The following is a 70,144-nucleotide window of genomic DNA, read 5'->3' as shown; positions in this document are numbered from 1 at the left end:
GCAGATGCCTTATCATTTATAGTTTTGGTAAGGATGGAGATGGAGTGGTACACTGTTAGTCCCTGGTGTAGACCTGTACAATTGGTGAGAAAGGTTGTAGTGAGTTGAATGGTCCCTATTCCCCTGTCTCCCACTTAATAGATGTCCTCCCAGAACCCATGAAAAAGGGTCTCTTGCACATGTAATTAGTTATAAACCTCAAGATAAGGTCATCCTGGATTATCCAGGTGGACTCTAAATCCAGTGACATGTGTACTCATAAGAACTAGATAGAGGGATTGGATATGGCAGTACACACCTGTAATCTCCAAAAGATAATCACAAAACAGGAAGTGAACTTTCACTAGACATTGACTTTGCCTTGGTCCTTGACTTCCTAGCCCCAAGAACTTGGAGAAATAAACAGCTATGGTCTATAAGTCATCCAGTCAGTGGTATTTTGTTACGGTAGCTCACATAGGCTGAGAAGGCCCTTTCAAGGTCCCACGTGGGCACTTGCTTGCTTGTATGGGGCAGGATGAGCCTGATTGGCCTTTGCTGCCAGCCCTCTTCCCTCCCTCAGTGCTGACCTTTGGCTAAGTCATTTTAGCCAGAGCTTAGGCCAGCAGAGTAGGCTTCTGGCCAAGCATACAACCAAAGCATGGAAACTTGGCTTCTCCAACCAATACCAAATGATGGTGCAACTTCCAACCCTCTGCTGTACATCTAAGCCACCACAGGGCCAGGCAGCCACAGAGGAGGTGCTGACAGCCAGGGAGATGAGCATTCAAGAAAAAAGACCTATGGTATAGAGGAGAGGTCATTATACCAAGTCAAGCAAAAATCACAAGTCCAGAAAGAGATCAGTCAAGACATGACAGAAAAATGAATGTCCAGAGAAACTGCAGTCTGGCTTAGGGATGTTCAGCTCTATCTTAGCACACAAGTGTGGTGACTGCTGATCTTCTAGTCTCTGGATGATCATTCCTCCAAGACTAGACCCTACATCAGAACCAGTGACCTAAGCTGTCCTCAAATGCTGGCCCATAGACACTGTGGGATAACAAACATTGCTGGTGTGTGTGTGTGTGTGTGTGTGTGTGTGTGTGTGTGTGTGTGTGTGTGTGTGTGTGTGTGTGTGTGTGTGTTTGGTAATGGGGCTTGGACTCAGGGACTGGCCTTTATGCCTGAGCCTTTTGCTCAATGCTAGCACTCTACCACTGAGACACAGCTCCACTTCTGGCTGTTTGGTGGTTAGAGATGAGTCTCACCGATATTCCTGCCTAAGCTGTCTTTAAATCATGAGCCTCATATCTCAGCCTCCTGAGTAGCTAGAATTACAGGTGTGAGCCACTAGCATTCCCCCACCCCCAACACCTCACCTTTAAATGTACACAGTAGAGTCTCTCTCTCCAAGATTCCCTGAGCAACAGAGGCAGGAAGGTAGATTTGGGCTAATGCCACCATGAGCCAAGAGCAAAATGAGAGCGGCAGCCAGCTCAAGAAGGGGCAGGAAGAAGTGGGGGCACAGGCCTGTGCGGAGTGGAGTGCAGAGATCTCTCTCATTGAAAATCCTCATGAGCCCCACAGGGCTGTTTGCCTTAGGTTCTGAGAAATCCTTTTTCATGGGCTGTGTTTGCTGGGAGCTCCTTGGAGTGGATTCTTGCCCTTTAATACCCAAAGGATCCTAATCAGAATGTGCCTATCTAGCCAGGCACAGTGGTACACACCTGTGGTCCTAGCTACTCAGAAGGCTGAGGTCAGGAGGAGCTCAGAATGCCCAGAAATTCAAGGCCAGTCTGGGTAATGCAGCAAGATCCCATTTAAAAAAAATTGTTGTGCCCCCTCCTCCCCCCCCCCCATGCTCTTCTTCTATGGTGAGATCTTAGCAGTCAGGGCTGTGTGTGGCTGATCTTCATCTCCAGGACCTTGGACAGTGTGCTGAGCCTGTGAAATGGACCTCAGTGAATTCTGGCATATAGGAATTGGGGGAAAGTTGATGGATATGTGTGAAGAGCCCCATGCACAGTGTGTGTGGGCTTGTAGGATGCAAGATTGGCCAAGAGGAACGCACCTTGACAGTAAATGAGGACCTGGGGCGGGTTTGGCAGGTAGGAGCAATGGGGGTTCCTGTAGCCAGAAGTACATGGAAGAGATTAGCTATGTGTTTTTCTTTAATAAAGACCCAAATGGCCAGGTGGATAACATGTTGAAATAGGCTTTTGGTTAATTTTTAATTTTAATTTAAAAATTTAATGTTACATTTTCTTTTTTTTATTTACTTTATTGTTATAAAGGTGATTTTTATTCATTTATTTATGTGATACCAAGGAATCGAATCAGGGCTTCATGCATGCTAGGCAAGCATTCTGCCACTAAGCCACATTCCCAGCTCTGATTTTTTTCAAAGGTAACACATGATAGTTGACTATACTCATAGGTTATAGTGTGGTTTGGATGCGTGCACACAGTAAGCAGTGATCAAAGTTGAGAGATTAGCATATTCATCACCTCAAATATGATCCTTTTGTTATAGTAAGACTATTCCAAAATCTTCTACTTTTTAAAAAATATATATATAAGAGATTTTTGTACTTTTATTTTTGTTGTTGGACTTTCGTAGTACTAAGGTTGGAACTCCGAATCTTATACTTGCTCAGGTGGCATTCTACCACTTAAGTCATGCCTTCAGGACTGCTTTTTGCATTTAAAAAAATATGGTCTCAAACTGGGTACTGGTGGCTCACACCTGTCATCCTACCTATTCAGGGAGCTCAGCTCTGAGGATCATTGTTCAAAGCCAACCCAGGCAGAAAATTCCATCAGATACTTATCTCTAATTAAGCACCAAAGAGCCAGAGTGGAACTGTGGCTCAAGCACCAGCCTTTAGTGAAAAAGCTAAAGAAATAGCACCCAGACCCTGAGTTTAAGCCCCAGTACCAGCATGCATGCATGCATACACACAGACACACACAGACACACACACACACACACACACAGACACACACACACACAGAGTCTTGAGAACCTTTCTGCTTCTGCTGGCCTCAAACTATGATCCTTCTACTTTCAGCCTCCTAAGAAGGTAGGAATATAGGCATGTGCCATTGAAAGTGAACAATATAATTATTTGCCCCTCCCCCATGTATATGAACAAGAAAGAGTATTCCCACTGTCCATAACGTTGTATCAGTTGTCCACTCTTCCCCTCCCCACTACCTTCCCCAGCCACAGGTAAGGCTTTTTTTTTATGGTCTGTCGTGGGGCTTGAACTCTGAGCCTGGGTGTTGTCCCTCAGCTCTTCAGCTCAAAGCGAGTGCTCTACAGCTTGAGCCACAGCGCCACTTCCAGTTTTCTAGTGGTTTATTGGAGATAATAGTCTCATGGACTTTCCTGCCTAGGCTGGCTTTGAGCCATGATCCTCAGATCTCAGCCTCCTGAGTAGCTAGGATTACAGGCGTGAGCCATTGGTGCCTGGTATAGGTAAGGCTTTAACAATGGATTTTCCTATGTCTGGGTCAACAGGAAGTAGTATGTGGCAGGATGCGTAGTTAAGCACCGGGATGGAGAGTATGGAGCCCAGGCTCATGACCTGTCAGTCATACAGCTGGGAGTCCATGCTGTTCTCATGGTGGAGAGTTAGCAAGACTGCCTTGAAGGCATGGGGGAAGTTGCTACTTTATTTCTCTTTTTGTGAGTCCTGCTGCCAGAACTCAGGGCCTGGGAACTGTCCCTCAGCTCTTCAGCTCAAGGCTAGCACTCTACCACTTGAGCTACAGCACCACTTCTGGCCTTTTTTGTTTATGTGGTACTGAGGAATTGAATTCAGGGCTTCATGCATGCTAGATAAGGACTCTACCACTAAGCCACAATCCCAGCTCTGCTACTTTCACATCTTACCATGTACCAAGGGTGAACAGATACTCAAAAAGTGGAAAGAAATATAGCAAAGGGCATTATGAGCTTTAAAGATGTTCATGTCTCTAGTTTCCCAGAGATCACATGATTGGGTCTACCTTACCAAAACCATCTGAAACATTCAGAGTAGAAAATACTAACGAGATTCCAAAATTGGTGAAAGATTTGAGTAAACATTTCTCCAAAGGAGATATGCCAGTGACTACCAAATACAGGGGAAGATACTATCATTACTGCTCCTTAGCGAGGTTCCAGCCAGCCAGCAGCCGCTCTCACCCCTGCCCGGGAGGATGGCTATGGAAAACCAGGAAATAACAAGGGTCGGCAAGGATGTGAGAAATTGGAGCCCCTGTGTACCATTGGTGGGAATGTAACATGATGAGGTCTCTGGAAAATAGTATGTAGTCACTCTAAAAACTAAACAGAATTACAGGGCCCTTGTGGATGGTGGTGGCTCACACCTGTAACCCTATGACTAAGAAGGCTGAGATCTGAGAATGCCAGTTAGAAGCCAGCCTGAGCAGGAAAGTCTGTGAGTTGCTTATCTCCAATTAGCCACCAAAAAGCTAGAAATGAGGGTGTGGTTTAAGTGGTAGAGTGCTAGCCTTGAGCAAAAAGGCTCAAGGACAGGGCCCAGGTCCTAAGTGAAGCCCCAAGACTGGCACTATCTATCTATCTATCTATCTATCTATCTATCTATCTATCTATCTATCTATCTATCTATCTATCTATCTATCTATCTATCTATCTATCTATCTGCCACTGGAAGGGACTATATATGAGCTTTAGTATGTATTATATTATATTATATTATATATGTGCTATATATAGTGGTGGAAATTGGTAGAAATATTTCTAGAGTGAGCAGGCAGGGAACTAGGGCAGTGAGTAGGTGGCTCCCACTAATCCATGTTCTGAGAAATGCCTCCAAGTAGCTTGCTCTGGCTCCTGGAGACATGAATGACAGATAGGACTCGAGGTGAGGAGGCTAGGGAGAGTATCCTGATTTATGGTGTTGGCAGACCTTCCAGAACTTTCCAGAACTGAGGGTAGAGAGGGAATTCAGCCTGTTCAGGGTCACAGAGACACCTGGCTACAAGGACACAGTGACCAGTAACTGGAAACTGACCCAAGAAACAATTTTTTTTTGGTGGGTTGGGTCATGGGGCTTGAACTCTGGGCTTGGGCACTATCCCTCAGCTCTTCAGCTCAACGCACACAGCGCCACTTCTGGTTTTCTAGTGGTTTATTGGAGATAAGAGTCTCACGGACTTTCCTGCCCGGGCTGGCTTTGAACCGGGATCCTCAGATCTCCCCTCCTGAGTGGCTAGGATTACAGCCACGAGTGCTCCAAGAAACCTTTACACACACACACACACACACACACCTATCAGAAATTTCACTTCTGCAAAAGAACTGAAAGCAGGATCTTAGTGCTTGTATACCTATTCCATATAAGGTACCATTCATATATAAAGACACTGTATACCAATATATGGACTTTGTACACCAATATCCATGTAAAGTAACATTCACACACATATATAATATATATATACACATCAGCAATTTCACTTCTGTAAAAGAACTGAAAGCAGGCTCTTAGATAGTGTTTGTACACCCATGTCCATTTGCAGGTTCCTGGATGTCTTCTGGGGAGCATTATCATAATAGGCTTTAAGGATTGGCTGCCCCCGGGGATGGAGGGGAAGAGCTCCTGGGCTGGATGGGGAGGCCTCTTAGGAGCCTCTCCTGCCAAGTTCACTTCTGTGACCATTGTAGATTAGAGCTGAGATTCCCCCACCCAAGTTCTTTTCTCTCTGAATCCAGGCAGCTGTGAATGACAAGCTCCTGCGTGCTAGGTAGTATCTTCGGTGTAAAAGGTTCTTGGGTCAATTTCCAGGTTCCTGGTCACTGTCCTAGCAACTGTCTGGCTGTGTGACACCGGGACAGGCTGCTTTCCCTCTCTACCCTCAGTACTGGAGAGTTCTGGAAGGTCTCTGTCAACATTGTGAATCAGGGCACTTTCCCTGCCTGCCTCCTTCCCATCCCAATCTTTTCTGCCATTCAAGCTTTTAGGAAGCAGAGGATGCTACTTGGAGTCATTTCTTAGAACATGGCCTTAGTGCAAGCCACCTACCTTCCTCTCCAGTCCCCTTTCTGGTCGCTCTAGAAATCCTTCTACCACCAGACCATCACACCTGTGAACTCCAGATGAAATCCTAGAGGCTGAGAGGTGAGTCCCTGGGAGGAGCTACCTCGAAGATTAAGCATTTGGAAAGCAAGCATGGAGGGCAGGAATTGCTCTCCAAGTTACCAACCATAGCAGAACCTGCCCTGAGAGCAGAGGTGAGCCTAAGGTACAAATCACGTGGGCAGGTGGCGGCTCTGGTGTTGGGATGGGAGGAATGAGCATGGTGTGGGTACCGGCATCTCAGAACACTAGCTCTAGGAGGCTTGGTTCTGTGAGCATTGCTGGGAGCAGTGACAGGTGTGCAGGATTGGCTCTAGGCATTTGCATCATTCATTCATAAAGTTGCACTGTACTACTTCATTATATTAAGAATCAAGATACGCTACCCGAGACAGTCCCAAATTCCTCACTCCCAAAGCCCATCCCTGGGCTTGTGCGGGGGCATTGGAACTCTACTAAAAGGCAGTTTAGTTTACATGGGTATACGTACATAACATTACCCTAATTAGGATGGCAAAATTCCCAGGTGGTGTGCATCTGCTTGCTGTTATTGTATTGACCAGCAGGTGGCAGCATAGCAACACACAAAAGGCAGGGTTGGAGGCGGGGGATGGGACAAGGGGAAGTCACCAAATGTCTATGATCCCATTGGCAAGTCAAACTGATGCTTGGCTTTGAGCCTAGGTGTCAAAAGAGACCTTGCTCCCTCCCACTCTAGCTGAGAGGTGCTTGTCACCTAACCACATATCTTCAGAAAGCCCCACAGAGACTTCTCAATGAGAGAAAAAGAGGGTCTAAACTAAAGATTAATGGCTAAGGGAGTGGTCGGGCCAGTATTTTCCTGGGGGTAGCGTACAGATGATGAAGCTGGTCCCAGCTGCTACACGGGGAATCAGGAGACCAGAGCTGCACTGTTTCTGTGGTCTGGCCACTGTATGGCTCTGGGTGGACCGTCCCTTTCTTTCTTTCTTCACCTGTCGCTTAGAGCATCCCATAGGTGATGGCTGCTTTTCAATAATTCAATCCAGAAGCTCTGACATCAAATGCTTGCATTAAAAAAAGAAAGAAAGAAACAAGACTGACTCCTATGGAGGTCTTGCTGGGTTTAAATGAGGCCCCTGAAAAATAAAAACAGAAGAATGCAGTCCTAGTGGTGGATGAGGCTACCTGGAGCCCTAGGTCTGGCCTTGAGTAGCTCGCAGAACTGATAGAATTCTGTGTACGTGCGTGCTGGTCCTGGGGCTTGAACTCAGGGCCTGGGCACTGTCCCTGAACTTTTTTTTTCTCAAGACTGCCATTCTACCAGTTGAGCCACAGCTCCACTTCTGGCTTTTTTTTTTTTTTTTTTTTTTTGGTGGTTAATTGGTGACAAAAATCTCAAGAATTTTCCGACAGGGCCTGACTTTAAACTGAGATCCTCAGGCTTCAGCTTTCTGAATAGGTAGGATTATAGGCCTGAGCCACCAATGCCTGGCCAGAAATCTCTCTTGAAAGAGGATCGAAACACATCTGTCTGCCTGACTAGGAAAGGAGCAGGCCTAGAGGTAGAGACACAGACCACCAGCCCTCAGGGACTGGTATCCCCCCCTCCCCCTCCCTCATTTCTGAGAGCCCAGGAAAGGCCTGTGGGGAAGGACTAGATCTAAAGGGAAACAGGTCAGAGTCCCTGTGTGTGCACATGTGTGCCTGAGAAGTGTACACAAGGACATGTGCCAATGTTAGGTATGGGTGCAGATGTGGCGCGTGCTCATGTGGGTTTGTATTTGGGACATGTGCGTCCACATGCGTGGTATGCTGTGTGTCTGTGTACAGGTGTACAGGTACACATACATCTGTCTGCACCAGCCATGGGGCTCAATTCTTTCCTTGGATAGTTTAATATTGAACACAACCCTGGGGTAGTCAGTGCTCCCATGATGCCCTTTGCATGAGCAAGGATATTTGTGTCCCAAGGGCACATAACTAGTAAGAGGGACTTTTCGTTTTGCCTGCAGATTTATCTGACAGATGTTTTATTTAGCACCTACAATAGGCCCAGTGCATGATGAAGAAAATAACCTCTGCCTCCAGGTCAGAACATTCCAGCGCAAAGGGGGAGGGTGGAGCTGGTTGGAGGGCTAGTGAAGTTGGCTCATTTCCTCCTGCCCCAGATTTTGGCCAGAGGAGTATGGTGGTGGACATATCTTTAGTTGTGTAAGCCTAGGGGTGGGGGAAGGGAACCTTAGGCCCAAGCAAGATGTGGCTGACAGGGTGGGAGGTGGGGTCTGCTCTGGGCTTTGCTCATTGAGTCCTGGTCTCTCTCTTCCTTGTCCTCTGGTCCAGAAGAAGGGTGATGGCTGTCCTCTGGTGGTGCTCAGCTTGGGGTGGGGGTGGGAGCTCCTCAAATGCACAACTGTCTAGTCCTTCCTAAGCCTAACCAATCAGAACCCGGAGCCCAAGGATCTGCATTTTTAGTAGGTGCCTATGAACCTGCATGTACTTGTGTCTGCACACCCCGCCGTCCATTCTCAGAGTGCTTGCCCAGCCTCATGGGTGTGACAGGCAGTATTGCTGCCAGCTGCCTGGCAGTAGAGAAAAGCCTGACCTTCTCCCCTTTCTGGATAGGCAGAGGACATGGTAGGGTGCAGGTTGTGGGTGTCTAGCTTTTTGAATTCACATTCAAAGGGCCCAGGAGAGTTATAAGGAGGTGCAGGCTGGGAAGGTGGCTTAGTGGTAGAGTGCTTACATAGCATGCATGAAGCCCTGGGTTTGATTCTTCAGTACCACAGAAACAGAAAAAAGCCAGAAGTGGCACAGCGGCTCAAGTGGTAGAGCACTAGCCTTGAACACAGAGAGGCTCAGGGACAGTGCCTGGGTCCTGAGATAAAGCCCAGGACAAAAAAAAAAAAAAAAAAAAAGAGGTTCGTGCCAGCCACCAATGGCTCACGCCTGTAATCTTAGCTACTCAGGAGGCTGAGATCTGAGGATTTCAGTTCAAAACCAGCCCAAGCAGAAAAGTCTATGAGACTCTTATCTCCAATCAACTACTCAGAAAACGCTGGAAGTGGTGCTATGGCACAAAGGCTCAGGGATAGCGCCCAGGCTCTGAATTCAAGCCCCAGCACCCGCACACACAAAAAAAGGAGACACAGGAGCGCAGGCTTGGAGGGGGGACCTATGTGAGGGAGGATACAATGCCCCCTCCCATTTGAGTTAGCTGAACCCTCCAGTGAGCCTCTGGAAGCTGGGGCTGTCTTCCTAGATGCTTCTCAAATTGGCCTGTTAGAGGCCAGGGACCAGAGCAGATTGAACCTCAGGTGATGATTTCTTGGTGAGGAGCAGAGCTTGGGCTGTGCTGGGGTGAGGGGTCATGGGTTCCCTCCAATGCCCATGAACCATCTCAGTCATCGATTCCAGGATCCCCGTGGGCACTCTGATCTTTCTAACCAATTACCAAGCTGTGGGGGAGGGGGCAGCTGCATCTCTAGCCCCCTCAGCCTTACCTGCCATCCGGCCCCCAGGGGATGAGGAGGAGGTGACTCCCTTCCCAGCCCTGTCTGGATACACCTCTGGTGGGTGTCCTCACAGCCACCCTGGCTGGAAGCCAGCACTCCTGGCCTGTCCCAGCCCTCACTCTGGGGCCCAAAGGGCAAAAAGCCTGGGTTCTGTCCAGCCCTTCCCCTTGGGCCTAGCAGGGGTATAGCCTGTCCTGCAGGTCCAGTGACGCAGGGCAGCAGCAGGAGGCTGCCTGGGCTGGGGCTGGGCCAGGGCCTGTGGCGGCCCCTCTGTCCAGGCCAGATGGCCTCTGGCCGCAGTGGGAGGGGCTGCCAACACCTCCAGTCAGCGTCCTGGCCTGAGCGCATCCCTCTGTCCTTGTCCCGCCTGGCCCTGTGGTTGTTGAAGGGCTGTCTCCCCTGCAAGTGGGGCTTTAAAGTGCTTATCCCCTGTACCCTTGCCTTACCTGCCCCTCATCTCCATCTTAGGGCTTATACCCTCCTCCATCATAGGCTCCCTAAATCTAACCTTCCCACTAACCTCTCTAGGACCCTGGTAAGGTAGCCTGAATAGTGTCCACTTTCCTCTACCATTCAGATGGGATCAGCATTTCATTTGTTCATTTGCTCATTCATTGATTCATTTCTTCATTCACTCATCTGTTTGTTCCTTCATTCATACATTCATTTGTTTACTCTTCCAACTAGTCAAGTACCTATTATGTGTCAGACTCTATCCCTGGTCCTGAAACCACGCAAGTGAGCAGGGTGCATGAGACCTCTGCTTTTCATGAAGCTGAACTCTACTGGGGAGAACAAGAAAACCAAGGAGCAGTGGTATGACTAAGGCCAGCGTATTCAGAAAGGATGACAAGGAAAGACTCCCTGAGAAGGAAATATCTGAGCAGGGACCGGAAAGGGGAAGAGCCAGCGAGGTCACCTTCTGGGGGTGAATGGCAGGGTCAGGAAGTAGAAAAACATTCCAGGTGGAGGAGAGGCACAAGAGGACGAGGAGTCAGGGGCATGGTGGGTCTGTTGCTAGGGGGCATGGGAAGGGAGGGGAAGCTTCAGGAGGAACCGATCCTCCTCTCCAGCCCTTGCAGGAGTTAGATTTAATTCTGCAAGTGAGGCTTGCATTTGGGGAAGGACAACCACCTCAGTTAGCCTCATGAAGCAATTTGTCCCTGCAGGCCTTTGTGCCAAGCTCCTGACGGCCACTTCACTCAGATTTACCAGCAACCCTGTGGTAGGTTGGCCCTATGGTTACCCCCACTTTACAGATCAGCAGACTAAGCACTGAGATATGAAGTCACTCACTCAAAGATAAACTCCAAGTCAGTTGATTGAGGCAGAATGTCAAGTGGGCCCCTCAAGCTCTAGGATCCTACCCATAGTGCAATGCTACCTCTTGGGGTTATGGCTCTCCTCCTCTCACAGAGCCTCTCCTTTGGGGAGATGCTCATCCCTTTGCTCTCATCAAGCAACATCTAAGCCCAAAGATACCCATCGGTTACCCAGAGTTAGTGAGACCTGGCGGGAACTCGAGCCCTGGTCTGTGTGTTCTCAGTAGCCTCTCTACCCCTCTTACCCACACTTTAAGACCATTCTCAGGTTGATTCTTGTCTGTGCTGTGTCTCCACTTTTCCTCTCGATCAGCAGCACCCTGTTCCCCTCCCCTGCTCTATGCCCACTACAAGGACAGGCACACAGCAGGGCCTTATTTACTAGCTGTGGATGGAATGGGTAGCTGAGTGTCGGAATGTACTGGGTTTAGAACTGCTGTCTGGGCTGGGGGGGTGGATGTGCCCAGCAGAGACTTGAAGGATGCTAGGAATTTTCTAGTGAGGCAGGAAATCTGAGTTGGCGGATTTCTGTCTGGGGTAGGAAGGGAATCTCAGCCAGAGGGAATAGCGTGTGCTAAGACAGAGGGTGAGGATGTAAGGGGAATCCAAGCATAACAATGATCCTGTTGGTCCGAGAGCTGGCGGAGCTTGGGCAATGAGGCTGGGGCTAGGAGGGATAAGATGACAGCTGAGCTACCAAGCTAAGGAACTGGGGCTCAGGCAGTTAAGGAAAGGAAAAGTAGCTGCCCGGTGAGTCCTTCCTGAGTGAACTTGTGCAAGCCATGTGCCCTCTCTAGCCTGTTTCCTCTCCAAACCACATAAGAATTGTCCCAACTCCCAAGGACCCTCTAGCCTTGCACAGGTCACTGCCCTCTTACAGCCCTAACAAGCAAAGAGGCTCCTTGGGTAGACATGGAATTTCTCTAATGCCCCGATCTGTTCTTGCCATGGGTGGCTTGGCTCTGCAGTGTTCTGCCAACTGGTGAGAGGCATAGGACCCCAGAGGCTCCAGTTCACAGGGGAGCCTGTGTGGACATACTCTTCTTTACCTTCACACCCTTCCTCTTGTGAAGACCTGCCCAGGACTGGCTGGCATCGTGGGCCTGGGCCTGGGCGTGGATAGGGCCCAGCTCTGAGGGCGGGGGCATGAGCGGGATCAGCGGGATCAACATGGCCATTGGCATCAGTGGCATCAACTCCTCTGAGGTCTCTGAGGAGGGAGGGGGCAGGTCGTCCGGGTCCAGGTTGGCATCGCTCCAGCCCTCAGAGCTCTCACTGTGGCCCTCTGGGTTGGTGGCTTCGTCATCTGATATGGTGACCATATCCGTTGTGTCTTCCTCAATGTTGCTTTCTGAGTCCTCTTCCTCTTGCTCCATGACCATCTCACACTTGCAGGGGCTAGCGTCTGCTTCTGGGCCTTCCTGCTTTTGTATGGAGTTGGTTGCAAGAACACCATAGAACCCTGCCACAGGTCGGGCAGTTGTCTTGACTCTGCCTTTGCCAGTCCAGAAGAGAGTGAGCTCTTGGCGCCAGGCAGCCACCGTCAGGCTGGTGAGCAGGGTGCTGGACACTAAGTAGAGTAAGGCAGGCTGGCCCATCTCCATGAGAATCATGGCAACAAAGGTGACCAGCAGACCCACAGCGTAGGCCACAGTACAGGCCATGAAGTACACCTGGTGGGAGCGGACTTGAACATCAAAGCGGTGACAGTAAGCAACTAGAAAGCCTGGGACCACAATGTCACCGAAGCCCAGGATGGAGAAGGGCTGGTCGCACAGGGTCAAGGCTGAGAAGCACATTCGAGGCACTTTGAGGACCATGGGCAGTCTCTCGTGGCTGGAAGAATCTAACGGGCCTGCTGCTACCTCCACCATGATGCTCTCTCCGGTCTTGGTGAACAGAGGGGTGACAAAGACAAAGAAGACATCGAAGGCCAGCAGGGCCAGTAAGAAGGAGGCACAGTTTTTGAGTGTGGGCAGCCGCACACGACGTAGGACAAAAAGGCAGTAGGCCACGCCCAGTGTGTCCTGCAGGAGCCAGGCCCAGCGGTCCTCGTTGCGGTAGACCACCCAGAAGAGGGTCACCAGGGTGCACAGGACCGCCAGTAACAGCATTGGAAGTTTCAGGTAAGTTCGACGGCCAGGCAGAAGCCACTGATACTGCTGTAGGGGCAGGCGGCGCGCAAGGGGTGCCAGGCAGCTGTAGAGGCCGGTGCTGGCCCCCAAGCCAAAGATCCCGATCATGATGTAGATGAAGCAGTCATAGAAGAAATAGAGCAATATCATGATTGAGCAGGACATGGCAACCACAGCACCTGTCATGGCTGGTGTGAAGTCCACAGGCCCATCGTCATCATCTTCATCCGCCTGGCCCCTCTCGGCTGCTGATACCGGCAGCTGATGGTGACCTCCGGGCCCCCCTCCTCCTCGGGCACGGCGTCGCTGTAACCGGTCAGCCTCCATCAAGCCAGCCCAATAGCCGCCCAATGCCACGGTGCCCACAGCCAGGACAAAAATGACCACCATGTTGTAATCGATGATGGGCTCTGGGGGAGCATAGATGGCCACGCGGACGTTGGTGTGGCCGTGGGTGTGGCTGAGGATGTCGAGCATGTCGGTGTAGCGGAGCACAGCCACGGGGATGGTGAGGTCTGGCAGGAGCTTCCGGGAGTCCTGGCTCACCCGGCCGGCATCTGAGCATTGCTGGGTGCTAACGCGGCTGACGATGAGCAGTCCGTGGGCACCCCGGTCCTGCGCCAGCCAGCCCTTGGCATAGAAGCTGCAGTTGCCCCTCATTACCATGGCGGTGGTCTGGTAGAGAGGCCGCTGTCTTGGGGAGCTGGACTGGGCCTGATGGAAGGAGTTCTCACCTGGGCACCAGGATACCTTAGTGCCATCGTGCAGGGGCAAGAGTGGGGCATGGTGTAGGTCCCGGGGGAGAGTGACATAGTCGGGGCTGAAGAGGATGCAGTAGTCCTTGGTCCAGTTCTCAGAGACCACGTGGACCACCCCGTACTCCCCCCGGACCATCATGCTGAGGAGGAGGAGGTGGAGGAGCAAGTCCATGGGGAGGAGGATACCCTGGTACGCCATCCTCCTCAGCGACCTTCTGTGCCGTCCCCAGGTGTTTAGCTGACCCCAGCCCAGTTCTCCTGCCAGGGGATGGGAGGTGGGTGGGTGTGGCCTTTTGTCACAGACCAGCTTGGCCATCTGTCCCTGGAAACCAGGGCCACACCTATCTAGTCATAAAGCTGCGTTACCTCCAGCCCACAACACTGTTGTAGAGTCTGTGGTCTTCCTCACAATTGTGGTTCCCCAACCCTGACCCCTGGCCCCATTGTGCCCAGGCCCTGCTAGAGCTAGAACAGGTAACTTGCCATGATTGCTGCAAAGCTGGGGTCGAGGATTCCAGACAGGATTCAGGACCAGTGTTGTCTCTGGGTGAATAGGCAAGTTATCTTTCTTCTCTAGGCCTTCTACTTTAGTTGCCTAAAAAAAAGGGGGGGGCATTGGACCTGTGGGCTTGTGAGCTCCTACATCTTTTACTCAACGTTAAATACTTTTTGCTGAGCATCTTCGAGGTGCCAGGTATTTTATTCCTAACATCCACCCAGTCCGTGGCTGCAAACTGGCCTTCAGGAACATGACAGAAATTCTCATGACATGATAAAAGATTCATCCTGTGCAGTTAGGAACTGCTACACCACAAAGTTCCTGCCAAGAGGAATCAAGAAAAGCCTGCAGAGATCTCTATCCACCCTCTCTTCTTTCTCACACCCGAGAGACAGCCCATGAAGAGATGGACAATCGCCTACAAAATGGGAAAAAAGTGAAAGGAGCAGGTCCCTGGATTCCTGCACGGAGTACTTGCTTGGGGTGCTCATGGACTGTGGCAAAGAGAAATACATAGTCTTCTATAAACATCTTGTGGGCCTCTTTGCTATAGCAGCTGAACCTTACCCCAACACACTCAAGTTCACAAATGAATAAAATGGACGTTCAGAGCAACCCAAGCTAAGACTGGGGGCTCTCGTGCTGCTCAAGTCACTGGGCCTCCATGTCTTACATTTTGAGCTGCCTTCTGTGCTTCTTTCTCTGCCTCTTCTCTGAGAGGGGTGGGCTGGACTTCCAGGTGGAGAGAGAGAAGTCGGATAAGCATACACTTTGGGTCTGAGGTCAGGATCCTCAGGCGCTGGCTTGGCCTGTTTCCACCCCAGCTCTGGTGACCATGTGATCTCACAGGTCACCCAGCATGTCCTGTCCCAGCCTTCTCCACCTGCCATGGGGTGGGGTTGAAAAGTGGTATGTGCAGGAAATATATTGGTGTGCTGGAGCCAGAAGAGAGGGATGTGGGGTCTGGAGCTCATGCTTTAGGTTGCTCTGCCCCAGACACCAGCATGCCGTCCTCAGTTCTCATGTGCTAAGGACTTGCAGGACAGGGCCCACTCCCGGGGGTGGGGTGGGGGGGAGTGAGGCCTTAGCCAGATTGCCAAGGCTCATAGCCGCATAGGCTCTGTAGAGAATCTCAGAGTGGGTTTTTCTGCTCCACTCTGGACCTCCACCTCCACCCCCAAGCTCAGTCTCCTTTCAGCTTAAGGCCTCTAGCCTGGCTGATCCACTCTCTGCCTCAAGATCTTCCCTTAGGGCATGCCACTTGCTTTTTTTTTTTTTTTTAAATCATGGGACCTGAACTCTGGGCCTGGGCACTGTCCCTCAGCTCTTCAGCTCAAGGCTAGTGCTCTACCACTTGAACCACGGTGCCACTTCCAGCTTTTACTGCTTATATGGTGCTGATCAATCAAACCCAGGGCCTCATGCATGCAAGGCAAGCGCTCTACCACTGAGCCACCTTCCCAGCCTCCCACTTACTTCTTGTTCATGGTGTTCAGGCTTTAACTCCATCCCTACTTCTGGAAAAAAAAAAATTAGTTAAGGCCCAGTCCTGGATTCTTTGAAGTGGAGTGTGAGTTTAAAGGACTTTGCAAAGCAGCTAGCAAGTAGATCTCATGTGGATTTCAAAAGCCCCCCTTTGTTTAATTATTTGTCTGTCTTACCAACATTTAATTTGACACCTATTTTTTCTTAATATTTTGACATCTATTTTTCATAACTTACTTATAGTGTCTATTATTCAATTGAATTTTCATAAGAAATATTTCTTCTTGTTTGTATACTTCTGAGTTATCTATTAATGTAACATTGAATGAGATGACCAACAGTAATTACAGTAAGTGAATTGTCAGAAACATGTGAGGGCCAGGTGCTGATGGCTCAGACCTGTTATCCTAGCTACTCAAGAAGCTGAGATCTGAGGATCATGGTTCAAAGCCAGTGCAGACAGGAAAGTCTGTGACACTCTTATCTCCAATTAACCTCCAGGAAACTGGAAGTGGAGCTATGGCTCAAAGTTGTAGAGTGATAACCTTGAGCAAAAGAGCTCAGGACAGTGCCAGGACCTGAATATGAACCAAATACGACTGACTGGTGATTTGCTACCAGCTGGTGGGAGGAGAGAAGTGGGCAGGGCCAAGGAGAGGAGTCTGCCAGCTGCTCCTTGGGTGGGCTGTCACTGAAGAAGGGGAGAAGACTAAGCCTGTGCAGCTCTTAGCACGTGGCAGTGTCCCCACTAGGCACCCTCTTCTCCCTGAGTCCAAGCCTTTACCAGGTAAGGGTCTCAGGGATGCCAGTCTTCCGTCTGGGTATTGGTTCCAGGTCCTTTGCAACCCAAAACAGAACTGAGCAGAGCACAGACAAGCATTGGGGAAATGGGTTTATTAAAGTACAGGAACAGGTTGAGCAAGAGCACTACAGCTCTGATGGTAAAATTCCCCCAGAGGGAATTTAGGGGTGGTTAGGTGGGCCCGGGGATGGGTAGGGTGGTGATCTTTGGTTTGGAATGAACTCTGATGGACAGGTTGATTGACAGGTGGGGCTTAAGGTCACATGGATGTGAAGGCATCTTGAATTGGGATCCTGGGCTTAGTGTGGCTGAAAGGCCTTTGCCAGGGCTTCATCCTCATCCCCTTCACATGTGCCCCAGCGGAGGGCTCTGCTTGTCTGGATAAACATCCTGGTTAATGAAGAGGAGAAGAGGAGGAGAATTCGTTTACGAGGCCAATGCATATCCTACAACATTAACAAGAGTGAGAGGAAAGTGGAGTTGTGAGTTGAAGTGGTAGAGTGCTAGCCTTGAGCAAAAAGCTCAGGGACAGTGTCTAGGCCCAGAGTTCAAGACCCAGTACTAGCATTAAAAAACAGTACGTGTCAGGTGCTGGTAGCTCACGCCTGTAATCCTTACTACTCAGGAAGCTGAGAGTTGAGGATTGCAGTTCAAAGCCAGCCCTGGCAGGAAAGTCTGTGAGACTCTTATCTCCAGTAAACCATCAGAAAACCAGAAGTGGAGCTATGACTCAAGTGGTAGAGTGCTTGCCTTGAGCTGAAGAGCTGAGGGACAGTACCCAGGCCCAGAGTTCCACAACCGGAAAAAACAAAAAACAAAAACAGCAACAACAAAAAAGTGAGGTAAGAGGTGGGTAAGGGAGAGGGGTGAGAATGTCCAAAAGGGGGGTGGAAATTGATTAAGATGTATTATATTCATAAAAGGCTTTGTTAAATGGAAACACCTTTGTACAACTAAAGATACTTTAAAAAATTGTCCCTATCTTTTCCATTTTTCCACTGTGGCAAATGCTTTTTTTGACATTCATTTCTGGGATGTTAAGGAAATAGAGGTCTGTATGTACAATATATATTTATCCTCATTTCTGTGTTTTACTATTTAATTGTACTTCCACTCATCTTCTTATTATTATTGTATCTTTCTTTTTTGCAATTTTGAATCTCACATCTGTTGTTTATTTTTGTTCTTAAATACTTAGGTTCAACTTAGGGTAATAGACTGGTGATTTTGTAATACTTAAAGAAAAAAAAAATCCATCCTGATTATCAAGATCATGGTGCCTGGCAGGCTGGCAGCAGGGATATTATCAGAACCATCTGGAGATTGCAATAGTCTTTTGGAAGTGTCTTAGGGTGGATGGATGGGTAGATCTATGGGCTAGGCTTGCAAGTGGCCCTGATAACCACAGACCCTGTATGGTCTGCCTGCCTCACAAGTACTTTAACTTTAGGGTCATCACAGCTGGGTCCGCTGCCCCTCATAAAAGCTGTTCCCCCTCCCCCAGCTAAGACAACCCAGATTCTCACTGGGATCTTGCTATCAAACAAGAGATTGTGGGGGATATTTTAGCAACCAAGACCTACATGCCCTCTGGGTTGGCTATTAGTAAACAAAAACAACAAAAACTACAGCTGGTGAAAATGCAAAAATGGTGCAGCCACTGTGGAAAAGAGAGGTAGTTTATTGATTTAACGAGAATGATCAAATGACCCAGCACGTCTAATTCTGGGCATATATCTACAAGAATTGAATTTTGTTCAAGCGGACACTTGTATGTGCCCATCACAGCACTGCGGATGAAAACTTGGGACACACAGAAAGAATCTGATTCCCTCAACTGACAAATGGACAGGGCGTGGTCTCTGCATAGAAAGAAGCGTTATCCAGCCATGAAAGCAACTTTTTTAAAAATTACACACTGCATTGTGGATGAACCTTGAAAACCTTGAAAATATGTTTTTCTTTTTTTTTTTTTTTTTTTTCTTTTTGGGTCCAGTCGTGGGGCCTGAACTCTGGGCCTGGGCGCTGTCCCTCAGCTCTTCAGCTCAAGGCTAGCGCTCTACCACTTGAGCCACAGCACCACTTCCGGCTTTTTTCCTTTTGCTTATGTGGTGCTGAGGAATCGAACCCAGGGCCTCAGGCTTGCAAGGCAAGCGCTTCTACCACTGAGCCAACTTCCCAGCCCTGAAAATATGTTTTTCAAGGTGAGAAAAAAGCCACATGAAATGACAAATACTAGAAAAGAAGCAAATTTATGGTGGTACCAGGGCTCTGGTATGTGACAGCTGGTTGGGTTATAGGAATTCCATGTGGGAGGGAAGGGATGAAAATATTCTGGAAGCCGGGCGCTGGTGGCTCACGCCTGTAATCCTAGCTACTCAGGAGGCTGAGATCTGAGGATCGTGGTTCAAAGCCAGCCCTGGCAGGAGAGACCATGAGACTCCTCCTATCTCCAATAAACCACCAGAAAACCGGAAGTGGCGCTGTAGCTCAAGTGGTAGAGCACTCACCTTGAGCTGAAGAGCTGAGGGACAGCGCCCAGGCCCAGAGTTCAAGCCCCACGACCGACCAAAAAAAAAAGAAAGAAAATATTCTGGAAGTAGAGAGTGGGGACAGTTGTATGACCTTATGAATAATATATTTTATTGATATATATAATGACACATATTTATGGTGTATACTTTAACATGGCTGAAATGATTATGTTTTATGTTATATGCATTCTATCATAATGAACAAAACAAGAGTTAATTCCATTCACCTGCAGTGCCTCTGTTCTTCAGGACCTGTTAGTGGCCATATGCCCCACACTGGGGTCCAGTAAACATGGCCATCTGTGGGAGCCCACTTCCACCTTCCTCACCTGCCCTTGGACTCCTGGTGCTCGGCGCTCAAATTCTCTGAAGGCTCCACCCACTCCATGGCTTCTCCTGGAGCCAAGCCAGGAGAAGGCTTTCTGCCACCTGTTCAATCCTTGCTTCCCTAGAATGCATCTGCTCTCCTGCCCCACGACCCATCTAGGGTCATCAGCCCTGGGGGTTGCCCTCCTTCGTAACTACTTGCTGCTTGGTTGGCACATTTACATTGTAGCCATTGGCCCATTTCCTAGTCTGTGATTCTTCCTCTGGACTCTGCAGACCCCCAGTCTCTTATGACAGCTTCGCAGCATCTTCCTGTTCCCTGCTGCCCCTCTCAGCTAAGACTTGAGCTCTGGGGGCCGTGGGATCCCAGGTCCCTGCCTTCCAAAGTGACCCAAGTGACATTCACTTTCACCCAATCAGGGCAGTGAGGGCAGCATGTATGGGGAGCGGGTTTACAGCCAGGGAGGACACTTCAGAAAAGTAGGTAGGCATCCAGTTCTCTGGCCCCTTCTTCTACCCTTGGTTTGCAGGTTTCCTCTTCTGCTCTGTGATTGGAGGTGGTGCAGAGCCGGGGAGGGACTAGATGGCTGTAGGACCCTGCCATACTACCCTGGGAATGAAGGTGAGACAGGCAGGGACACCTCCTGCCATGTTGCCTACCCCAGCTGGTAGTGCTCCCCAGGTCTCTAAGACTCTCCCCCGACCCTGCAACTCCATCCGGACCCTTTGCCTAGGTCCAATAGGCAATAAGGCAGGGTCTGTCCAGGACCTTGTGAAGGACAGAAGGAGAGGAGTTCTCTCTAAACAACAACTTCACACTGTCATGCCTCTTTGGAGCTTGAGCTACAGGCTGTAACTCAGGACCTCAGGGTGGTGGCTAGCAGGCAGGGTGGGAGGTCGTGCTTCAAGATGGAGCTGGGACGGGCCTGGACACTGGAAAGTAGACAGCCTGTGACCCAGTCTGAGGATCCACCTCCCATTGCCCCTACTCATTTCTGAATGCGCTCTAGACTGGGAGGTAGAGGAATGTCCCTGGGGCAGGTACTGAGGCTGGGAGTGGGGTAGGGAAGGTTACTTGCAAAGCTCTGCCATTGCCAACAAACACTTGTGGAGACCACAGTGGATTCTCATCTAACCACATTACAGCTGAGTGTCCTTAGGGAGGTCTGTGTCGTCTCTGAACTCTACTTTCCCCATCTGTTAAATGGGAGACCCATTCACAGGACAGAAGAGAAAGAGAGAGCAGGTAAAATTTTCTTGTGTGTCCTGGTATTTGGGAACCCACACAGTAATGCCCAGGATTGCTGTTTGTAGGCTGTCGGGGATCCCCTACCTCTGTTTTAGTTCACTTTTATCATGAGATACCCCTGCCCCAAACCAGAGGCTAATCACACCCCCACAGGGGCTGGGCAGAGCCTGGGGGCGGGGGGGGGGGAGGAGAGGCCCTCTGTGGCTTCTGGTGGCCTAGGCTGCACAGTCAGAGGCTAGGCATCATTTTAAGGAGTAGAGGGGGTGGAGAAGGGGGGGCACAGAGGCTGGGTGCACAGAGTTCTCATCGCTCCAGCACAGCTGGCCTCTGCAGCTGGGCCCAGCCTGTCTATCTTCATCCAGGCACCTCGCGGATCAGTCTGAAGCTGAGGCCTCCTTGCCGTTCTGGCTGCTTTCTGGGTCTCAGCCTCCCAATCGAAGGCCTGAAGATGCTACCCGGGATAGTGAGCCAAGCCCTCCATCCTAGATCAGTCATTGGTCCTTGCTTTTCTTTGCTGCAAAACTTCCCAATCTCCCTGAGCGAGTTGAGGGTTAGCTAATACCTGTTACTTGTGGCTTGCAAAGCAATCTATAGTTGGTCCCAAACAAGGCCTTAGTATCCAAGATCCCCAAACCTCCCTCCCTCCCTTAATATATGTTTTCCCCACATCTGGCTGCTCTAGTCCTGACTCAGGTGCATGGCCCAGGGTGCATGGCCTGAGGGCCAAGGCAGAGACTCTGCTGCCCTCAGGGAGGGGCAGCAGGACTGGGAAACTGAATAGCTTCCTTCCACCAAGAAGGTCTCAGGGCAAAAGAGGCTCAGGTATGGGAGACTTCTAGGAGACTCTGCATGTGGCGTGAAGGAAGGTTCTTTGGAGCACCAGGGACAGGGACTGCTCTAGAGTCTCTGAGGCTGCCAGACCCTTCCTTGGAGCAGTGATGTCTATTCCTCACTCCCTCCTTATCCTACACACACAGCCTTGGCGCAGAACAGCCTCTGATGGGTCCAGCCTGGGTCCAGCCTGGCTGCTGCATGAAGCCCACAGCATACACTTACCATGGAAGGACTAAAGCACTGAACCTCAGGTCCTAGCACAGGGGCTGTTTGGGGTTCCCAAACAGCCTCTCCTCCTACAGTCTCTGGATTTGAAGGGGCCGAGGCTCAAGTTCAGGGATACCCCTTCTTTATGCTCAGCTTCTCTGACAACTGCAAGCCCCCAGGGCTCCACAGTTAAGGGCAGTGGGTCTTTGACACCCCTCCAGAGGCAGCTACTTAATTCTCTGGCATGGACTCAGCATACGCCTGGGTGCACTGGAGGCCTTTGGAGTAACAGCTGGAGTAGCCAGGAGACACAACTGGGGAGGGGGCAGTCACCCCAGCTCAGCCCCTCTATAGCCCCTTGCCCTCTCCACCACCCCCATGGCTGCATCGTGCTCTTATTCCTGCCCTGGGTGAGAGGCAGAATGGAGAACCCTGTCTCAGTTGTAGTGACTTGACACTCACCAACCAGAATGATCTTTTGTTCCCCTCAGTGCAGCCCCTCCTCCCCCTCCCGTCCCCTCCCCTGTCCTTGTCCCCCCCCCCCATGGCTCTCCAATCCCTTTTCTATTTAAGGGCACAGCAGAGCTTGGGGAGCTGGCAGGGCAGGGCGGGTCATATGGTCTTCAAGGACAACCCAGCTTCTCCACGGGCCCAGATGCTCCCCTGCTGGATGCCCCTTCCTGAGCAGGAGCTGCACAGCTCCCACACCACAGTTGTCAACGATTTGTCCCTGGAGCACAGATGTCCTCATGCCCATCTCTATGCACATGCGCGCAGGCCAGCACAGGCACAGCCTTTCTCCCTGGACAGAGAGGCAGTGGCAAGGCCTAGGCAACTCTGTGCCCCTTGTAGGGTCTGGTGTCTTATCCATATCCCATTGCCTGCACAGTGCAGCCCATGGCTGGCTTCCCAGGGCCTGCAAGTGCGGGCCTGAGAGTTCTCTCCAGAGCCAGCATGGATGGGGAGGGTGCAGGAGAGCTAATGGTGCCCAGGAACAGCCCTCAATCAGTAGGAGATGAGGACCAACCTCTCAGCGTCTTCAGTGACTCCCCAGCTCCCCCAGTTCCGATGACCCTGTAGACCTGGTCCCGACCTCCTCCTTCAGGCTCCCCTTAAGTTCCTTGCCTCACCCCTCCACCAGCTCTGCCAGGGTAGGGGGTGGGGCTCCACTTGGATCAGGTGTGAGTGGCAGGTCTCCCAGGAACAAAGCAGCGGCTCAAGGCAGGGACCTTTGTTCTCAGAGGCAGCCCTCCCTCTCCCCTCCCCTCCCCCCCCCACCCCCCCCACCCCCCCGCCAGCCCAGGCAGATGGCAGGTCTTCACAAATGTGGTTGAAAAGATAAATATTATTATTTACATCAGCCACTGGCTCACAGCTGACACCCTGGTCTCCTACCGCCGCCCTTTATAGACCAACCCCCTGAACATTGATGGGGCCAGCCCATGTCTGGGAGTGGAACATCCTGTCCTGGCCCAGGGCACCTGGGTAGGGAAGGAAGGTCCTCTTCCCTTTGCTCAGCTAGTAAGCTTCCCTAGAAACCAGGCCCTGAAGCCTGAGGACCCTCCTAGAGGTTTCTCCCTCTTCAAAGAGAGGCTGGGGACACCCTGATTCTCCCTCACAGGTTCCTCAGTCTTCTCATCAGAAGTTTCGGCTTTTTGTTTTCTTGTGGTGCTAAGGATCAAACCCATAGGCTTGTGCATGCTAGACCAAGTGACCACTGAGCTATATCCTCACTTCTCCATCTTCTCTCAAATGGGGGGGGATACCCCAAGACAAGAGGAGTCAGGAGTCAGGGTGAGGTAAGAGAAGCCAGAGTGGCCTGCAGGGTAGCAAATATCCAAGGGTGCAAGGCAGCAAGGCAGGGCATTTCTGGTGGCAGTGCCACAGCGCTGATGGTGCTCTGGTGGCTTGGGGTGATTTCTAGTGATGTGGCCAGATGTCTCATGTCACCTGATCTAAGGTTCCTGACCAGTTATATAGCCTTTGCTCTCAGTGGTGTCCAAAGGCATCACGAAGGCCAGGAGGTACAGGGATGCTGTCGTGAGTTTCCCATGATGCACTGACCAAGGAGTGGCCTCCCCATAGTTACTGAGGACTCCAGGTCTCCAGTGGGGTTGGCCACTTTGTGCTCTTGAAGATAGTGCTTGGAGAACCCCCTGAACTGCTGTGGGGGTTTCTAGCTCCCCATCTTCAGCCTATTCCCATTCTCCAGGGAAGATAGGGACAGTGGGGAGCCAGAGGCCTTGGGCCCAGCCCAGTGTTCTGACGGGTTTTCTACTCCTCAGTCCAGAATTGCTGCTGGGCTGGGCTGGGCTGGGGGCTTCCCAGGCTCAGTGGGGGAGAGGGAGTAGGAAGGCTGTTTGCCTCCATAGATAACAGTCAGCGAGCTCATCCATCCTCTCCCTGGCTGCAGGTGTAAAGGCTGCTTCGTGGTCTGCAGCTCAGACAGCTGTGGACTGCTTGATGCTGTGGAAGCTGACCCGGGTAGGGGACGTGGGGATGGACATGGCGCGGGCTACACGGGCGCGGATGGAGTGCTTGTCCTGCCATCGATGCCACCTCTTGCGAATGGCAGAGCGGACCTGTGGGTACAGGGTAGAGCATGACATCTCTGGGGGATTCCCTTCCTCGGGCCACCTCCAACCTCTGTCCAGATGTGCCGTGTACAGAGTTCGCTGGAGGTGGTGACGCATTCATCTTAGGAACACTAGTGGTTTGCATTTGCTGAGGCAATGCTCCCGAGTGAGGATGGGGCACCTGTCGTCTACATGACGGTGCCATCTGAGCCCCTACCCTCAGCCCCATGCTGTCTGCCCTGCCTCAGGGTTTTCAGACCCCTCCAGGAGAGACTGAAGCCCCCAAGCCAGCTACCTGAGGACAAAGGGGAGGCCTGCCATGGAAGGCTTGGATGGCCAAGGGCAGGAACCCTCCCAGAGCACCCAGCAGCAACACTCAGGGTCCTGGTGGGGAAGAGGGGGTAATAGCCAGCCAGGGGCAAAAGGTGGGAGGGGAGGACAATCTCTAGTTATGTGGCCTCAGGCCCTAGTCCCAGACCCTCACCTCGCTGTTGAGGAAACAGTAAAACACAGACACGAAGAAGCCCTGGAGGGAGGACAAGAAGAGGGTCAGTGTCGGGTGCAGGTGGAGCCTCACCTGACTGAGCTGCTTCAGCCCTTCTTCCCTCCCAGCCTCTGCGTGGAGACTCCTCCCATCCCCCCGCCCCCCTTGCCCTCTGGAGCAGGTGCAGACCTGGCCCTTCCAGAGCTGGGGGCTAGGTAGAGTGAGTCATGGGCGGGTGTACCTGGAAGGATTCCAGGAAAGAGTTGAAGTAGATGAAGACGACTCGGGAGACCTCATCCTCCCCAGGGTTGACAAAGAACAGCATGTAGGTGATGCCCAGGAGGGGCAGCAGCACCAGTGTGGCCTTCACAGCCTTCCTGGGGAGTAGAGGGGGTGGGGACAAAGTCACAGGTCACCCAGCAGGGGTGGGGCTCTAGCTTGGTAAAGGAGGTGGGTCTGGGGAGGGAGGGGCAGCTCCTAGGAGTGACTGAGGCAGGGGGAGCTGCAGTGCAAGTGAACTAAAAAAAGACCCTGACTCAGAGGCCAAGAGACTGGAAGCCCCATTGGAGGGCTGAAGCAGGCAGGAGGCAGGTACCTGTACTGAATGGTCTCAGATGTGGTAGATGCCCGGAGTTTGGTCATGAGAATGCGGACGATGTTGAAAAGGAAGATAAAGTTGATCTACAATGTGGAGGAAGGGTGGTGAGACATGGACATGTTGTCGGGGTGGCTATTCCTCAATACTAGCCTCAGAACCCCTCTTCCCTCTCCATACTTGATGAACACCTGCACATTCCCAGACAGGGCCCCCCTCTTTGGGCAGCACCTATTTTTAGGCAGAGGGATCCAGAGTAAGTTTCTATCTATCTATCTATCTATCTATCTATCTATCTATCTATCTATCTATCTATGGATCGCCTGTCCTCCATCCAGGTTCTTACCAGCAGGACCAGGATCATGGGGCCCTGGTAAATGTAGTCAGTGTATATTCCAGGCCGTTTGCCAAACCAGCACCTGGAAGGTCAGAGGGAAGGAAGGGGTGGGGGTCATCTGGATTGGCTTTAGTGACACGGGGAATGTCAGTGCCTGTTAACACAGAGCCAGGCCCCGCGGTGAGAATGTGGGCATCCACAGTTCTGAGCCTGGCAATTGGTCCCATTGCAGTGCTTCAGTTATCCAACCAGCAATGTGGGGGCAACATCTTCGGATATGGGGTGTGAAGTAGGGAGCGAGCACTGAGGGACTGTGGAAAAGGCCACCCAGGAACAGGTGGGGCCCACCACATCACAGTTTCCTCGGTACCCGTCCCCTAACTCCTGGGTTGGGGGGCCCAATGGGTGCTGGCATTGTGGGATCCCAACACTTAGCAGTCTTTGAGTCTGGCCAGTTGGAACCTGAATAACTTTAAGGGGAGAAACTTTACAGGTATGCGTGGAGCAAGTGGTAGATTTGTCCCACGTTATCTCGAGTTTCTGTCTAGTGAGCTCTAGGGAGTGGGTGACCAGAGGGTGAAATGGATGGAAATTCTATGTCCTTTTGGGACACAGATGTACAGTGGCTAAGATCTCAATGATTTCATACACCAGAAATTGAAGTATGTATGTGAAACCTCTTGACTTGTTGTTGTTGTTGTTGTTGTTAAAAGCTGGCTTCTAAATCAAAATTTCAGAAAACAACACTCAGGCCAAACTTATCTGGAAGACAGCCCCTGCTGTTGTTCCTCTATGCAGTGCTTACTTCTTACCACTAGATAGAGCTTCAGGGCTGCTCAGACCCATCCTAGTCTCTCTCTTCCCCGCCCCCTTCTCCTCTCTCTCCTCTCCCTTTCTCTCTCTCCTTTACCCTTCTCATACCTTCACCCTCCCCCCCCCCAACAAACAAGCAAAGAAGTCTGGGTCCTGACATAAAAGCAGAATGCTCCAAGGCCCTTGGGGAGTGCCCGGCAGTGCCAGACTCTTCCTGAGCTTGGCTCAGGAAGAAGAAGGAGGTGACTTACTTTTCATTGTCGTAGTATAGCTTCCCAATAGCCCAGGCCACGATGATGGGGAAAGGCACACCTGGGGGAGAGAGGGGCATTCCCAGAGCCCTTCAGTGGACACCAGGGGATGCCAGGCTCGGAGCACCCAGGGAGGATGCACAGGGCCTAAGGGTCAGGGTTTCTGGGGGCTGAATCTGAACTCAGCATGTTCATGATGCTCCCCCAGCCCCCAACCTCTACCCCTGAGAAGGGTGTGTACCACACCACCATGCCAGGGTGTCGTCCATCTCCTAGGCCGCAGCTGGCTGGCTTGATGGGGGAGAGGAGGGGAGGGGAGGCTGGGGCAAGGGAGACCCAGCTCACCCCAGCCGATGCCAATGAACATCCACTTGCGTAGCCTGTCGGTGGAGTAAGTGAGCACAATGGCCGTGTGTAGGTAGCAGCCTTCGCCAAACATCCAGAAGAAGTTGGTCACGTGGAAGTAGTTATAGGCGGCTGTCACCAACCTGCACCAGCCCTGTCCCCCCCCCAGAGGTGATGGTGAGCCTAGGGGAAGGGGGACAGTGGGAGCTCCCCACCCTGGGTATGGTCCTCCTTAGGGGTTTCTCTTCTGTTCTGTGGGCACCAAGGGCCCCTGCCTGGCCCCTGCTGCAGGGCAGTGCCACCTCGGGGCCTCCTCAGGCCTTGGATTTGGCCTCATCCTGCTTCCTTTCTTAAGACGTACCACATTGCTCTGGTGGACCTCAGGGCTCATGGTGAGCTGGACCACGAACCATGTGGCATTGCGCAGGATGAAGGCCGAGATGAGGTTCCAGTGGATGATGTTTCTCAGGCACCGGATGCTCCTGGACAGCAGGGGGCAACAGAAGAAGAGCGGGGATGAGGGACAGGTGCCAGCATCATGCCAGTCCTGATACATAAATGACAGAACTGAGGCTCAGAGCGAGCGGGGCTGACGGGGCCAGGTCAACCCAGAGAGGAGACAGCAAGGCAGCCCTGATGCTTCATGCTTTCCCAGCTGTGGCTACCCAGACATAAACTCTGGGACAGAGCCTAAAGCCAGGCCTGCTCCTTACTGGGGGTCCCCTCCTACTCCCTGGGGCTCTAGGACTGCAAGTCAGAGGGTTGTCAGGCATAAGAGGTCTTCAACAGGAAGCCCTCCCTCCAGCTCTCAGCCCCATGCTACACTCCCGCCCCCACTTGGGTCCTGGCAAATCTGAACCCAAAATAGCATGTCACTCCTTGGAGCCCCCATCTCTATGGATCCACCTGACTGGTCACCCCAGAAGGGTAGAGACCAGCCTCGGTGTGAGTAACAAAGGCAGGTGTGAGTTTTGTCCCTCCCCCATGCTGCACCTCCCCACCCCTGTGGCTTCTTGGAAGCAGGCAGAAATAGACCCAGGAGACCAGAGACTCCCTTAGATTCTGGTCCAGTCCGTGGACAGGGAGGGTTAGGGTGCCCCCTTTTTAGTCCCTCCCACTCCAAGGCTTCCTGGGGATGCAGGAGCATCTTCTGTCCACCTTCTTCAGGGCACAAGGACAGCAGGAGGCAGTCCCCAAGCCTTCTTACCTGAGCCGCAGAAAGAGGATAAAGGCCACGAGGAGGGCCACCAGGGAGATGCAGTGGCCCAGGTAGTTGATGATGACAGCGATGTGGTAATGCACCTTGCTTTTCTTCTGTGGCAGGAGAAAGGCAGAGGTCAGGTGGGGAGCGGCAGAGGTGAGGCAGAAGAGAGGCAGAGGTGAGGTAGGAAGAGGCAGAGGTGAGGTGGAAGAGAGGCAGAGGTGAAGTAGGAAGAGGCAGAGGTGAGGTAGAAGAGAGGCAGAGGTGAGGCTCCCACATAGCTGCACCTCATGTCACTGTATGGACAGAGCCTGGGGTGGCGGGGACAGAGTATGCAATGAGGGCTTGTCCCCTGCTGAGCCCCTCTGTGTGTCAGCATGTCCCACCTACTTTAGGACAGTTTGTCCCTGAATCGAAGGCTCTGTCCCCAAATGCTGTGTTATTGGACAGATGTAGGCTGAACCAAATCCCTGTGACACAGAGTTCCTGGTGCCCACCCCCTGTGTGCTGTTCTGCTCACAGCTGCTCATGTTCCTATTCTGTCCTAATGCCAGGGCTCCAGTGGGTGCAGAGATCCCAGCTTCTGGGACCTCTTTCTTCCTCCCCCACCTTGGATTGAGTCTCCATCTTTCTGGCTGCGCTGATGATTTGCAGCAGCCTGATGCTCCTATTCCCCAGGAGAGGGAGGGGCAGCCCTGGGGATGGAACTAGACTGCACACAGGATCCTGAGGACTCCAGTTCTCCCCTCCCCTGGCTGCTCCAAGGGGCTAGGCTGCTCCAAGTGAATGTGTATGCTGGTACTGGGGCTTGAACTCAGGGCTTGGGCGCTGTCGCATAGCTTTGTTTTACTCCAGGTTGGCACTCAACCACTTGAGCATCAGCTCTACTTCTGGAATTTTGGTAGTTGCTTGGGGATAAAAGTCTCATGGACTTGTCTTCATGGGCTGGTTTCAAACTGTGATCCTCTGATCTCAGCTTCCTGAGTGGCATGGGCCTAGATTAGTGACATTAGTGACATTAGTGCCTAGATACAGATGGTTTTCTTGTCTGTCATCTCTTCAAACCTTCAAGGAGAACCCAGAGTAGGAGGTGGAAGGGTATCTCCATCTTATTGTGCAGAAAAAGATTCAGAGATAGGTTCACTCGCTCAAGGTTGCCCAACGTGAACTATAAAACTGCCTCATACCTGCACATACAGATTGGCAAGAGGCTAAGGCTAAGAACACAAGGCAAGGTTCTGCCCCAAAGTGGGGGACTAGGAGGTCCTTAGTGCCCACAGATATTAGCAACACACAGGTGCTGGGAAGCCAAGCTCACAGAGGCCAGTTCAGCTTTTCAAAGCCCTTGAGGACCTCCAGCCTTTTCTGGACCTTCCCATCTGAACTGCAGAATCCACAGTAGTCAGAGCTGGTCCTCATCAGCCCTACCCATCATCTAGACGAGAAAACTGAAGACCATGCTCATCCAAGAACAAAGGAATGCCTTGGGGGGTGGACACATAGCAGGCATCCACCAGGGCCCTCTCTCACTCTCCTTGCTTGCTGCACCCCTTGCTCTAGGAGGCCCAAGAGGCTGGCATAGAAACCATCTGGGGGCAGGGGTATGCAGGAACATGGCAGGAAATCATATTAGCAACTCAGGCTGTATCCAGGAAGTGTGAGCGGAGGTGTGAGCGGAAGCAGGACAGCAAGAGGAGGGGAGAGGGGCTGTCCTACCATGAAGTGTGCTTACAGAGAGCCTCAAAGGCCTCTAACAGCTGCTAGGATCCTAACCAGAGGTTCCTGAACATCTGCACATGCCACAGCCTGTCTGGAAGCTGGTACTTGACTTTATTAAAATTTCCACAAATCTGGGCTGAGAAGCCCCTGGGTCATAACAACATCTGTGAAGGCAACATATGGGACACCTCTGCTTCATTCACAGGCCCAGGGCAGCCCACTGTGTGGGTGTCAGGAAGCCCCTCTGTCAGGGCCTCTGCCTTGGGCCCCAGTTGGGATATGCCTAGGTCACTGGGTTTGGAGGAGTCATTTATTAAGCATCTACTGTATACTGAGCACTCTACCAGACTCTTACCAACGTCATTGATTTTCTTTTTTACAACTGAGTCCTTGCATCTCTGTTTTTCCATGAAAGAAGATGCATCAGTCGCCCAAGCCCAGTAGCTGGCAATCAGCACTTGGGCCAGCCTGGCTTGAAAGTCTCTCTTCTCAGCTGGGCACTGGTGGCTCATGCCTGTAATCCTAGCTACTCAGCAGGCTGAGAGCTGAGGATGGTGATTCAAAGCCAGCCCTGGCAGGAAAGTCCAGGAGACCCTTATCTCCAGTTAACTACCAGAAAACTGGAAGTAGAACTGTGGATCAAAGTGATAGAGCACTAGCCTTGAGCAAAAAAGCTCAGGGACGATGCCTAGAACATGAGTTCAAAACCTGTAACTGACTCCTCCCACTCAAAAAAAAAAAAGTCCCTCTTCTCCCTGAACCTATGATGCATTTCTAAGGACTAGAAACAGAGGCACTCTCTAGAGAGCTGTCCTGCAGGCCCGGCCCAGGATTATTGGGAGCTTACAAGGGCTTTTCTTCACAAGGGTCAAAGGAGAGAGAGAGGATGGAACAATCCAGGATAAAGGCTTATTTGACTCCCTGAGGTGCTGGACCCACGGGGTGCAAGCTCTGTCTCTCATCTGCTGCACAAGCTGATACAATCCCAGAGCTGAGAAGACAGCTGTAGAAATGACAGCCGACACCCCGGGAGACGGCTGCTGCTGTGATATGAATGTGCCCCCCCAAATTTCGATCTCCAGTGCAGAGGTGTTTGGGTGATGAGGGATACCACGTGACAAGGCAGTTAGTGCTGTCATCTCTGGAGAGACTTCTGTGGGAGTGGCTTCCTTTCAAAAGGTGGGTTTGGTCCATTTGTTTTCTCTGCCCCCTCTGCTCTTCCACCATGGGATGACAAAGCAAGGAGGCTTTTGCTTCAAGAAGGCCTTTATAAGACATCAGCCCTTGACCTTGGCTATCCCAGCCTTCAGAACCATGAATGAATCAATGTCTGTTCATTATAAATCACCCAATCTCAGGTGTTCTGTTACTGCAGCACAAAACAGACCAACTCAGACATGCTGAGATGAATGCATGCCATGACACCCAGACAGAACAGCCAGTGACACTGAAAAACCTCCAGTACCAACCAGACATCTGGCCACCACTCTTTACAGACAGTAACACCTTGAGAGACACCCCTGCCCCACAACACTGAAAGGTGGCTAGCAATACCCCAAGAAAAATTCAACCACATTCTAAAGGGTAGTCAATGACACTTGGGAGGAAATGCCAACAGCATACCAAGGGACAGCAAAAGATCCTCTAGGAGATGCCCAGTGACACCTAGGGACAGTGACTGCCACCAAGAACTGGAGAAGAAGCTGATGTCCAAAGCACCTGTGAGCAAAGCCAAGCTTGGGGTCCCAACCAGGAAGCCATTGCTTGCTAGAGTCTGGTCATCAAGGGCATAGCCCCCCACAGCCACCTTTCTCAGGGTCCCCAGCCTCTGCTGGCTGGGGAACCATTGGTGAATACATCGGTGGACATGACGCCCCTTTCCTCTGGTTGCTGACTTGCTGGGGCTGTCCCTTACATACTGTCCTTCAGGGTGTGGGGTATCACTTCTTCCTACTACCAGGCTGAGCTATTCTCAGCCCCATCTGCTTTGGGCCACACAGCAACCTCCAAACCCCAAACAGGCTGCCCACCAAGTCCATGATGTTCCCACTATTCTGCCAACATGTGTGTAGGGAACTCATGAGAGGCAAATCCCCCAATCCTTCCTCACATAACCTTGCTGGAGGAGAGAGGAAGAGACTCCATCCCAGGCAGAGCTGGAAGAAAGGGATGCTGAAGTCAGTGAGCCTGCTGGGCATTTTTGGTGGCACTGGGATTTGAACTCAGGAGCTTGTGCTTGCTAGGCAAATGTTCTTCCACTTAAGCCAAGCTATGCTTTTTAGTTATTTTCCAGATAAGATTGACTTCTTGACTGGGGTTGGCTTTGAATGCAGTCCTTCTACCTAGACCTTCCCTTAGCTAGGATTTGCCCATGACTAACCTTGGTCAAACGTTTGAGACCTTATCCAAAAAATAAGTAAAGCATAAAACCAGCTGGAGGTGTGATTCAAGTTGTAGAGCACCCATCTCGCAAAGATTTGAACGTAAAGTCAAATCTCAGTACAAAGGAAGGAAGGAAGGAAGGAAGGGAAGAAGGAAAGGTGAAGGGGAGAGAAGAAGGAATGGAGGGAGGGAGGAAGGGAGGGGGAGAGGGAAGAAGGGAAGAAGGAAGGGAAAAAGGAAAACAGCTCCCTTTGGGTCTAGAATCCAGTGGATAGCAATAGGGGTGGGAGGGAGAATTCATTGAATTTCCATTTATGGTGTTTGGATTTTGTATTAGGTGGTAACAATGGCTATTCAAAAACATTAAAAAGTTTCCAAGGATCTTTTCTATCCCTGGGGGTGATATAGCCCCTGGGAGCTGTGCCTTGATGTTTCGCTTAGATTTGGGGGAATGGAAACAGATGGGACTCTCCTGATCATCTGAACCCCAGCCCTGCCTCAAGGCACCCAGCACAGGCAGCTGCTTATGAGTGTGGCTAGAAGGGAGGAACAGGGTCTCAGCTCTCTAGCAGCTCTCAGCCAGCTGCCCTGGGGCTGGGCTTCCACATCAGCCTCTAGCTCCCTGACCGCCAGCTAGCCATGTGGCAGGCATCCAGCTCAGGCTGGCAGCCCTGAGCCCTGAGTGCGGGGGCCCTGGCTCACCTCCTCATTGAGGATCTCCTGGCACTCGGAGTAATTCACACGTGCAGCCCAGCTGCCATTGGCCAGGCACTCCCGGTAACCATTGTCTGGGAAAAGAAGAGAGACCATGACAGAAGAACAGCCTAGCATCTGCCTGTCCATTCAGCTGTCCATCTGTCCATCCATCTGAGCAGCACAGGATCTGCTGGCTGGGGCCTGAAGCAAAGCTGGGAAGGAATGTGTAAAGATTCTTCTGTTTCTTTTTGCCCACTGGCCCCACACAGGGCTACAGTGGTGCCCTAATACCAGCTCATGGGGCCATGGCTCTTTCCACTTAAGCTGGCCGATCATGCCACAGCATTGTTCATGGACAGAGTTGGCCAGCTCTGGGCTGCTTCCCCCAAGTCTTTTAGTGGCGGTAGATTTCATGGTGGGTGCTCTTCTGAGATGCTCCTACCTTGGGGCCCTGCTTGCCAGCAAGAATAACCAGATCAAGACTCACATGGAAGGATATGTGCTAACAGCCCATGTGGCCAATTGAACAGCAGAACAGCCCATGCTGGAGGTTTCCGTGAGTAGTCCTCACGTGGGAGTGTTTCATGTAGGGTCGGTGGGAGCCTCACAGGACAGGTCTTGGGGGAAAGCCTCATGGCACATTTAACAGGTCGTGGGGCAGAAAATTACAGGTGATGAGGGTGTGTTGGTGACGTCACTCAGGGTGGTTCTCACTTGACAGACAGCTTACGAGGGATTTGCTATGCTGTTTCTCGTCTGGCCCCTGGCATTGGGGAAGAAGGCAGAATGGCAGCTTAGAGACAGCACGATCTGTGCAGCTGTCAGCCTGGACTACAGCCAGAACCTGTCACCTTAGGAGCTGTTGGGGGGAGGACTGACTACAATTCCTGGCTTTAGGGTTTTGGGAGGGGCAGGGAAGCTCCAAAGAATCCATCTCAACCTCCTGCCCAGCCCCCTCAAGCACTAAGGTCCTCAAATCCAGTAGAGAAGGGACCAAGGAGGTTCTAAATTCTGTTCCGTGTCCTCTGCTGGTAAAAGCCACTTACCCTACCAGGGCCTTCTCTGGCATCAGTGGCTCTGTTTCCTTGAATTAATTCTGACTCTAAGCAGCACTGGCTACAAGAGACATTGGGCCCTGAGCTGTTTCTGCTGAAGTCTCCGTTACTGTGGCCTCTCTGTGGCTCCTGCTGCCCTAGGGTGCTGGACCACAGCTGAGGAAGTGGCTTGAATCCCAGTCCTTGGGCCTGGAGCCCTGCAGGGGCTCTCATATATAGTGTCAGGCCTGCTTTAGCAGCTCCCTAATGACCATGAGCCAAGGGGTCACCAGACAGTTGGCAGCATCAGGACCAGAGAGAGATGTGAAAGGGGACTGGGGGGAGTTGATGCATGCCAGGACAGAGGATTGTGGCCTGGCTCTGGAGACTTAACAACTGTGGCTTCCTCTCTAACCAGAGGAGCTGCTCAGGCTGTAGAGAGCATGCAGGAGTCAGACTCCATAGATTTTTTTTGTCGGTCGTGGTGCCTGAACTCTGGGCCTGGGCGCTCAAGGCTAGTGCTCTACCAGTAGAGCCACAGCACTACTTCCCAGCTTTTTCTGCTAATGTGGTGCTGAGGAATTGAATCCAGGGTCTCATGGATGTGAGGCAAGCACTCCACCACTGAGCCACCTTCCCATCTCTGATGGATTTTTTTTAATAGCTCTGTCCAGCTTCACTGTAAGGAAACCCAAGTTCCAGGAATTGCTGTGCTCTGGGCAGGGTTTAGTGACAAGATGACAGATAACTCTTCTAATGAGCGCTTGTTAAGTGAAGACAAAACCCACTGCACACATCCAGAGCTAAGGGCTCAGCAATGGGGTGTTCTGGAAGGTCTGTGGACAGGATGGGATGTGGAGGCTAGGAGCCAGGGGAGTGCAGGGTCTGCTGTGGGTGAGAAATGCTTTGCAACCAGAAGCTGCAAAGAAAGGTGCAGTCAGAGGGAAGGGCATGAGGTCATGTGACCTTAGGTAGTTCACTCCTTATCTGTCAGCCAGAAAGATTTTTTTTTTGGGGGGTCGGTCCTGGGGCTTGAACTCTGGGCCTGGGCGCTGTCCCTCAACTCTTCAGCTCATAGTACTATACCACTTGAGCCACAGCACCACTTCTGGTTTTCTGGTGGTTAACTGGAGATAAAGAGTTTCACAGACTTTCCTGCCCGAGTTGGCTTTGAATTGAGATACTCAGATCTCAGCCTCCTGAGTAGCTAGGATTACAAGCATGAGCCAAGCCACCAGAGCCCGGCTCCAGAAAGATCTTGATAGCAATTCCCACCTTGCTGGCTGAGCACAGTGCACAGTGCCTGTAAGTGTACCTGACATATGGTGTAGGCTGTTTTGTTTATTATTATTGTCTCTGAGCTGTATTTATATAACCTTACATAACACTGGGAACATGTCCCTTGTCCTTATCAAAGCAGGGGCAGGGGGTCTAGATGGAGATTGTGGAGAAGTCCCCTCTGTTCTCTCTCCTTACACCAGTTTGGGATGGGATACCTGGAGTTGGTCTCTAGGTCAGCCTATCCCAAGCAGCAGGCTTTGGCCTTCTGGGATGAGCTGACCCCCAAAGGCAAGGAGTCCCTACAGAGAAGATTCAACCTCCTTGTCTCTAATTGTTGAGCTGAGCAGTCTTCCTGAAGGATCATGGGAAAGTGGATATTTTTGGAAATGTTTCCCATCCTCCTGAACATCCGATGCAGCAGGAGGGATGGCACGGAGGAGAAGCCTAGAAGTACGTCCTGGCAATAAATGAATTAATGAGTGCCTAATGATTAGGTACAGCTCTGCTTCCCCACCCACTGCAAAGGCAGGGCTGGGGGTGCTTCCAGCCCTGGAATTCTCACTCTGTTAGGGATGGACCAGCACCCCTATGGAGGGACCAGAAGGAAAAGTGAGGGAGCCCAAAGGGTACTTCACCCCAACCCCCACCCATCCTGCAAGTGGAAAAACTGAGGCTCAGGGGTGAGAGGGACTGCTGAAGGCAGGGCTGACACACATCTAATCACGAAGTTCTGAGAAGGTTTCCAAGTATCTAGGGGTGCAGAATGAGAGTAACCCTTGAGAATGAGAGTGGAGGGTGCTTGTGGGCGTGGCCAGGGTCAGTCAGGAGCAACAGGATGCCCCATGTGAAGTGTGACAGCTCAACTCTGGGACTGGGGGCTAGGCATCAGGCTGCCTGAGACTGGGCCATGGTGCTGGGAGAGAAACAGGGCCCCTGCTGGGTTGGCCTCTGTGCGGGGAGGCAGAGGATTTGGCATGGGGTATGGAGCAGTGAATGGGCTGGGGCACCAGGACTTGTGACTGCCTCTAAGCTCCGTGTCCTTGCATGGTATTAACCAATCTGGGCTTCAACTAGCTACTAAATTACAATCTGGTTGTCAGTACATCCTTCCTTGGCCTTTTAGACTGTTCTCCCCCTTCTTCCTACCCGAGTCTCTACTCCCCTCCTGCATTTTTTCTCCTCTCAGGGTCAGGGCATGGCTATAGATGCATAAAGCTACTTGATCTGGCTCTTCCATCCTTCTGTTCTGCTGTAACACCTCTCGGGGACTCTCTCAGGCCCTGAATCTTCTAGTCTGTAGCCCTAATCCATGGGGAGGGGGAAGGGGGGAGAATTTGGGAGTCATGAATTGTAAGAAATCTTTAGATTGGTCACCTAACTTCTAATTTTCAGATGAGGGGTCAGAGGGGACATGTGTTGAGGTCACACAGTGGGTCTTTGATGGGATCACCTGGTATCTGCACTCAACTTCAATACCCCATTGGGGTACTGAGTTCAGACCCACAAGCTTCAAGGGTTCACACAGGGGGCCCCAGGGATCTGGGCTGCCAGTCTCCCTTGGGCCCCTAGCCTGCAGCTGCTCTTCTCTCGCTAAGCAGGGACCTGAGTCACTGACAAGAGAAAGCAAATTAATTCTGAGGGTGGCAGGTGCTATCTCAAGAAGCTGCAAAGCCTGGCACAAAGTTCAGGTCTTGGGAGTGAGGTGTTTACCTGGGGATCAAGTATCCGAACAGCCCTGGGTCAGCTCTGCCCCACCCTCAGCCATCTGCAGACCTGGGAAGCAACTCAGCCCCATCCCCCCAACACTCTGGGAGCCCTGCCACCTGGCTAGCAGCCTAGGGAGGCCTTGGAACATCTTTGAACTCAGGCTATTCTGATAGTTTTGCCCTACCTCAGGGGGGTAGTTGACGCCACTGGACTGACTCAGTTTGTTAACCACAGGAGAAATGTTCCAGACAGACCTGTCATTCCAGCTCCACCTTTAGCAGCTGGTGACCTTGACCTTAACCTCTCTGGACCTTGTTCTGAGGCTTTAATTCTATACCAGGTGACAGTGTTTTCTTGTGAGGAACAAGCACAGAGCTGGCCTTCAGTGTTATTGCTATTATCTCTCCCATTTCCAGAATCCCCCATCCTCTCCCACCTCCCAGAGCACAGTCCACCCTCTAGCTTCTTCCTTACTTGTGGTGTTGTAGCGGACACCATAGAAAAACGCGGGGCAGGGCCGAACCACCAACTGCCCTGCAGGGCTCCGGGGCCAGCAGGTGCCAATGAGGTCCACCGAGGCATTGCACTGTAGCCCTGAGGACAAGAGAGAGAGGGCTGATGAGGCACAATGAGACCCCTCCCTAAGCAGCCAGAGGTCCCTCCAGAATCCTGCTCATACCCCCACTAGCTCACACTCACCCATCAGCTAGGGACCACAGCAATAGCCCACGTGCAGACATGAGCTCATTCTATGCCAGGGGAAAGAATATGCTACTGGTGCTAGGACACCAGGGAGTCAGTGTGGGTTCCAGAGCAGAGGAACACAGAGATGTCTGGAGGTAGGGCTGAAAGTTAAAGATCTGGCTGTATGTCTCACGTCCCCTGGCCTGCAGCCTGATGATACTTCTCTTTGCCTCTCCCTCTTTCGGTGACAGACTAGAGTTGCAAAACTTTAGAGGAACACCTAAGAAGAAGCACAGCCTGCCACAGTCAGAACCCTTTGAAACCAAACAACATCTGGCCAGACCCCACAGAGAACCAGCGAAATGGGCTTGACCTAGCTTCCAGCTGGCCTGATGTCCGCACTTATTGAATGTGTTGTTTGCACCATGGTCTGTGCTGGCAATGAACAGCAACTCTGGGCTCATGGTTTCAGAATAGGCTCTGCTACTACTAACTTTCTGTGCAACCATAAGCAAGATACTTATCCTCTTATGAATTCAACCACTTGGTTAAATTAGATATGAGAAAGAGAAAGAGAGAGAGAGAGAGAGAGAGAGAGAGAGAGAGAGAGAGAGAGAGAGAGAGAGAGAGAGAGAGAGAGTGTGTGTGTTACTAGGGATGGAACCTAGGGCCTCAGGCATGGCAGATGGATGCTCTATCACTGAACTATACCCCCAGTCCTGGGGCTTGAACTCAGGGTGCTGTCCCTTGAGGCTTTTTGCTGAAGGCTAGTGCTCTACCACTTGAGCCACAGCTCCACTTCTGAGTTTTTTGGTGGTTAATTGGAGATAAAAGTCTCATGGACGTTCCTACTCAGATTGGCTTCAAATCACGATCATCAGATCTCAGCCTCCTGCGTAGCTAGGATTACAAGTGTGAGCCACTGGCACCTGGCTAGCCAGATGTTTTTGACTCTACATAGAGGGCTCATTCTATCATACCACATTGTGTGGCAATAAGAGGTGGGGACAGATGAGGGGACATTTATTGAAAAGGGGGAACTGTGTGCCAGGCACATGTCTACACAGCCAGGCACAGGGAAAATTACATGGGATGTGATGAGGAGGGCCCAGAAGTGCCTAACAAACACACACACACACACACACACACACACACACACACACACACACACACACACACACACACACACACACACACACACACTCTCAGTTAGATTAGCATCTACCCACCTTTCTTCCCTGATCTTCAGAGAGCAGGTGCACAGATAGAAGGACACTGACCACAGTCAGCAGGGGCCAACCAAGACAGCTGGGTCTCCTGGGCCAGAGGACCTAGCTTTCCTAATGCCCCATCTTCTAGGGACCTAACAAGAGCTCTGGCCACACTCACAACTAGTCCTGGGATGTGGGGACTCTCCAATGAAGGGTAGGTGTGTTCTGTGTCCTCAGGTTAACAACTAATTCCCTAGCACCTTTATTCTTTTTTTTTACTGTTATTTTAAAGATGATATATACAGAGGGGTCACATTTCTTTTTGGACAATGTTACCCCTAAGCTTGCCCTCTCCCAGCACTAGCACCTATTTTGACTTTTATTTTTTGTCGGTCGTGGGGCTTGAACTCTAGGCCTGAACGCTGTCCCTCAGCTCTTCAGCTTAAGGCTAGCGCTCTACCACTTGAGCCACAGCACAAAAACCACTGGTTTTCTAGTGGTTTATTGGAGACGAGTTTCACAGACTTTCCTGCCCAGGCTGGCTTTGAACCACGATCCTCAGATCTCAGCCTCCTGAGTAGGTAGGATTACAGGCATTTGCCACCAGTGCCCGGCTCTATTTTGGCTCTTGCACCACCTGTTCACGTGGGCTTCAGTTATATTTAACAGAGAAGTAAACTGAGGCCCACATAGTTACTGGGCTTGTTTGACCCTAGGTATTTAGTAACTAAACATGGAGCTATCTAAAGGCCAGGGTGGGTTTTGACACTGAGCTCTTCCCACAGCCACACAGGGGCCCAATCCCAGCTGCTGCTCCTCTCAGCAACATTGGTCTGCACCCATCTGGGGCCCCAGATCCTGCCCATGGCCCTGTGACCCTCCCTCTTGTCACTAGGTGGAGGTGGAGTCGGGAACCCAGTGGAAGATGCGACCTTAAATTAAGAACCCAGAAAATCCTGGAGGAAATTAAAGACTGTGAGACAGGAAGGAGAGACTGCAAGAACGGGAAAGACTAAACGAAAGGGACCAGGGGACAAAGATGCCCCTCTTGGACTGGATCTGTGGGCAGGGCTAATGAGGGCGTGGTTATATGTGCAAGGGCCAATCAGGAGTGACGAACGAGCTCCTGGAAACACCTCTTGAACTTCAACTAAGAGGTCAGGAGAGTGCAAAGAGATGAGCTGGACCTCAGAGACCAAGAGCAGGGTGCAAGGCAGCCTCTCAAGTAGGGAAAGGAGATCTCAGGCCCCTAGGTGATCCAGCAGAGCAGGGGCTCTGAAGGGGACAGGTGTGTAGGAGTTGGGAAGGGGACCAACATCTCTTGAACACTGCTGTACACCAGACACCGTGAAGGGAGCCATGCATTAAGAAATTCATGCCACTCACGCCAGCCACGCAACCAACCACTCTCTGAGTGGAGAAGGAAGGGATGAGAAGGCAAGTGATCAACGAGAGGAGACAGGAAGGAGATAGAGGCAAAAAGACACTAAGGATAAAATAGGGAAAGGAAGTCAGGTCTCGACTGATCATGCCTGTAATCCTAGCTATTCAGGAAGCCAAGACCTGGGGAAGTCAAGTCCAGGAGACAATTAATTGACTCCAAGTAATCGTCCACATGGCAGAAGTGGAACTGTGACTTAAATGGTAGAGCACCAAGCCTTAAGCAAAAACAAACAAAAAATAACAATAACAAGAAAAGGTGAGGAGAGGCCCCAGGATTAGTATCAAAAAATTAAGTAAGTAAATAAAAATTTAAAAAAGGAAAGGAGAAGGTAATTTCAGAGGGCAGGGTGGGTGTGTATGGGAAGAAAGTAGGAAGGCTCCAGCATCTCAAGTCTATTGGCCATAAATTCAAGGTAAGGCCACTCAAGTTCAGGGCCCTCCAGGGTCTATTGCCACAACACTCAGCTTCTTCTGCATTCCTGGGGGGGGGGAGTAGGTATCTTCCAGCTTGCATATTATAATATGGCAGTGAGGAGCAGTGAAAGTCAGCCTTACAGCTAGTCAAGTCCATTCACCAGCCAAAGCATACAAGTGAGCTGCAGGAGCCACGTCCTCCTACAACCCTTCCCATCCCTCAGTGCCCTTTCTAATTAGTTAAGGTATGGGTGGGGAAGAGGAGGCTGCTCTTTATTCAGCAAGTATTTACTGACCACCTAAGAAATCCACTCTAGAAATGAATAAATATCCTGCCTTCATGGAGACACTGTAAAGCAAGCAAACAGATGTTAGGGAGAAATACTGTTGAGAAAAAACTACAGTGTAAGGAGATCAAAGCCTGAGCTACTTTCATATGGTAATTCTCTAAAATCCTAATGGTTAGAGACCTAAAGGATGGGAAGGGAGCCATGTGCATACCCAAGGAGAGGGTTCTAGGTGGAAGGGAAAGCAAGTATATAGGCCTGAGGCAGGTATGTGCATGAGGTGTCTAAGAGGTCCACATCCTATTTGGATTAGAACAGGTAAGGACCCTTTAAAGGGGGTCAAGCGAATACTCAAGTGCAGCTAGCTGAGTCTTGGTTTCTTTGCTCAGTTTGTTACACAGTTCCCTTGTGACAAGACTTAGAGCTCAAATGTGCTCCACCAACCCTCCCATAAGTAGATAACTTCAGAGGGAAATCAGAACCTGGCTCCTGTGCCAGTTAGGTGGGGTCTCCCAGAAGAGTCTTCTTGGAAAACCAAATGGAGTGGACACATGGCAACAACCTGGTGGCAGGAAAGTTTATCAACCCATCTGATTTAAGCCACAGGTACCCCAGAGGGGAGCCACTGGCGCTGGAGATAGCCTCTGAAGCATGGTTCTTGCCTATCTAGAGGAGCGTGCTACTAAGCGCAGGCAGAGAGCTCTGGTCTTGGCTTGGCCATCTCAGGGTTGAGCTGCCTCCTCTTTGGCTTGGCAGCAAAGAAAGGGGCCTCTTGGAAGTGGCACTGTGGCTCAAGTTGTAGAGCAAAAGAAGCTCAGGGACAGTGCCCCAGGTTCAAGCTGCATGATCACACGAACACAAAATTCACTATTTATATGTGTGTGTGTGTGTGTATACATATATATGTATGTACATATGTATATTTTTTAAAGGCTAGAAGCATGGCTGCAGTGGTAGAGTATAAGTCAAGTAAGAGCAAAGCTCTGAGTTCAAACCCTAGAACTAGCATCAACAACAACAACAAAAAATTTAAGCTGGGCACTGATGCTTCATGGCTGTAATCCTAGCAACTCCCTGAGTCTGAGATCCAAGGATTATGATTTGAAGCCATCTAGGCTAGAAAGTCTGTGAGACTCTGATCTCCAAATAACCACCAGAAAAATGAAAATGGTGCTGTGGCTCAAAGTGGTAGGGCACAAGTTTTGAGTGAAAAAGCTCAAGGACAGCACCCAGGCCCTGAGTTCAAGTCCCACGACTAATAAGGGGGGGAGGTGCCTCTCTAGAGTGTGACACATTAGGACATAAAGCTAGGAGCTATGATCCTGTAGTTCCAGGCGCATAGTTGGTGCTGAGGAAATGTGAGGCCACGTAAAACCTAGAATGGGCATGAGAAAGTGCAAGGCTAACAGTGCACCACAGATGGTTGTGCGGTAAACCTGGATTTACCATAAACCTCTGAGTGGCCGTGTAATGTAGCAGGAAGTCTGAAGTCGGGCTCACTGGGGGCTAGTCCTTCATCATTGTGTGTATTTATGCAAGTTACTCAACCTCTCCGAGTTTTAGATTCCTCCATTGTAAATTGGGAACAAAAACACTTCCTGATTATCTGATGGTGATGATGAAACAAGATTAAGCTTAGAATGGTATCAAATCCACATGCTTAATCAATAATTATTACCTTTCAGTGGCATAAAACAAGAGATGGGAACCAGTGTTCCCAAGTGTGTGTCAACATTTCCATTTGTCTGTGATTTGTCAATAATTCGATTACTTCCTGGCACTATTATTGCTCATGCCATGAGGTGATGAGTCTCCAAGTCTGTGACCTATGCCAAGATGTGACCCTGGCCCTGGGGACCCAACCTCTCCTGGCATGAAGCATGTGTGGGGCCCCCAGAGGTCCTGGCTCAGTGCCAGCCATTCCAGCCAGATGCCTATCCATCTGTCCCAGCTCTTCTGTCCCTCCCGCACCATCTGCCTCTACCAATGCCTGTCAGTCTGGATAGAGCTCAGCACTGGAAGACAAATGGCTGTTACCAGAGGCCATTGGGAGGTGATAGATTGCTGTGCCACGAAGCCAGGCGGGCTGGGTTGGGGGTGGGGCATCCTGTACAAACCACCGGAGAATGAATGCCATTCATCACAGTGAGCCTGCTGCCTCCAAGGACAGGTGACACTATGTGGGCTCAGGCATGTCACTCCTTCTGCACATAAAAAGCAAGTTAATGGAGCCTGACCTGGCTCTGGGGCGTTGGGGAGGGCTAGAGGGCTCCCCCAGGCCTCCCTCTCTCCACTAGAACGGCAGACTAGCAGAGAGTTGATATTCTTTCTTTTCCCCATCCCAGCGTAGCCAGCTGTGCAGCCCGGTGCCCTGAGCGACCAGTGCCTCCCCAAGCTTATTGCTCCTCCCTCCTCATCCCCCCTCAGGCCTGCTGCCAGCCAGATACATCCTCAGCTCATTATCAACCCTTGCTTTGGCTCAGAGCAGCATCTCTCAGCACCCGAGCAAATCTCCCTTCAGAACCACCGTAAAACCTCTTCTTTCAGGAAGCCTTCTTAGATGTACCCCCACTTTTGTCCTAGCTTCTGCCACCTGCATTGTTGTAAGCAATTTTGGGCAAATACCTTCCCTTCTTTCCAGCTATCCTGTAAACACTTTTTTTTTCTTTTTAACAGTACCGGGGATCGAACCCAGGGTCTGGCATTCATTAGGCATGTGCCCCATCACTGAGCTACAGCCTATTTTGTTTCCCTGATGACTAACATGGGCCCTGCTATGTAGGAGGTGTTCAATGAATGAATGAATCAAGAAGAGCCTTGAAGAGAAAATAAACCAACACAGGACAGTGAGCAGGGCCAGCGTTCTGCCTGACAGCAGCCATTCCCAGATCCACACTCAAAAGTTCACAAAGCCACGGCACGGGAAGCCCAGCCACTCCCACAAACTAGCTGAGTAGTTCTGGGGGAGTTGGGGAATGCTTCATGCCTCAGTTTCCTCATCTGGATGAATGTCGGGTTCTCAGCTCTTCTAAGAATGTGATAACTCTACAAAGCATCTTGCCAATGGCTGGTGTTGGCATTCACTCAGTGTCTTCTACAGGAAGGGAGACAGCATCTTGTTTTAGAGCACATGAGGAAGCCAGGCTGCCTGCTTACTAATGCTTTTCTGTGCCTCAGTTTCCTTCTGTGTCTGATGAGGAGAGTGGCTAAAGGTTGTTGTGCAAATTGTGTCACTCTATCTCAAAGTCCTTGCCCAGCGCTTGGCATGCATTTGCTGCACAGCATTAGACTTAGGGCACTTTTAGCAGGAGCAGACAGCAGCTTTTCTCCTACATATGTCCCTGAGTCCTAGCCTGGCTGCAAGAGCTGCGGCACCCTGCCCTGTTGCCCATCCTAAAGTGGGGACTTGACTATAGGAGTACTGGCTATGAGCAACTCCTGTACCCACAGCAGAGGCTGCTGTAAACCTTAGGTCTTTTTTCTTCCCTTCAAACTTCAGGATCCTTTCCAACACGGCACTCCACGGAGATACACATCTGGGAGCTTTTAAAGGCAATCTGACAGCTATTGCTGTTCCAGAGTATGGTTCAATGTGCAGGTTTTGGGAGTCTTGGGGCACAGGACACTGTGTGTGGTAACCTGGCATCTTGCAAAGAAAGGATGTTGGGAGGGGGGAACTCACCAGAGACATTGCTGGCTAGGGACAGGCTCTCACAGTGCTGGTTCTGCAGAGAAGTGGAGACGGGGTTCAGCCCCAGGAGGAGAAGGGCCTGTGGGTGGACACAAGGAGGCAAGGAGCACAGTTAGGCAGGTACCCTGAGCAGTCTGGCCAGCTGCTTCCTGCTTCTGCTCCCTTTCCCCTCCTTCTCTTCCCAGCCCCTCTACCCAGGCTCCTGTACCCCCTCCCTCTACATACTCTTAAGCCTGAAAGGTCTAGTGCTGCCCAGCTCAGGGAGAGCTTGGAACAGAAGCAGCAGGAGCTCATGCATGCACACGCACACGCACACGCACGCACGCACACATGCACATACACTCACTGAGCTCACAGGCACTCATTAGTGGACCTGTCCTCTCCTAAGCTGTGGACACTCCTGCCTTCTTGTTTAATGAACTGTTGCCTCCTGGACCCTGGTCCCCTACTGGTGAATTACTGGTCACTACAAACTCTATCCTACCATAAACCAAGCCCTTCTGCTTTATAGCAATATCTGTAATGGCAGAACCTCTCTCACAGATGAGGAAACTGAGGCACAGAGAGGGAAGTGATGAATGTATCTAGAAAGATGGCTATTTCAGAACCTTTGCCCTTTAAGCTCCCCCCAGAGACTCCAGGCCATTCATCCCATAACTGAAGGGTTGCCCCTTCTTGAGCCATCACGTTCCCTCCTTGGTCACCATCTTGATAGATTATTACTGGAGTTTAGCTGGGCCTGGCCTCTGGCCCTATTCTTGCTGTGCTGTTGTGGGCAGGTTATTTGACCTCTCTGTGCCTCAGTGTCCTTGTCTGTAAAAACAAGTATAGCCATCATCTTCCCAGGCTTATAGAATTCTATGTAGTGCAGCCTGTGCCAGGAGGGCTGGGGCTGCATTCTGCTTGCTTGCTACATTTGAATCTGCTGAACAGACCTGAGGAATGACAGTTTCTAGTCTACAACAGGCACTCAGTAAGGTCACATTTATTGTCTGACTTGAACTTAGCTTAGAGGATAATCAGCTGTTTCTACTGGGATTTCTTTTTTGTTGGTTGGTGCTGGTCCTTGAGCTTGAACTCAGGGTCTGGACTCTCTCCCCTGAGCTTTTTTGCTCAAAGCTAGTGTTCAACCACTTGAGCCACAGCTCCAATCTGGCTTTTTTGAGTAGTTAATTGGAGATAAAGAGTTTCATGGGCTTCCCTGCCCTGGCTGGCTTCAAATCAAGATCCTCAGAACCAGGCTCCTGAGAAGCTCAGATTACAGGCATGAGCCATCAGTGCCTGGCTTGTCCTTGAGCTTTTTGCTTTAGACTAGTGTTCAACCACTTGGGCCACAACTCCACTTCCAGCTTTTTTTGGTTAATCAGAGATAAGAGTCTGATAGACATATCTGCCTAGGTTGCCTTGAAACTCGGTCCTCAGATCTCAGACTCCTGAGCAGCTAGGATTACAGGTGTGAGTCACTGGCATTTGGATCTGCTGGGATTTTATTTGTAAGGGGCTCAGAAGCGGATGGGGATGGGAGGCACACTATAAGTAGCTCCTCCTGGGCTGGGGGTCCTGGGCACAGTGGCCAGCAGGCTTTTGGGTGAGGGGTGCTCTCCTCACTACCTCCCTGCTCCTTCTCCTGGTGCTCTGGGTGCCATGCCCACCCAGCTTTACAAGTAAATGTGAATGTGCAGTTTCTTTCATTTACCTGTGGCTGTGGTTTGATATTCTCTCTCTCTCTCTCTCCCCCCTTTCCCCCCAGAGTTTTCTATGCGTACATACCAGGAATGTCCCCACCCCCCATACTCCATCGGTACCCATACAAACGCAGGCCTTGTGCCCTCTCTCCACCCCACCCTCCCAGGGGGCATGTAAAAGCCCTACTGCTGGTCAGAGCTGGGCTCCCCAACTCGTACAGGAAGCTTCCTGACCCTGCTGGCCCTCAGGCCCATACCATCCCCTCAGCATCTGCCTGAGACCACCACCGTGGGGCCTGTTTACCCAGTTCCCTTCAGGCACATGGCTGTTCTACCTGGGGAGAGGGGTCTCTGATCTCTCCAGGCCAAGTTCCAGGCTCCTAAGCAGCACCTGCACAGGCACCAGGGCATTCTGAAAACCCGAAGGTGCCAGGTTCAACTCATTAGATCCTGGGCCTCCATGGTGATTAGAACAAACCCATTAGTCTCTCTGGCCCCAAGCAACTCCCAACGCTTTATTAATTAGTAATTAAGCTTCATGGTCTCCAGAAAGGTGGGGAAATACCTTTACTGTCACTTTCCAAATGCAAATGCAGAAGGGGTGAGAGGAAGAAGCCACCAGTTAGGCAAACAAAGGACAAACCACACTTGACAAAGCTACCACTGCTCACTCAACAGGCACAGGAATCCAGCTGCTCTAGCCAGAGACACTTCTAGAAAGAAACTAAGAAGTCTTAGCCCCAGCTTCTCATCCTACCCCCTGCTCACCTCACTTTACAGGTACGCACATACGCATACAAACACATACGAACACAAGCATCAGCCTCAGCTCAGCCACAGGCAAATTAAAGGAACTGGAAATACCTTATTGGAAAATAACAGCCCACCACCTTTATCTATCTAATCAATCTTTGTTTCCCTCTCTTCCTTTTATTTCCCCTTCTTCCTTTACTTGTGCCAGTACTAAGGCTTGAATTCAGGGCCTTGAGCTCTTGCTCTATTTTTTTTTTTTTTTGGGGTCCAGTCGTGGGCCTGAACTCTGGGCCTGGGCGCTGTCCCTCAGCTCTTCAGCTCAAGCCTAGCTCTCTACCATTTGAGCCACAGCGCCGTATTTTTTAAATCATGACTGGTACTCTACCACTTGAGCCACACCTCTAGTTCTAGTTTTGCCATGGGGCTTGAACTGAGGGCCTGGATGTTGTCCCTGAGTTTTTTGTTTGTTTGTTTTGCTCAAGGCTACTGTTTTACCACTGAGTCACAGCTCCAATTTGATTTTGAGTAGTTCATTGGAGATGAGTCTCACAGACTTTCCTTCCGGGGCTAGCTTCAAACTAAGATCCTCAGATCTCAGCCTTTTGAGTAGCTAGGAGTACAGATGTGAACAACTGGCACTCATCTCATTTGCTCTTAAATCAGAAGTGCATGTGACCTAAGGCTTCTTTCAACACCTCCAATGACTTCCCCATTTCATCATCAGCCCTGGCTGTCTTTTCAGAAACTTTTCTTTTTCTCCCAGTACTGGGAATTGAGCCCAGGGCCTTGCCTATAATAGGTAAGGCTCTCCTAAGTCATGCCTGCAGCCCTTCAGAACCATTGTTATGTGTGTGCTAGTACCGGAGTTTGAACTCAGGGCCTCAACCTCTCCTTAACATTATGGCTCAAGGCTGACACTCTACCACTTGAACCACATCTCCACTTCTAGCTTCTAGCTAATTCTAGTTAATTAAAGATAAGAGTCTCATAGACTTGTCTGAGCTGACTTTGAACTGTGATACTTAGATATCAGCCTTCTGAATAGCTATTATTACAGGAATGAGGCACTGACACCTGGCTCAGAAACTTTTTATTTTTATTTTTGTCAGTCGTGGGGCCTGAACTTTGGGCCTGTGTATGTCCCTGGGCCTGTGTATGTCCCTGAGCTCTTCAGCTCATGGCGAATGCTCTACCACTTGAGCGACAGCTGAGCCATGGTGCCACTTCTGGTTTTCTGGTGGTTAATTGGAAATAAGAGTCTCATAGACTTTCTTGCCTGGGCTGGCTTTGAACCACAATCCTCAGATCTCAACCTCCTAAGTAGCTAGGATTATAGGCACGAGCCACCAGCACCTGGCTAGAACCTTAAAAAATTTTTTTTAAATAGTTTTACTCAGAATTATTTTTCACAAGCCAAATTTTCAGAACTTCATGAGATCTGCCATTTTCTAGTTAGTAGAGAAACCTAAATAGTGCTGAGAATGTGAAGTTGGCAGAGCACTAGGTTCACTCACTGGCTAATTGCTGACTCTGCAGCCCAGCCTGATAGCCACAAGGCCCCCAAACAAACCTCTGTTTCCTTACTAATCTCTGCAAGGCTGCATCTCACACAGGCATGCACAGCTCCATGATGATGACTGCCTTTTGGGTAGATGAACAAAGAGGGCTGGTGGCACCTGTCGCCCAGGCAAGGGAGATGGATGAGCAGAGGAGACAGCAGCACAGGAGTTTGCTGGTGTGTGTGTGTGTGTGTGTGTGTGTGTGTGTGTGTGTGTGTGTGTGTGTGTGTGTGTGTGTGTGTGTGTGTGTGTGTGGAGACAGCCTGGTAAGCTGCCTGCTTCAGCCATTGCCCTGGTGTGTGTGTGTGTGTGTGTGTGTGTTTGTGTGTGTGTGTGTGTGTGTGTGTGTGTGTGTGTGTGTGTGTGTGTGTGTGTGTGTGTGTGTGTGTGTGTGTGTGTGTGTGTAGACAGCCTGGTAAGCTGCCTGCTTCAGCCATTGCCCTGGTCCCCTGGCCTCTGCTTGCCCCATCCTGCCCTGGCTAGGTGCAGAGTTGAAGCTGCCACCCCAATTCCCAGTGTGACTTTGGCATAAAGGTTAATCACACCCAGAAAATGCTTATTAGAGACCGTAAATAACTACTTGCTGAAGCTCAGTTTGGTCTTTAAGGCATAAAGTGCAATTTCCTTTGACGGAATGATTTGGTGATTGACCTTTCTGGGTGGGACCTGAAGGGCTACAAGAGGAAAGGGAGGGCAGCCCGGAGGCAGCTGTGTCCCTCCCATCCCCCCCCCCCAAAGTTCCCAAGGAACCAGGAGAGGGGCGGGTCTTCCTCTTCTGCCACCACAGGCTCCTCAGGCCTTTTTGTTGGTTGGTTGTTCTGCTGTTTGTGCTGGTAGTGGCATGACCTCTGGGCCTCATGCTTTTGCCCAGCTTGTTTGCTTTATGGCTGGCATCTACTGCTTGAGCCACACAGCTGGTCCAGCTTTTTTTTCTTTTTACTGGTTAATTAGAGACAGAATCTCTCCGACTATTCTGCCTGTGCTGGCTTTGAACCATAATCCTTCCATCTCCACTAGGCTCTCTCTGGGAAGGGGCTTTGTAGCTTCAAAGGGAGGTTTTGTTTTAATGACCAGATTTAGTCATCTCTCTGCCCCCTTGCTGGAATTGGGATTGTATATTCAGGGTGGACTAAGAACCTGATTTGGGGGCTGAAGGCAAGGCTCAGAGATGGGGCACTGCTCAACAAGCACTAGACCCTGAGTTCAAACCCAGTATGGGACGGGCCGGGTGCGGGGGGGGGGGGGCGTGTAGACACAGAGAGAGAGAGAGCGACAGACAGACAGACAGACAGACAGACAGACCGAGACAGAGAGACAGAATAGGAAAAAGGAAGGAATTCAGAGAGGACAACACACACACTAAGAGGGCGATGGCAGGACAGAGTCCATAGCTACATACAGGATACTGCAGAGTTTTGAACATGGGTCGTGGGGTGTACAATGTGACTGTGAAATGGGCTTCCTCGAGGAGATAGGCTTGAGAATGGTTGCAGTAGACAAGGCCGTGAGGACAGAGACTCCTTCTACCCTTGGTTTGGCGGGGAGGGCAGGGGGGGTCCTCAGACACTGGGCTGAGATGGATCCAGGAGACTTAGAGTTCCAAGCTGGACTCCCAAGCAGCAGACCAGAACTTGTAGCATCATTTACATGTGTGAAAACTGAGGCCTGCAGAAGGAAATTGGGAATCCAGACAGCCCTTCCTCCAAGGCAGTTTAGTTAGGTCAGGGATGGAGCTGGGTCTGGGAGAGCCAGAGAACCTTGATTCTGAGTCCAGAGAGGCCCCAGACTCCCCAGTGTGGTCAGGATCTTGCTTCCCCCACCACATAACCCCACCCCATACCAATGACCCTCAGAGGCTGGGCTCCCAGCCCACACTGCCATCTGCTGGTGAAGGCCCTGGGCGCCTCGGACCACTGTGGCTGCTTTGCACAGTGCCTGTCTTGAGCAAAGACAAGAGGAGCAATCTAGTTGTGTGTGTGTGTGTGTGTGTGTGTGTGTGTGTGTGTGTGTGTGTGTGTGTGTGAGAGAGAGAGAGAGAGAGAGAGAGAGAGAGTAGGGGAGGGGCTCATAAATCACAATTCCTTTATAAAATTGGCTCCCGGTTGCATTTTAAACCAGGATGTGCTTTGCAGAAATCAAATAGTGCATTCAACTCTTCAAAACCTGCCTGTGCTGCTGGGGGTGGGGGTGGGGGGTGGGCAGTGTGCATCCATCATGAGCTGCCTGAATGTGGGGGGGAAGGACTCACAGGCAATGCCCCCCCAAACTCCGCAAGACACGTACATGCCCAGGGGATGGCTCAGTGGGGGAAGGAGATTGCAAGCCATGTACAGTAAAGCTGAGACCCTCAGAAAGTGATTTTTTTCCACAGAGGGTAGCAATGTGTCCTTTCTTAGCCATTCTGACTGAGATTTATTACCTCCCCACCAAAAGCAGCTCCTTTTCCCTAGCCAGCCTCAGTCCAGGACCTCCTTCCTACATCCTGTTTCTGTGACAGCCACAAGCTGTCAAAGGCAACCCAAGGCCAAGAGCTGGTGTTTCCTCTACAAGTGGGTGAGCAGGGAAAGATGATTCCAGGCAGGGGAGAAATAATTTATTGTTAAATTTAATTAACTTAAATTGCTATTGTACAAAGAAGTAAAAACTAGAAGGGAAAATCTGCCTACGTCGAGGGAGAGAGTTTGTCTGGGTGTCTCTGCTTCTTGGCCTTCTCCCTGGGGCTCTGGGTTCCGAGGTGCCCTAACCCCACCCTCACCCCGTGCTCCTGCACTCTTCTGTCCCCCTAACCTTATGGCAGGGCTGGCCTGTGGGCCACCTGCTTTACTCATCCAGGAGGGTAGTGACAAAGAAATCACTCTGGATGTCCCAGGTGGCCCTGGAGGTCCCAGGGGGATGCCTGTGTGGGTTATAAGCAGAGCTGGATCTGTTTGGCTATTTTGTGAGTGTAAGCCCTAACACATGCTGATGTATGAAGAAATGAATGTCCGACTCAGTGAATGAATGAACAGACTGGTTTCACTTCTGCCTCCAGACCTTGGGCTCTGGGATGATCCCACTACGAGGACTCTATTGTTGGAGACAGGGTCTCACTATGTGGCCTATGAAATTCCATCCTCCTGCCTCTGTTTCTCAAGTGCTAGGCTCCTGGTGTGACATGCCAGCTCCCTCAGGACTTTTCCAGCTCACTTCCTTTTTTCCACTTCCCTCGTCTATCCATCAAGAGCACCCTCTTCCTTTTTCTTCCTGCATGCTCCCCACCACCTTGGACTCCAGCTTTGGGTAGTGAAGGCAGGACTGAGAGGCTGCTATGAGTGACAAACGTGCTCTGGGATAGGAACTGAGTCACTATCTGTCCCCTCCAGTGTGCAATGAGGAAGGCTGTGTACCCACTGGGGTGGCTTTCCAGATCTGAACAGACCCTGGCTCTGGGGCATATCCTCTCCCAGGAAAGCAGAAGCTCAGGCCAAGAGACCCTGTGGACTCTCTTATCTGCCCCTGCCTACCTGTGAGACTTTGGGCAAACTCCTTACCTTTACCTAACCTCAGTTTCCACATCTGGAAATGGGGCTATTTGGGATGAAATGGTGACACTCCAAAACTCTCATCAGTGTATGGTATATATGGTAGAGCAAGGGGCCGGAGGCATGGAGGGCACAAAAGGCACAGATAGATAGCAGCCCTGTCTCTTCACTGGGCAAGGTGCTTCCTTCCACTGAGGTGCTCCCTGATCGGGCCCCTCCCATCAGGAGCACATCACCTTCCCTCACCAGCCTGTCCCCCATATGCATCACTCTGGAGGATGCGTAAGGTGCTGGGCCTGGGAGGGATCCCTACCTACCCATCTCCTCTTGCCTCTCACACACTTACCTCCCCCTGTGACTCAGACTGGCTCATGGATGTGTTTTAGTGTGCATCTTCACTGTACCCTGTGCTCCCTACCTGCCTCCCCTCTCCTGGGCTTAACCTCCATTATCTTCTCAGCCTTCCCTTGTTTTAGGCTTCCTTTCTTCCTTCCTTCCTTCCTTCCTTCCTTCCTTCCTTCCTTCCTTCCTTCCTTCCTTCCTTCCTCCCTCCCTCCCTCCTTCCCTCCCTTCCTCCCTTCCTTCTGCTTTTACTGAAAGCTTGCTCAGTAACCAAAGGCTTTCTCTGAATTTTCTCATTAATCTTCTCATTCCCCAAAAGTTGGAGCCTTTGCCACCTTGCACCGCACAGATGACGAAGTGGCACATATGGCCACGGGGACTCGGCCTGGGCTGGACACAGGTGGGAGCGGGTCCTCAGCTCCTGCTGCCCTGCTGGCCTGCCCTTCTTCCTCTTCCCGAGCCTGCTGCCTGCCTGTCATGTGGCATGGGTTTCCTCTCACTCCCTGAAAGCTTGCCAACATCCTAGGACCCTGTTAGTGGGAAGACTTGAGGAGGATTGAGTTTGATTCTTATTTGAGGAGGGGCTTCTGGCCTAGGCTCTGCTCCTGGGAACTGGGCTGCTTTGCTCTGTGAGTGGTTGACACTGGGAAATCTCCCTGGCGATGGGGTGGGAGACAGAGCCGAGGTGTGGGGACAGCTGTGGAGACACCAGCCAGGGAGGTGTCACCAGCAGTTGGGCTCTTGGACAGGTATAGTGTGTGTGTGTGTGTGTGTGTGTGTGTGTGTGTGTGTGTGTGTGTGTGTGTGTGTGTGTGTGTGTGTGTGTGTGTGTGTGTGTGTGTGTGTGTGTGTGTGTGTGTGTGTGTGTGTGTGTGTGTGTGTGTGTAGTGGGGTGGGTCTCAGCATTGCAGAGGAAGTCATCCAATTTCCAAAGTGATTCACAGCCAGGAAAGGAAGAGGGAGATTGGCAGCGGGGAGCAGATGGGAGCAGACTCAGTAGACTGGAGCAGCTGAGGGGTTTGTAGCTAGACTTCCTGGATGAATGGTGGCCTTCCGAAACCATAGTGGGGGCGGTCTAAGTCAAAACCCACCAAACAGACATTTCAGGCCAAAGTTAGGCACAAGCATGATATAGGCAACTGGCTGTCCTCTGTGTCTCTGCCTCTAAATATGAGTTAGACAAACCCAGAAGTTTCCAGACCTGCTTGGCATATAGAATTTAACTTTTCAGGCACAGATAGGAGTCTGTAGTTCTGTAGGAAGGTCAAAGCCTATCTGTCTGTCTATCTATCTATCTATCTATCTATCTATCTATCTATCTATCTATCTATCTATCTATCTATATCTTATTCATACCAGTACTGGGGCTTGAACTCAGGGACTTGCACTCATGCCTGGCCTCTTTTTTTTTGGGGGGGGGTCCTGTCGTGGGGCCTGAACTCTGGGCCTGGGCGCTGTCCCTCAGCTCTTCAGCTCAAGGCTAGCGCTCTACCACTTGAGCCACAGCGCCACTTTCGGCTTTTTTCAGTTTGCTTATGTGGTGCTGAGGAATCCAATCCAGGGCCTCAGGCATGCAAGACAAGCACTCTACCACTGAGCCACCTTCCCAGCCCAGCCTGGCCTCTTTTCTCAAGGCTGGTACTCTACCATTTGAGCCATGGCTCTACTTCTGGCCTTTTTGACAGTTTACTGGAAATAAGAGTTTCCCAGACTTTTTTTTCCCCAGGCTGGCTTCAAAGTGCAATTCTCAGATCTCAACCTCCTGAGCCACTAGGATTACAGGTGTAAGCCTCTGGCACCCAGTTGTGAAGCCTTTCCATTTTGCAGTGCTGTCCAGGTGATTCTGAAACATCACTAGAAATGAAATAACTAGACTAGGTGGTCCTGTACCAGTGGCATTTTGCCCCCTGACCCTGAGGGAACACTGGGCATGGATGGTGGGGTCCCTTCTTGGTAGCCCAGTGGCCAGGATGCTGCTAGCACACCCAGCAATCCTGAACTGAATGATCTCCACACTGAAGGCCTCACCTGCCCACCCATCTTGGGGTAGAAGAAGACACTGGGAACTGATCCTGGTCCTGCTCTGTCAGATGCTACCCATTGAGTTCCTCCATCACATTCTAGAACTGGAAAACAAAAACAAAAACAATCTCTTGTCCCTTACCTCTACCTTCTACCTCTTCACGCTATTCTCCTTTCTACCCTACCAGCTTCATCCAGAATATTCCTTGTGTCTCCTGCCTTTAACCATACTGTCACTCCTGCTGGGGTTTATGCCCCGCCCCTACTCTCTGCTGGAGAGTCTTCGAAAATCACTCTGCTTCCTCCTCCAGCATGATTTCCCATCTCTCCCTTGTGGTGCCTTTAATTTCTTCTCATTCTCTCTGTCTCTCACTACTGTGAGTTCATGGGGGATCCAGGACTCTTCAACCACATGAGACCTTCCAGTTCCTCAGTTTCCCCCTCCCCAAGGGGCTGAAAACACTTACTAACCAGACTCTCTACAGAGCTCTGGTCACCTGCATAGAACCTGAGCCCTCGTTCTCATCATCATGGCTTCTGAGTTCTGCCTGATTCAGAAGGATTCCTTTAAAAATGTAAAGCCAAAATGGTTTGAAAAATCAGCCTCACAGGGTTGGAGGCGTGGCTCAGTTGGTAGGGCACCAGCCAATGAGCAAAGTGTCAGGTACTGAGTTGGAGTCCAGCTCTGGCAAAAAAAAAAAAAAAAAAGGAAGGGAGGAAGGGAGGAAGGAAGGAAGGGAGAAAGGGAGGAAGGGAAGGAGGGAGGGAGGGAAAGGAAAAGTCATCCTCAGAGAATTAATGTCCTCCTGATAAATAAATAAATTAAAAATAAAAATTAAAAAACCAACACACGGGCTGGGAAGGTAGAGCGCTTGCCTTGCATGCATGAGGCCCTGGGTTCAATTCCTCAGCACCATATAGCAAAAAGAAAAAAGCCGGAAGTGGCACTGTGGCTCAAGTGGTAGAGCGCTAGCCTTGAGCTGAAGAGCTGAGGGACAGTGCCCAGGCCCAGAGTTCAGGCCCCACGACCAGACCCAAACAAACAAACAAACAACAACAACAAAAAACCAACAGACACTGCATGCTCAGCACCTGCCCTGGAGCTGTGCACACAGCTGTAAGGGAGGCCAACCCCTGCTGAACGTCTGTGGCACGCACAAGGTTCTGTGGGACAGGTGGCGCTGAGTGGCCAGCGCGGGCCAGGGCCCTCTCCCTGGCACATGAGTCTCGGACCCAGTGGCTTATGGAGTCTAGTGCTGACAGCACAGTTTAGACACGCTCAGGTTCCAGCCTTGCCCCGTGCCATGGCTCTGGGTAAAGGTGCACATGCGTGCAAGGACAGCACTCTGCTCCAGTAAGGGACTCTGGGGAGAGATGAGGACCCATCTCCAGGAAGGTTTAGGAGCCGGGCTGAGGAGGCAAGGCCTCAGGAAACCTGTCAGAAGCTGGGGTCATTGGAGAGCAGGTGAGATTTTAGACTTTGGGGAGGCTTTTGTAGCATCCTGTGGCTTCCTCCTGGCCGATACTCTGCCAGTGGCCAGGCAGGGTAGAGGTAGTCCAGAGTCTCCACACTTGTCCCCTGCATGGGGTCCTGTCCCTTGATGCCTACCACAGCCCTCCACTTCCCTAGGGGTGGCAATGTGGCAACCTTTGAGGTCCTTTCTCTGAAAATGGCTGGGCCCTGTGGCCTGAGGTAAGAAACACCTGCCAGGAGTGGCAGGGTCATGTGCAGGTCTGAGGGAAGAGCATTGTCTCTTGCTAACTTTGAGGCAGAAGGCCTGGGTTGGAGCCGGCTCTGCCTTATGAGTTACAATAACCCTCTCTCTGGGTTTCGGTGTCCTCACTACTGAACCATGATGGGGAATAAAGGAGGAAATGGCCTGCCCACCTCCATCCCCAGCTCAAAGAGGGATACCATTGCTATACTGAGCCTCCTCCTCCAGGAAGCCTTCCCAGATTCAAGGTACTCCTCCAGCTCACATGTGGGAAGGAGCTTGGGAAATTTCCAGTCTGTAGCAGACTGGCAGGTGGTTCTGCTTGCTGCATGATTCACCTCAAGAGTCTGATGACATCTGACTTGGTCTAGACCCTGCTCTAGGAGACCAGTCTATTGACAACTTGCTTGGATGTCACAGCAAGGACGAATGCACATCTGAGTTTCCAAATGCTTGCTTACCTGTGTGTGTGTGTGTGTGTGTGTGTGTGTGTGTGTGTGTGTGTTTAGCACACTAGACCAATAGCAAGCCATTTGCAATTGGCAAATGCAACCTTGCCAGCCAGGTAGGTTCTGATCACCTTTTTGAAGTGGTGTTGCCCTTGGCCTGGAGTCCCTGGGTTCACTCCATGGGAGTCTGCCATGCCCTTTATTGTGTGCATCTGGGTGTGTGTACCTGGGTGGCTTGGAGGAAATGGGCAGGAGGAGGAAGAGAAGGGGTAAAGCAAGCTCAGTGTACAGAGACCAGCCTCCCTCCAACACAGCCTCCCTCTTCTCTCCAAGGACCGGCTTTGTCCAGCCTTGTCTTTGAAAATAAAGCAATGTCAACACCTCTAAGTCTTCCAGCCAGAAAAAAGTAGTCAGGGCAGGCCATGGGGCCATCCAACCTGCCATTCACTCCAGCTTCTGACGCATGACTGCTGGGTGTGTGTCTAACTGTCCCTCTGTCAGGTGCCTACACATGCCTCTTGGGAGAGGAGAGGTAGGTGCTAAACACATAGCCATCTCTGTGGGGTGGCAGGCAGGGGACACCTGACTCCCCAGGTGCACACACACTTGAGAGAAGAGGGGTACAGACAGAAGACACCCAGTAGGGAGCAGTCAGGACCACAAAGGCGATAGACTCCGTTCGTCTTTGGGCAGCTGGAGTGGAGGCCTGCCCTGGGGCAGTAGGCTAGGGTGGGGCAGGAGAACCTCCTTCCTCCACCATCCATCAGTGGCCTGGGCCCCAGAGCATCTCTGTGCTCCTTGGAACTCTCCTGTCAGCTGAGGAAAGCTCAGGCAGGATTCCAGAATGGGGGTGCTTGTAAGAGAAGGGTTTCCAGACAATGCCATTTCTGGTCTCGGAACCAGGGGTTCAAGATCTCTTAGGTGCTGACGGATTGAAGAAAAATAAAGGAAGACTAAGACAGATGTGCAGGCCTTCCTTCTTTCTTCCTTTCTTCCCTTCCTTCTTCTCTCCTCTCTCCCTCCCTCCCTTCCCTTCCCTCCTTCCTTCCTTCCTTCCTTTCTTCCTTCCTTCCATTACTCCTTCCTCCCTCCCTTCCTTCCCTCCTTCCTTCCTTCCCTCCTTCCTTCCTCCTGCCTTCCCTCCTGCCTTTCTGCTTGCTTTCCTTCTCTCCTTCCCTCCCTTCCTCCCTTCCTTCCTTCCTTCCATTACTCCTTCCTCCCTCCCTTCCTTCCATCCCTCCTTCCTTCCTTCCTGCTTGCCTGCCTGCCTGCCTTCTCACCCCTCAATCACTCCATATTTGTTTGGATATTCATATTCACATTTTTGTCTCTCCCCTTCCCTCTCTCTGCCCCCACCTCTGCTTCCTTAAGGCTTTCTCTCATACCAACTTTAACCAAGGGTTTCCAGCTCCTCCTCATCCGTACTCTCTCACTGTCAGTCTGTCTGAAGGCCTATGTTATAATAAAGCTGTCCTCCCTGAACAAGCTGTGGGTACCCAGCAGGCTTGCCCCTGACCTGTCTCCTCACCCTTCCCCAAAAAGCCAAGCAAGCCCAGCCCCACATGGGCAGTCCCATCCCTCTCCTGTCCAGAGGCCACCCACCCAGCTCTGTCCCTACAGAGGGAAGAGCTACCATGGAAGGGGCTGGCACCTCTGGGCCTTTGATGGAGCCCTTCGTATGCCCTGTACAGACACTAGGAAAATAAGGAAAGAGAAAGACCTGTCCACCCCCAAACATCCCCCCCCAAGATGGCACTGTCAGCTCTATCTCCCCTGGTAGCCCTTCTCAGGCCAGGCTTTCATTCTCTGTTCTATGAACCTGCCAGGGACACTGACCAATAAGCTGTCCCAATTCACCTTGCAGTGCCTGAAAGTTCAGCCAAGTGCCTCATGACAACCCCTGTACCTCTGGACCCTGGCAGGCTCCAAACTATAGTCTGGCAGCCCAGGAAGCCCCCTCCCCCCCACTCCCTTTCTACAGCCACTGAAGCTGCTGGACCAGTCTGTCCAGTTTCTCTTCTGGGCTCTGACCTAGGAGCCCTGACTCCTGACCAGTGTGGCTAGAGGCTTGAGCCTGGTAGCAGGTAAGGGCCAGGGTACACTATACCAGCTCACATCTCAGCACCTCCGGGGCTGTTTTCTGGCCCCCACAGGGCCAGGAGAGGGACAGTAAATCTGCCTATATTTATGGAACCCAATGTCTTATTAGAAATAGTTTTCTAGCTGCTGAGTAGACAGCTGCTGAAGGACACATGTGGCTAAAACCATGTGTCTGCATGGTTCTGTGTGCGGGAGCCTGTCTCCCATTTCAGAAGTCCCACAAAAGGAAGCCCAAAGTCTGACTTCAGAGCCTCGATTTTACTGAAGCAGCCACTTACTCTGAGGCGAGTGGCAAATCCTCCCTTGCCTAATAGACCTCAGCAGTTGTTTTTAAAGTAACTGTTTGTCTCAGTGAGTTAATCACCTTGTATCATCTTCCCTCCAGGCCTCTACTTTTACTGACAAATGTTTCAGAGTTATGCAGCCTCCCACCCCAAAGTGGGCACCTGTCTTAGGACCTCAGCTCAGCTGCCAGCAGGGGGCCCATCCCTTTCCCCAGAAACTGAAAAGCATCCTTCCTCCCGCCCATCCCCTCACCTCTCCTTTGCTGCTTTTTCTTAGACTGAGAACTCCAGTGATGTTTATGAAGTGATAACTAGGGCACTTAAACAATGTGCCAGACACACACTGTGACTTGGGGGTCATTTAGCAATTCATTCAACAAGTCAGATTCATGCTTAGGCCATAAAGAAGGTATCCCTTTTACCAATGAAGAAATTAAGGTTCAAACTGACAACTTGATATAGCCAGAACTTCACAGCAGAGTCGGGGTTCACATCTGCTTCGTCTGCTCTTCCCCACCTAGGACAATGAGAAGCTGGCAAGATGGTAGGGAGGATTGTAAGTTAAGAGCCAGCCCAGGCTAAACAGCCAGCTCCCGCCTCTAGAACAAAACAAAATGAAAACAAAATGCTGACCGTACTGACTGCCACACTGGGTGTGTGAGGGTGACTAGCCAGGCACATTTTAAAAGAATTCAATGATGGCCGGGCACCGGTGGTGGCTCCCGCCTGTAATCCTAGCTACTCAGGAAGCTGAGATCTGAGGATCGTGGTTCAAAGCCAGCCCAGGCAGGAAAAGGCCGGGAGACTCTTTTTTTTTGGGAGGGGGGGGTCTGGTCGTGGGGCCTGAACTCTGGGCCTGGGCGCTGTCCCTCAGCTCTTCAGCTCAAGGCTAGCGCTCTACCACTTGAGCCACAGCGCCACTTCCGGCTTTTTTCTTTTTGCTTATGTGGTGCTGAGGAATTGAACCCAGGGCCTCATGCATGCAAGGCAAGCGCTCTACCACTGAGCCACCTTCCCAGTCCACCAGGAGACTCTTATCTCCAATAAACCACTCAGAAAACTGGAAGTGGCGCTGTGGCTTGTAGAGCGCTAGCCTTGAGCTGAAGAGCTGAGGAGCAGTGCCCAGGCCCAGAGTTCAAGCCCCATAACTGACAAAAGAAAAAGAAAATCAATGATGTAGGTTTTTTGTTTTTTTCTTCCTCCCTGCATTGAGGTTTGAACTCAGGGTCTTCCATTCGCAAGCAGGTACGCGATGTTACTTGTCCCTTTTTGCCTTGGTTATTTTTAAGGTAGGGTCTTGATGTATGCCTGGGTTTTGTTCTTTCTCCTTGTCCTTTTCTGTGTCACTGGGGATAACAAGCATATAGCTCTACACTGAGCCATTGGTTAAAACAGGGTCTTGTAAACTTTTAATACCTGAGCTGGCCTCAAGAGGGGATCCCTGCCTCCCAAATAGCTAGGATTGCAGGCTTGAGCCACTGTGCCCAGTTTGACACTATATCTTTCAGCATATATTTGCTGGCAGGGGCCTCCAAGAATAAGGCAGGAATCATTTATAACTAGTAAGTTCTTTCTTTGACTAGAAAAACGGTAGCTAAAAATCTCTAGCTGCTTTCCTCCCCCAAGGGGCTTGCCCTTCTTTCTGCTGAGACTGAATGGTGGGGGCGGAGTCTGAGCTGGGAGGCCCCAGCCCTCTCTGAAGAGGCCATTTATTCCCAACTTACCCTTCCCCAGACAGAGGCCGCAAGGGGCTGAGGCTCCACCCCCCACGGTCTCCAAATCACTGTATATGGGTTGGCCATTTGCTGTTTTCTTTGTCTTCCTTAATAACTGCAGCGGGCTGAAGGAGGAATTTATCTAGTCTTTTCCACATCGAGATGGTTTTTCTGCCATGGTGGTTTAGGCAAGAGCCCCCACCTAGATGTAAATAGCATCAATAAAACCCTCCAGCAGGCCCACACTCATCTTTTACACACCTACTGTGTGGGGGACAAACCTGGAGTGACACCTATTGTTTGATTGTTCCTGCACTTCTTAAATCAGACCACACCCTGACAAATGTTTGGAATCACAGCCTCGTTACAGAGACCCAAAGGGTAAAATGGAGTCTAGTTCTGTACCCATTTACAGACAGAGAAATGGTGGCACAGAGAGGGCAACCTATCTGAAGCCACACAGCCAACCAGAGGCAGAGCTGGAACCAAAGTGAGATTAGCTGACTGCCTGGCTAATGTTCTTCCCCACTTGTTCAGTGGCTTTATGACTGCACCTGAGGCGCCTTGTGTGAAGGAGAATGACACCACCCTGTCACTCTGCCTTCTTGTGGCTCCGGAGGTCAGGGCCCCTGGGCTTGGCACAAATCCTGGCTGTTGGGGTGAAGCCAGAGGGCATCTCTGACCCTTTCAACTCCTTCTATGTGGCTGAACTCAGCTGGCGGTGGCAGTCTCTGAGGAGCTGCTTGTTAGCAAGGGGTGCAAAATGAATTTTCTACTTGCGCTCATGCTCATGGACCCTGGTGAGTCTTGCTTTTCCATGCTCCTTGAGAACAGGCTGACCTGGTGAGGGCCCAGGGCTGCTCTATCGGGTTCAAGTAGCTGGGCCTTGGCCTTGACCCCTTTTCTACTGTACTCCTGCTCTGTACCCCATAGCAGACATGGCCACTTCTGGCTCATACTTTTGCCCTCCCCTTCCTCCCGCTCTCCTTCAAAACCCAGCTCTGCATTTCTTTTCTCTTTTTTCACCACCTTCCTTCCTTCTTTCTTTCCTGTTTGAGGCAGTGTCATCTTGCTAACCCAGCTTGGCCTTGAATTCAAACTTCTCCTGCCTCAGCCTGCAGAGTTCAGGGATTATAGATGTGCACACCATACCTGGCTCTGGCTATGTATTTCTTCAGCAAAGAAACAATTTGGAAATGACCAGCATGTACATCCACATAGAGGTGGCAGACTACATCAATTTATGGAGGACAGGGCTTGGTGGCACAGTCTGTAATCACAGCTATTGGGAGGCTGAGGTAGGACTAAGGTTAGCCCCAGGAAAAAGGTTGAGACTACTTGAAAAAATTATTAAAGCAAGAAGGGCAAGAGATATAGCTCAGCAATAGAGAACCTGCCTAGTGAGCACAAATCCCTGAGTTCAAAGCCTAGTACAGCCTGCCTTCTAAAAAAAAAAAAAAATGTATCTAGCCAGGTGCTGGTGGTTCACGCCTATAATTCTAGCTGCTCAGGAGGCTGAGATCTGAGGATCGAAGTTCAAAGCCAGTTCCAACAGGAAAGTTTGTGAGACCCTTATCTCTGATTAATGACCAAAAAGTCAATGTAGAGTTTTGGCTCAAGTTGGAAGAGCACTAGCCTTAAGCCAAAAAGTTCAGGGACAGCCCTAGGCCCTGAGGTCAAATCCCACGACAGGTACCTCCCCCCTCCAAAAAAAAAAAAAAAAGTAGATCCACTTTTGGGCAATAGACAGAGATAAGATGTATCTTATCTGAAGACTTGGGAATGTCTTGAAACAGACTGGGGGTGTGACAGCAGCAGAAGAGTCCTACCTGAAGGATACCGGGCCACCCAGACCTGCGCTGACTGACTGAGAACACAACCTGCAGGGATTATTTCTAAAATGGTAACAGCAGCTGTATTAGGAGAGTGAGGTCACAATAATTCCCACTCCCTGCCCCGTTGCCCAAATTTTGCCTAATGCTGCTCAATTGCTTTCATAATAATGACAGCATTAAAACCAGCTCTCCACTCAGCACTTACTGCCCTTTAAGAACCCAGCCAGGCCAGGCCTTTTCTATCCATCAAGGTTACCTGTCGCCAGAACACAGATCTCTCCCAGGAGAGTGGCAGCTAGCAGTGGGTCGTGGTGGCAGGCACTCTATCCCCTGCCCAACCCCCAGGGTTTCCTTTCACCCCCAAATATATAACATATCCCCTCTCCTTCAATCACACACTCTCACACACTATGTCTCTCACACTCCTCAATGCTGTGGGAATCAGTACAACCCAAAGCCCACACCACAGGCCCCAGAATGACCTCTTCCCAACAATGGCTGACAGATTGGGGACAGAACTGGATTTTGAGTGAACCCTACATTCTCTGGATTCTTACTTTCAAACTAATCAAACTCATCTGGCAGAGGTTCAAGGTGAGATTTAAGTGGCTCAGAATATTGACAAGTAAAAACCAAAGTCTTAGACCACAAAGCTGGGTTTTGAATTCTGACTCCACCACTCCCTGGGCTGTATGGCTTTGACTATGTGACTTAGCCTTACCCTCTCTATACTGCAGGAATTATCTGTATTTCCTAGGACTATTACAATGACTTACTGATTGAACATACAAAGCAATTAGATCAATGCCCAGAAATTCATACATGCTATATAAATATATTCACTCACAGCGCCTGGCTCATTCCACATTTACTAGGTACCCACTGGGTTTATTAGGTGGTATAAAGCTTCCCACTCCCACAATCTATTAGAAATAAGAGCAACAGGGGGGGCAAAAGGACATTTTGTTCCTTTAGGAAAACATGATTATTCTAAACAGAGAACCGCACACAATTCTAAGAAAGCCCCGAGAAAGAACATTATTTCCATGAAAACTTGAAAAAAACTTTTTAAAAAAATGCCCAAAGTTCAATCCTTTGAATCTACTGAATTCTAACTGGTTTGTGAATTCAGATCAAGGTTGGGAAACACACGATGCTTTTGGAAAATATTACCACTGCCTGCCTTTCAGGCAACCTCTAGATGTTTTTCTCCTACTTGCTTTTGCAGGTAGCGCTGATCACCTAGAAAACAATCTCGGGGTTCAGTCCTTATTGGGTGGGAGAAGAAAGGTGGGTTCACTGAGACACACCTTTCTTCATTTTCAAAGACAACTATGGCTATTTGGAGAGGATCGAGAGCCAGGATGGGGAAGACTTGGCGACTGGGAATCTCATCTGACGATCAGTTGCGCTTTAAAATCCGGGTGGTTTAATAAATCACTTTGCCAGCGGGTAAAAATAAATAAAGTAAGTGGGTTTAATAACTGATGAAAAATTAAATTCAGTCAACTCGTACCCCCAAATCCATTCAATTAAATGCAGTAGCTTTGGGATGCACTCAACTCGGTCAAAGCGTGGGGTGTCCGGGTGTGCAGCCCACGACCCACTGGGCCCCCTGCGTAGTCCCCGGCCTGAACACGGGGCACTCGCCTCCGGGGGCCCGCGGCTGGGCACCCCGCAAGCCCAGGCGCCCCGGGTCGCGCTCGGGGGAACGGCTGTCACTAGCGGCTGCCCGGCTGCCGGAGCCCCTCGCCCATCCCGGGCTCCTGCCGCCCGCGCCGCCCGCGAACTCCACCCCGCACACGCTGTTAACGCCGCCTGGCGACTTTCCTAAACTCGGGGCGTTGGAACGGCGTCGCCAGCCCCGCTGGCCGGAGAGCGCGCAGCGGAGGGCCGGGGAGCGAGCGCCGCGCTCCGAGCTGCAGTGCCGAGCCTCCGGCGGAGCCCGGGCCCGGGCCGCTGCCCCAGACTGTGGTGCGGGTCCGGGGCCCGGGGCAGCGGGCGCCGCGCAGCTTCAGGACTTGGGGCGGAGGGGAAGGGAGCGGAAAGGACGCCCAGGACCGTGCAGCCAAAGGGGGCTGGGGCCTCCTGTCCCCAGGCAGGGGGTCCGCAGAGAAGAGCGGGAGGTGGGATTGAGCCTCAGCCGCCAAGCCGGCAGCGACCCTCGGCTCAGAGCCGGTTCGGGGGTGGGGGGACCCCTCCTCCGCCACCGTCCCGGCAGCCCCTCCGCGATCATTTCTTTTTGCACCCCAGTTCTACCTAGACCCACCCAATCCTGACTCCCAAGGTCCGAGACCAGGGGATCGGGCTGCCCCCGAGCCCCGATCTCCTCCCGGCCGGTGCCCGGCGGGGCCTGGCGCTCCTCACCTCGCGCCCCCCGCATCCCCTGCGCGCCCCGCGCCGGCCGCGGCCGATCCCTGGGCTCTTACCTCGACCAGCGGAAGCTGACGCCGTCCCATCCTCGGGCTCGCTCCGTCACCGTCCCGGACGCCTGGGTCCCTCGGACATTCCAAAGGGGCCGGCGGTGGCGGCGGAGTCCGGCGGTGCGGGGTGAGCGCCGAGGCGCCCGGCTTTGCACTCTAGCCCCGGCGCGCCGGTCGCTCGCTTTTCCCGGGCAAGCCCGGCTGCCGAGTCCCGCGGCCGCCGGAGCCCGCGTCGCCCCGCGCCGCCCCGCCGCCTCCTCCCCCGCCCGCCCCGGCTCCCCGCCCCCTCGCCGTCCCCTCCTCTTTCTTCCGCCCGGCGCCTTCGGCCCCTCCTCCGCGCCGCGCCCCCTCGGGTCCCGGCGCCCTCGCCCCGCGCCCGGGTTTGCGGCAGTCCGCGGGGCGCGCTGGCAGCGGCGGCCGCCGCCCGGGGACAAGCCGGAGGGGCGGAGAGGCGGCGGGGGAGGAGGCGGCCTCCCGCCGCTCGGGGGTCGCGGCCAGGCGTCCCGGGGGCCGCAGGGGGATTGGCGGGCGCAGGCGGGCTTGAGAGCCAAAGACTGTGCGGGAAGCTGGGTCGCCCCCGGGCCGCGGAGACCGGGTGAGGCCCGGAACGGCGTTCGGGCCCCGCCGCCCACTGAGCCGCTGGGGTGGGGCGGGGCGGGGAGGGCTTTGGGCCCCGACCCTCGGGGACTTTGGCCTCGACGACATTGGTTTTTTAATTCATTCATTCATTCATTTTTCAAACTGAACACCTGCCCACTCTGGTTCGAGCAAGGGGCTGGATTTAGGGACATCTCCCTTCCCCCTGCACCCCCACCCCCAGTTAAAGGGGAGACGGTGCACGGTCTCCAGTCCCAGCGGGACTGGAAGCTGCCCAGCAGAAAGCAGGGTGCGCGCTGCGGCACGGGGAAGGAACGCCGCGGGGAACGCAGCGCGCGGGGGCCGGGGGGCCGCGGGGCCGCAGCGCCCCCTCCCGGAAGAGCCCTCAGGGCAGAGGCCGCTGTCCCGTCCGACCTCCACCTCCAGGCCTCCGCCCTGGGTTGCCTTTCTAGCAAGCTCCCGGCTTCACCCCAGCTCTGGAAAGCAGCTCTGCCGCCTACAGCCCTTTTAGGTGGACAGTACTTTTTATTTCCTCCTTCCTCTTCCTTCCTGAGCCAGAGCTGAGAGGGGAGGAAGAAGAGGAGTCCCCAGGAGGCAGCGCCTAGGCCAGAGGCAGCCCAGGGTAGACAGAAATGTCGTGGGAGGAGCACGGTCCCAGAGTGGCCACCAGCTGGCTTTAAGATCCAACTGAGTCTAGCTGCCCTGGATTCTGTGCCCACCCCCTCCCGTTCCATTCTCAGCACACTGGGCAAGAGCCAGCCCATTTATGGGTCCAGCTGACAGTTTATATGGAGTTGGAGTTACTGCAGGAAGTCATGTGAGCCAGTAGTTTACTAATGAGGAAACTGAGGCACACAGAAAGATGTTGACCTGTCCAAAGCCTATAATTTGTCAAGTTGGTAAGCCTCCCATTCCCTCACCTCAATTCCCCTAATAGGGGAATTGGATGGGGGGGGGGGAGGCAGAAGTAGGAGGGGCTTTCATCAGAAAGTCCGATAGTCACGCGGGGTTAGCCATAGGCAGGACTTTCAAAGTAAAGAAGAGTCCAAGCCGGTGCCGGTGGCTCACGCCTGTAATCCTAGCAACTCAGGAGGCTGAGATCTGAGGATCAAGATTCAAAGCCAGCCCGGGCAGGAAAGACCGTGAGACTCTTTATCTCCAATAAACCACTAGAAAACTGGAAGTGGCGCTGTGGCTAGAGCGGTAGACCCCTCGCCTTGAGCTGAAGAGGGCAGGGACAGCGCCCAAGCCCAGAGTTCAAGCCCCACGACCGACCAAAAAAAAAAAAGTCCAGAGTCTTGCACAACCCAGTTATGGGGATACCCCAAAGCGGGTTAGTCAGTTTCAGAAGAAATGGATATACCAAACAGAGGGCCAACTCCAACTGGTCGTCTGGTATCATGGCGTTTCTAGAGTCGGCCAGCTTGGGTTCTGAGTCTTAACTATTCTACTTACAAGCCGAGAAGCCCTAAACAATGAATTAACAGGGCCTCAATGTTTTCATCTGTAAAATGGATGCAAGTTTGAAGGAGAGTGTATTGGTAAAGGGCTTAGCATGGTGCCTGGCACCCTCAGTGTCATCAAGATGAACCCCACTGCTCTCTGGGTCCCTCTGCTTTCTGGGTCCCTCTCTCAGACAATTCTTTGTGGGAACAAGATCTTGCTGAGGTCCCAGAACAGGATGTAGAGGCTGGCTGATCCTCTAGGCCTGCTTTCCAGCCCTGACCTGGATCATACTCTTCAGGAACCTGGCAGTACCATCTCTGTACTTCTCTGAAATTCTGGTTCCTCTGTTTAATGAACACCTCAGGATAGGACCTCTCCCCTTGACTTGATCTTTAAATATGCTAATGCCATCGATTTGCTGTAATCAAGTCTTGCTCTCCTGCCTTTTTTGGGCCCAGAGTCAACCTTTCTGCTCTCCTGAAGTGTCTCTAGCAGCACATTTCATCCTGACTGCTTTTCTCCACTCCTCTACCTGACCTCTACCCAACACCCCAGGTGGGGAACAGGGCCTGGCCTCACTCCAGGACCTACTTATGTTTGATCTTGCCAGTTGCAGAGGGATGATGAGAGAGTCTTGTTTAACCTCTCTGTAAAAGACTCCATATTCCCTTTCATTTGTCCCTAAACTGCTTCCTTTCACCTTCAAGGACCTGGCTCTTATTTGCTCTGCATGGTGAAGCAGCAGCATCTCTCCTGGTCCTCCAGCCCGCCTTTCCCTACCCTCCTCCTCCCTAGGCTCTCTCTGCTGTGTAGCCCCAGCAGCCTGATGGCTCAGCATGGTCAGCATGGGCAGCCCCTTACTACACTCCAGCTCATTTCCAATTGAACATTCTTTTCCAACCTGACCTGTCCACAGTTCTTCCTACCCAGCTCTCTCTTGGCCTTGTTTCCTTCTCAGGTCCAGAAACGACTTTCATTTGTTTAACCTGCCATTTTGGAAGAAGGAGAGATATGAGGAATCCAGATAGGAATAAAAGACAATGCAAATCTGTCTGTAGGAGAACAAGTGATAAAAGGTGAGGCCCATGGAGGAGGGCCTGAGGCCTGCCCACCACCGCCCCGCCCCCTTGGCTTAGCCCTCCCTGCTGCAGTACGTAGAGATGGCCTTTCAGGCCAGATGCGGTGAGAAACCAGCTTTTCCTTTCTTTTAAAATTCTCATCTGCCACAGCTGACACTTGCACAAAAAGAAAAGAAATACACTAGGAATGAATTATTAAGAAATGAAAAATCTTAAAAGGCACACAAAATAAAAGCCCAATTTTGAAAGCAAGTAAATCTAATAGACCAAAATTACTTTATGAGATTGCTTTAAACGTTTCCATGCTCACTCTCAGGTTCTGACTTCTCTTGTTACAGACTGGCAACAGACAGTCTGTAGACAAGGTTTATCGTAGTACTAGACTAGGAAAATGCAACCCAGTGACTTCATGGGGAGGGGTAGAGAGCAGCTTTTAAAATGCCATTAACAGAGATGGTGTTAATGACTCCACTCACTCAACAAACATTTAATGAGTAGCAACTATATGCCAGTCACTGTTGGATACCAAGGCTAATAACCATTAATGTAACAGGGTCCTAACCCTCAAGATGTTCACAGCCTAGAATGGGAGACAGCCACTTTGATAAATAATTAAAAGCTTGTGAAATTAGGTCAACAATAGATCAAGCACTGTGGACATGGAGGGGAGAATGTTAATTCTGCCTGGGCCAATGGGGAAGGTTCTATGGAGGAGGAAGGCTTGGTGGGAGTCAGGAGGGAAGGAGTTGGGTACCTGTTCACTCCCAGAAGGCCAGCCTGCTCTGGATAAATGAATGAAAAGGCGTAAGTTGCTCCACATACAGTGCCTGCCACCCAGTTAAAAAAAAACCCTCTAAATATGTTTGCAATTTCCTTATTAACTATTACCAATTATTATTGTTATTCACCAAATCTACCCAGCCCTGCTCTTCACTTTGGTGTAAGTAGCTCTATTTGTCTAAAGGGGTCATCTGGCTTTGACTCTGCCTCCTCCATCAGAGGAAAGATTTTTCTGAAAGAGATGGTTTGGAAAGTGGATACTAAAGGAAGTAGCTATAGACGTAAATATGAGAGAGGGAGAGTTTCAAGGTGGGGGGAAATGCTGAGAGATACTGCCTGAGGAACAAGCATAGGGCAGGGGAGGATTTGGGTTGATGGGCTGAGGCTCGGCACAGTTGTAGGAGAGGCAGGCTGTGACTTTTCTAGCTCCTGGAAAAGAGGGTCGACATTATTCATTGCTCTCATTTCAAGCAATGGAGAGTGCAGATAACTAGGATTCGTACGACAGCTTGACTCACCAAGTTCCTTCACAAACATTTTCTCATTTAATCTTTGTAACAACCCCATGGCAGAGGTATTAACGGACTCTTTCCAGATGAGAATGCCAAGTTCAGAGGCTGATCGTGTCCTCAAGGCCCACAGCTGGGATGGACATACACTGGACTGGACCTTCTTGTCCCCGAGTCCCACTTAGTTCCTCCAGCATGCCCTTGAGACAGGTCACAAGCCTAGGCCTCCAGGTTGCTATGTGAGGACCCACAGAGGGCTCTGGCTCAGGGAAGCCTTTCCTTCTTCCTTTTCTTAGCAGATGGGGACAAGGGAAGAGTGGAGACAAACCATGGGACAGCAGTTGAGGGAGGCTGCTGGGCCACACAGGACTCCATGGGTGGCCTGCCAGCTCCTGTCCCTTCCTCTCCTCCCAGCCTGCAGCAGTCAAGGGTAAAGGCCTT

The 70,144-nt window shown here is 51.4% G+C and overlaps 2 protein-coding genes across 2 annotated transcripts; both read right to left on the bottom strand.

The window, feature by feature from the left end:
- Positions 1-10,924: 10,924 nt before the first annotated feature.
- Positions 10,925-14,054, bottom strand: Sppl2c (signal peptide peptidase like 2C). Its single transcript, XM_070026789.1, has one exon. The coding sequence runs from the start codon at positions 13,998-14,000 to the stop codon at positions 11,922-11,924; it is 2,079 nt and encodes a 692-aa protein (XP_069882890.1). The 5' UTR covers positions 14,001-14,054; the 3' UTR covers positions 10,925-11,921.
- A 9,051-nt stretch (positions 14,055-23,105) lies between these two features.
- Crhr1 (corticotropin releasing hormone receptor 1) lies at positions 23,106-65,365 on the bottom strand. The gene is made up of 13 exons (XM_070026788.1): positions 65,299-65,365; positions 44,881-44,968; positions 37,634-37,753; positions 33,144-33,229; positions 28,347-28,453; positions 27,501-27,621; positions 27,140-27,293; positions 26,795-26,855; positions 25,740-25,812; positions 25,394-25,479; positions 25,040-25,175; positions 24,799-24,840; positions 23,106-24,320 (listed from the first exon to the last, which is right to left on the bottom strand). The coding sequence occupies exons 1-13, from the start codon at positions 65,326-65,328 to the stop codon at positions 24,180-24,182; spliced, it is 1,245 nt and encodes a 414-aa protein (XP_069882889.1). The 5' UTR covers positions 65,329-65,365; the 3' UTR covers positions 23,106-24,179.
- Positions 65,366-70,144: the final 4,779 nt, after the last annotated feature.

This window comes from Dipodomys merriami, unplaced genomic scaffold (genome assembly GCF_024711535.1).
Source record: "Dipodomys merriami isolate MVZ:Mamm:240054 unplaced genomic scaffold, mDipMer1.0.p SCAF_19, whole genome shotgun sequence".
Taxonomy (NCBI): domain Eukaryota; kingdom Metazoa; phylum Chordata; class Mammalia; order Rodentia; family Heteromyidae; genus Dipodomys; species Dipodomys merriami.
The sequence above is the reverse complement of the archived record's forward strand: the minus strand, read 5'-3'. Positions and strand labels throughout refer to the sequence as shown.

What these genes read in the sequence shown, in the direction of transcription:
- Sppl2c (XM_070026789.1), bottom strand. Translation starts at nt 14,000, where the DNA reads ATGGCGTACCAGGGTATCCTCCTCCCCATGGACTTGCTCCTCCACCTC.
- Crhr1 (XM_070026788.1), bottom strand. Translation starts at nt 65,328, where the DNA reads ATGGGACGGCGTCAGCTTCCGCTGGTCGAG. An exon ending in ATCCTCTTTCTGCGGCTCAG is followed by an intron (nt 27,622 to 28,346) that starts GTAAGAAGGCTT and finishes CCTGCTGTCCAG; the next exon opens with GAGCATCCGGTGCCTGAGAA. An exon ending in TCTGAGACCATTCAGTACAG is followed by an intron (nt 25,176 to 25,393) that starts GTACCTGCCTCC and finishes TCTACTCCCCAG; the next exon opens with GAAGGCTGTGAAGGCCACAC.